General features: G+C 36.7%; 1 protein-coding gene across 1 annotated transcript; it reads left to right on the top strand.

Annotated features, from left to right (window-relative positions):
• The first annotated feature begins 45,389 nt into the window (after positions 1-45,389).
• On the top strand, positions 45,390-60,267 carry LOC131161178 (ubiquitin-conjugating enzyme E2 variant 1D). The gene is made up of 4 exons (XM_058116897.1): positions 45,390-45,726; positions 47,963-48,102; positions 59,324-59,449; positions 59,854-60,267. The coding sequence occupies exons 1-4, from the start codon at positions 45,693-45,695 to the stop codon at positions 59,992-59,994; spliced, it is 441 nt and encodes a 146-aa protein (XP_057972880.1). The 5' UTR covers positions 45,390-45,692; the 3' UTR covers positions 59,995-60,267.
• The last annotated feature ends 11,822 nt before the right edge of the window (positions 60,268-72,089 follow it).

Here is a 72,089-nt window from a genome sequence, read left to right as displayed (position 1 = left end):
AGTTCTATAGAGAAACCACGGGATTGAGGAAGCATCATGGGAGCTTGAAGATGAAATTAGATGGAAATATCCCCATTTGTTCGATGAATTATAGTATTGATATATATGCTAGGATGGTAATTTTATTTTGTTGAGTCCAGTGTGATTGTGATGTAGAGTATAGGTTAAGTAGTATTTTGGTTTTGGGGGAAATTTTCTTTTGTAGATGTAATCTCCCAAAACTACCCATGTAACCATGGTATTCCTCCGCCATAAGTGAGGGCAAGTAATAAAATAAGTAGACTATTTACCTTTTAGAAGGAAAGATCATATGAATAACTGAATTTCGAGGACAAAATTTTATAAATGGGGGATAATGTAGTGACCCGAAGAATAATGGTATTTAAATAATTAAGAGGGATAGGAATGAAAAAAGAACAGAAGGAGATGGCATACTTCGTCAACAAACACTTTGCGTTCGTTGACGACATTGTGTTTTAGGGGTAATAACGAAAAAATTTTCCTTGGTCCTCGTCGATGAATACAAGGGATTCGTCGACGAGGGTATAGTAGGACCTCGTTGACGAGGGCAAGCTTCATCAATGAGCAAATACCGAGAGGATGTTTGGGTGACTCTGAATTTCATCGACAAAGGGCGGGGTCATCGATGAATTGTCTCTTGACCTCGTTGACGAGGTGACGTGGCTCATCAACGAATGCCACAGTATAAATAGCCTAAACTTGGTTTTTTCGCGTTATTTTCGGTGTAAATCTCTCCTCTCTCTCTCTCTCTTGGATGGTTCTTCCTCCATCTCTCTTCAATTTCGGCCCCGTCAGTTGCCGAATCAACGATCTGAGGCCAACATGACACTGCTGGTGGAGTTCTCTTCAAGTCTGCTGGGGCGGATCATCGGTGGGATTGAGTCAAATTTCTCCTCAGAATCAAGGTAAGGCCTTTTGTTCAGTTTTTGACCTTATGGCAGTTGTAGGAAATGATGTAGGCCAAGAAATATTGATATTCTTTTCTGAAAAATGTGGTTTTCAGGGTGTCGAATAGGAAGCCCTGCGGGTGTAGGACCAGTATACAATAGGGGCTTTTTGACAGTTTGGTAAGGGAAACATGCTATGCTAGGAAAACCTAGTATAATTACAGTATAAAGTTTATGTTTTTTCTAGATTATTATTCAAAGCAAAAATTTATGTAATTTATTATTGAGGTGAAAGTGTTTTAAATTATTGTGTGGCATAAGAGTATGAATACTGTATAGAAACATATTTATATAGTATTTTCAGGAATATATTTTACAGAATATACAGACAGTGAAATGCATTTACAGTATCTTTTAGAATACCATGATTTTACAATTTTACAGCACCATAACAAGTAGATTCACTGTTATCTTAGAGACAAATACAGTTGATATAGTTACAGATTATTACAGCATCATGGTTTATACAGTTATTACAGAATCATGGTAAAATAGTTAATTGTATATAGAAACGTATTATACAATACTTGTAATGACCCGAAAAATAATGATATTTAAATAATACAAAATTCAAGAAATGTGAGTTCTGGTTAAGGCAGGTTACTTTTCTTGGCCATGTGATCTCAGAAGCAGAAGTATCAGTTGATCCGATTAAAATAGAAGCAGTGGTGAGTTAGGAAAGGCCAGGAAATGTTTAGGAAGTCAGGAGTTTTCTAGGGTTAGCAGGTTATTATCGGTGTTTTGTGGATGGTTTCTCCAGGCTATCAGGTCCGTTAACACGACTTACGAGGAAAAATGTAAAATTTGAATGGACTGATGACTGTGAGTAGAGTTTTCAAGAGTTAAAGCAGTGGTTAGTTTCAGCTCTAGTACTAGCTATTCCTTCAAGGGAGGATGGGTTCGTAATATACAGTGATGCCTCTTTGAAGGGTCTTGGATGCGTGTTGATGCAGTACGGCAGGGTCATTACATATGTGTCTAGGCGGCTTAAAGAATATGAGAAAAATTATCTTGTCCAGGATTTAGAGCTTACTGTAGTGGTGTATGCTCTCAAGATCTGGAGGCATTATTTATATGGTGGAAAGTGCGAGATTTTCACGAATCATAAGAGTTTAAAATATTTCTTTACCCAGAAATAGTTGAATATGAGGCAAAGAAGGTGGCTAGAGCTTATTAAAGACTATGATTGCACGATTAGTTACCACCCAGAAAAAGCAAATGTAGGGGCAGATGTTCTGAGCAGGAAATTAGGGGGACCCGTACTAGCAGCTATAGAGATTCAGCACACAATTCTGGTGGATTTGGAGAGACTCAGTATAGAAGTGGTAGAGAAGAGTCCTCAGGCAGTTATTGCCAGTCTAGTGGTTCAGCCTACACTATACGAGAAGATTAAAGCAGCTCAAGGCGATGAGGCAAAGTGGTTAGAGGTGATGGCTAGAGTCTAGGATGGTCAGGGAGAGGAGTTCAGCATAACAAATGACGGAATTCTGCGATTCCGTACTAGGCTATGTGTTCCTGCAGATACTGAGATCAAGAGAACTATACTGGAGGAGGATCACAGATCCCTTTACACGGTCCATCCCAGCAGTACTAAAATGTACAAGGACCTACGAGAGTATTTCTGGTGGAGTGGAATGAAGAGGGAGATAGCTGAATTTGTTCAGCAATGCTTGACGTGTCAGCAGGTTAAAGCTGAGCTCTGGAAACCGGCAGGACAGTTGCAGTCGTTGTTCATCCCAGAATGGAAATGGAACCACATTACGATGGACTTCGTTACGGGGTTACCACTAGCATGACAGGGATTGAATGCAATTTGGGTGGTTGTAGATCGTCTGATGAAAACTGCTCATTTTTTCCCTATTAAAATCAGTTATTCCATGGATAGACTGGAAGAGATATATGTTCAGGAGATAGTTCGTGTTTATGGAGTACCAGTATCCATAGTCTCGGACCGAGATCCTCAGTTTACTTCACTATTCTAGAACAGTTTTTAGGAGGCTATGGGTACGCAATTAGCTTTTAACACTGCTTTCTATCCCTAGATAGATGGTCAAACTGAAAGAACAATTCAGACACTAGAGGATATGTTTCGTGCTTGTGTGCTTGATTTTGGAGGCAATTGGATTCAGTTGATGTCGTTAATTGAGTTTTCTTACAATAATAGCTATCAGGCTAGCATCGGCATGGCACCTTAGGAGGCATTATATGGCAGGAGATGTCGTTCTCCTCTCTTCTGGGACGAAGTAGGTGAAAGGTGAATTTTGGGTCCAGAGATTGTATAGCAGGCTTATGACAAGATCTGACTAATTAAAGAAAGAATTAATACAACACAGAGTCGGTAGAAAAGCTACGCAGATACTCGCCACCGAGAGTTAGAATTTGACGTGGGAGATCGAGTATTTTTTAAGATAGCTCCTCTAAAAGGAGTCATGAGGTTTGGAAAGAATGGCAACTTGAGCCCTACGTATTTTGGCCCTTTTGAGATACTTGAGAAAATAGGGTTAGTTGCCTATAGGCTAGCTTTATCACCAGCTTTGGCTCGAATTCATGACGTGTTTCATGTTGCCATGTTAAGGAAATACGTCCTAGATCCATCCGACATCATTAGCTATGCAGAGATAGAGCTTAAGGATTCATTAGTTTATGAAAAAACACCAGTACAGATTTTAGACAGAAAGACACAAGTATTGCACACCAAAGAAATTCAATTAGTACAAGTTTTGTGGAAGAATCACACTATAGAGGAAGCTTCTTGGGAACTCGAAGAGTAGATCAAACAAAGATACCCGCAGTTGTTCCAAGAGGTATAAAATTACTCAGGTAAAGTATAATAGTTAGATAAGTTTCTTTTGTAGGTACATGTATTGATTTTAGTTAGTAGATAGTTTTTAGTTTTATATCTATAATTTCCCAGAACATAAATGTAACCACGGTATTCCTCTGCCTCAAGCAACGGCAGGTAATAAAATAAGTAGACCCTTTTTCCTTTACTGAATGATGGAGTGTATAGATGGAGATACAAATAGTAAATTTCGCAGGGGGGGGAATGGAAACACAAATAGAATGAGGCATTAGGCTTCATCGATGAACGCTTCACGTTGTCGACATTGCAATTTGGAGATAATAACCCGAAATTCTTACATAGAGCCTCGTCGACGAAGGTACGACTCGTCGACGAGAAAAAACCGAGAGAGGTTTTGAGGCAGCTTGAAATTTGTCGACGAGGGAGGGAGTTCATCGACGAAATTCCCAAAAGACTCGTCAAGAAGATGACCTGCCTCGTCAATGAACCCAAGGCTATAAATTGCCAAAACCCAAATTGTTAGCAGAATTTTCGCACAAGAAACCTCCATTTTCTCTCTCTACGCCCCTCTTTCCTTCTCTCTTTGATTTCGGGCCCGTTTCTCGCCGAATTGAAGATCTGAGGCCACCACGACGCTCATGAAAAAGTTCTCTGCAAGTCTGCCGGAGCTGATCGTTGGAAAAGTTGGTTTGGATTTTGTCCCAATCTCAGGGTAAGGCATTTTATTTAGTATTTGTCTTTCCCTCAGTTATAAGAAATACAATACACGAAGAAATACTAATGTTTTGTTCTGGGAGATGTGGTTTTCAGGGTGTTAAGTAGAGAGCCCTACGGGTATCGGGCTAGAGTACAGTAGGGGCTTTTCAAAGATAAGGTAAGGGAAATATGCTATGCTGGGAGATTTATTTATGTTATCAGAAGTTATATATATGTATATATACCAGATATTATACAGGATATGAATTTTTAAAGCATGTGTGGCCTGAGTATATGATATTGATATGGAATTTTATGTAGTTTTTCAGTATGTCAAATTATGCAGATATAGTGAGATAATTGCAGATTTTATACAGACATAATTTGCATATACTTGTACAATTTATTTCAGATGATTATATAGATAGTTATTTATATATTAGTATACAGATATTATTTAGAATAATATATATATATATATATATATATATAGTGTATATAGAGAGAGTTATGTTTTCCTAAATGCCATAACACTTAGATTTTACAGAAAGAAAGTACAGATAGATTACACAGTTATAGCATCAAGATGCTACAGATATTACGGTATTTACAATACAGTAATATAGTGTTATGGTTATTTTGGAAATATAATGAAAATAGTATAAAGAGTATAGTATTTATATATATAGTATCAGATCCCTGTGGAAAGATTATAGACAAATACAGTACAGATATAGAATACAAAGCATGGTACCGTTGCTAGATATAGATAGAGTGCAACCACATATCTCAGATAGTATGTGGGTACCGTCAACCATACTCGGAGAGTATGCAACTCCCCAGTTCCCTGGGTTAAGGGGGCCAGTTTGACGAGGTAGCAGCCAATCCTGCACCTAGGAGAGTATGTAGCTTGGCTAGGCTAAGGTAGTGTAGAGTATAGTGACTTACCTGGAGGGCCGACCAAGTTAAGTCCCGCTTATAGGCCACACAATCCTGTCATGAGGGGTCTAATCATGACATACAGAGAAAGAACACAATTATGTATACGTATACAGTTTTACATTTTTTATTATATATAGTATGATGTAGCACTATGAATGATAGAAAGTTCAGATGATACAAATGTTTTAAGATATTATACATGTGTTGTACATAATTTCCAGATTATGCAGTTTTAAATACTATTATTATAATTTTATGACTCGGTCGCCACACATTAATAATAGCATATTTCCACTTACTGAGCGTTGTCTCACTCCATTACATTACCATTTTTTAGATGAGACAGTTGGGCAAGCAGATCGGGCTCGTGGATAGAGAGTTCATTGATTACCCTAGTTTAGAGGGTAAGTTTTGTGTAGGGTTTGTATTTTTGGGTTGTTGGCACTGGAGAAAGAGATGTATTATGTAGCTATAGTTGAAAATACTGAATTCTGGTATTGTATATACATGTATATGTGGTATTGTGATTTATGTTTTTCCGCTGCATAGGGATACCCATTACATGCAGGTGTTGGAGTAATTTATTATTATTACAAAAAAAAATGGTGTAAATTTTGAGGATGTTACAGTATCAAACCCTGATGGATCAGACAGCAGAGCACGGTACCGTAACTACAGATATACAGATATTTAGTTTAGAGTGCAACCACTTAACTCATATAGTAAGTGGTATGAGGTCGATCGTGCCTAGTTGTGGATAGGCTCCCCATCATATATGAGTTGAGAAGGGCCGATCTGACCGAGAAGTAGAGTGGTTTACCCTAGTCGACCAACCAGGATAGATCCAGCCTTCGAGCCACACAACCCTGTCATGAGGGGTTAAATCATGACATATAGCCATCCAGGGAAATATTCTCAGATATTATAGTATTATTAGATTTTCCAGAATAGTAGTATTATTATGAAAAGAAATTTCATACAGTTTGATACGTTAAATTATGTAGTTAAAGGTATATAATGTTATATAGCATCAGCATTTTCAGTTTTAGTTATTTGTACTACTCTTAACTTGGATTAATTTTTACAGATCTACATCTCAGTAGCCATATATTAGTGATAGCATGTTTCGTCTTACTAAGCTTTGGCTCATCCTAGTGTTGAATTATTTTTCAGGTGAGCTAGTTGGGCGAGCGGAGCAGGCTCATAATAGGGGAGCTGTTAGTCTGCTCTTTTTGACGGTGAGCGTTTTGGGGTTCAATTTTGTTAACCCTGGTATTAGTAAGAGCAGTTCTTGAGAGTACAGTACAATATGTAATATTTATGGAATATTTAGACACTCTGGTATTATATATTTTATGGATTATGATTATATGGATTTCGCTTTCTGCTATCTAGGGTGATGGTTTGGTTTGGTTTAGTTTATTAGGTATCAGAACATTAAGAATTTTATAGCATGTAAAAAAAAAACAATTAAGGACAGGTCGTTACATATCTGATATCCCTGCTATGGAAAATCAGGCCCCAAGGGTGTTGTGGTATTACAATATCATACATATGCAGCGGAAACATAAATCACACAACCACATATACCATACAATACCATAACTCAGTATTTCCATCACATAGTCATAAAATACATCTCCCCACAGTAAAATCTATCTCAAAAATACAAAACTCTATACCATCTTACCCTATAACTAGGGTAACTAAGAAATCTCTATCCGCAAGCCTGATGTACTGGTCTAACTGGCTCACCTGAAAAATGTTAGAATAATAGGGTGAGTCGACGCTCAATAAGTGGAAATATGTTATTACTAATGTGTGGCGACCGAGTCGTATAACTATAATAATGGTATTTAAAACTGCATGATCTGAAAAATTTGTAAAACACATATATCACATGTATCATAGCATAGAATATTTGTATCATCTGAACTTTCTATCATTCATACTGCTAATATCATACTATATACAACAAAAGCTGTAAAACTATATACAATTACATAACTGTGCTCTTTCCTTGGGACTCTGTATGTCATGATTTGACCCCTCATGACAAGGTTGTGCGGCCCGTAGGCGGAACTTAACCTGGTCGGCCCTCCAGGTAAGTCACTATACTCTACTCTACCTCAGCCCGGCCAAACTGCATCCACTCCTAGGCGTGGGACTGGTTGCTACCTCGTCAAACTGGCCAACTCAACCCAATGAATTGGGGACCTGCATCCTCTCCGAGCACAGTTTGACGATACCCACACACTATCTAAGATATGTGGTTGCACTCTATTATGTATATAGCAACGGTACCGTGCTCTGTAAACTGTATCTATCTGTAATCTTTCCACAGGGATCTTATACTATATACATATATATACTATACTCTTTTACTATTTTCATTATGTATCCAAAATAATCATAACACTATTAATCTATACTGTAAATACTTGAACATCTGTAGCATTTTGAAGCTATAATTGTATAATTTGTCTATACTTTCTATTTGTGTAATCTGTCTGCATACTTTGAGTGTTATGGCATTTAGGAAAACATAACATTCTATAAATACTATGTATACTGATATGAATAAACATCTGAGGATATATATATATCCGTCTGTGAAACTATCTGAATAAAATTGTATTGTACAAGCATTTGTTTGTATAATATCTATAAATATCTGGCTATATCTATATGTTCTATATAATATCATATACTGGAAAAACTATATAAAATTCTACATTAAATAATATCTACTTAGGCCACGCATATTTTATAATCTCAAATTCTGTAAAAACTACATAATAATTGGTATACATGCAACTGTAAAATTTCTGTTAACATAATCAAATTTCCTAACATAGCATATTTTCCTTACCTAATTTCTGAAAAGCCCTCACTGAACTTTGGCACTACACCCGGTTTTCCACTCAACACCCTAAAAACGACATCCTCCAGAACAAAACATTAGTATTTTCCTACATACAACATTTCGTATAATTGTAGGGAAAGCATCTTCTGAATAAATTGTCTTACCCTGAAATTAGGATGAATTTCAAATCAACTCCACCAACAATCAGCTCCAGCAGACTTGCAGAGAACTTCATCAAGAGCATCGTGGTGGCCTCAGATCTTCAATCTGATGAGAAACGGACCCGAAATCGAAGAGAGAATGAGTAGGAGACATTTTAGAGAGAGAGAGTGTGTGTGTGTTTGTTGTGCCAATTTCTGCAAATTAATTCAGGTTTTTACTATTTATAAAGCTGGATTCGTCAACGAGACACGTCACCTTGTCGACAAGTCCTATAGAAAGTTCGTCGACGAACCTGTACCCTCGTCGATGAATTTCAGACTTCCAAAAATCCTCTCTCTGTATCTTCTCGTCGATGAGACATGCCTTCGTCGACGAGACACTAAAAAACCTTCAACGAAACCCCTGTGTTCATCGACGAGGAGCTGAAAAATTCCTTAGGTTATTACATTCTCCCCTCCTTATAAAATTTCGTTCTCGAAATTTACTATCCATATCACAATCTATCATCCTATAAAGGCAAATGGTCTACTTATTTTATTACTTACGCTCACTTATGGCGGAGAAATACCGTGGTTACAATCTAAGTTCTAGGAGATTACACATATAAAACTAAAAGGCCACCTACTAACTAATTCAATACATGTACTTACAAAAGAAACTTTATCTAATTACTTATACTTTACCTTCTATCACTAACCTCTTGGAACAACTGCAGGTATCTCTATCTGATCTGCTCCTCGAGTTCCCAAGAAGCTTCCTTTATAGCGTGATTTTTCCACAAAACCTTCACTAACGGAATTTCTTTTGTGCGCAGTGTTTGTGTCTTTCTCTCCAAGATTTGTACCGGTACTTCTTCATAAGCTAGTGATTCTTTAAGTTCTATCTTTGCATAGCTAATTATGTGGGATGGGTCTGGGATGTATTTCTTTAACATAATAACATGAAACACGCCATGAATTCTAGCCAGAGCTGGTGATAATGCTAGCCTATAGGCAACTGACTCTATTCTCTCTAGCATCTCAAAAGGGCCAATATACCTAGGGCTCAACTTTCCCTTCTTCCCAAACCTCATAACTCCTTTCATAGGAGTTATCTTCAAAAATACTCGATCTCTCACATCAAACTCTAACTCTCGACGACGAGTGTCTGCATAGCTTTTCTACCGATTCTGCACGGTGTTGATTCTTTCTTAAATTAGTCGGACCTTGTCACAAGCCTGTTGTACTATCTCTGGACCCAAAACTCATCTTTTGCCCACTTCATCCTAGAAAATAGGAGAATGACATCTTCTACCATACAGTACCTTGTAAGCAAACTCGATTAACGGCATAAACTGAGTCCAGCTACCTCCAAAGTCAAGCATGCAAGCACAAAGCATATCTTCTAAAGTCTAGATTGTCCTCTCGGTTTACTCATCTGCCTGAGGGTGAAAAGTAGTGTTGAATGCTAGCTGTATACCCATAGCTTCCTGAAAACTTTTCCAAAATCTTGAAGTAAACCGAGGATCTCGGTATGAAACTATAATTATCGGTACCCCATGAACACGAACTACCTCCTGAACATAAATTTTCGCCAAACTGTCCATGGAATAACCGACTTTAATAGGGGTGAAATGAGCGGTCTTTGTCAGACGATCAACAACCACCCAAATCGTATTCAATCCCTGATGCACTGACGGTAACCCCATAACGAAATCCATTAAAACATGATCCCATTTCCACTCTGGAATGAACAATGGCTGTAACTACCCTATTGGTCTCTAGTGCTCAGCTTTAACTCGCTGGCACGTTAAACACTATTGTACAAATTTAGCTATCCCTCTCTTCATTCCACTGCACCAAAAGTACTCTCACAGATCCCAATACATTTTAGTGCTACCTGGATGTACGGTGTATAGGGATCTATGAGCCTCCTCTAATATAGTTCTCCTAATCTCAATATCTGCAGGAACACAAAGCCTAGTATGAAACTGCAGGGCTCCGTTATCTGATATGTTGAATTCCTCACCCTGATCATCTCATATCCTAGCCATTACCTCTGCCAACTCTGCATCATCACCCTAAGCTGTTTTAATCCTCTTGTATAGTGTAGGATGAATCACTAAGCTGGTGATAATTGCTTGAGGACTCTCCTCAACTAATTCTATACCGAGTCTCTCCAAATTCATCAAAACTGAATACAGAATCTCCATGGCTGCCAATGCTGGCCTCCTTAATTTCCTGCTCAGAGCATCTGCTACGACATTCGCTTTCCTTGGGTGGTAACTAATAGTGCAATCATAATCTTTAATGAGTTTTAGCCACCTTCTTTACCTCATATTCAACCCTTTCTGGGTGAAAAAATATTTTAGGCTCTTATGATCTGTGAAAATCTCGCACTTCCCACTATATAAATAATGCCTTTAGTTCTTAAGAGCGTATACAACAGCTACTAACTCCAAATCATGCACAGGATAATTCTATTTATATTCTTTACGCTGTCTAGAAGCATACGCAATAACTCTACCGTGCTGCATCAACACACACCCAAGTCCTTTCAAGGACACATCACTGTATATTACAAACCTATCCTCCCTTGAAGGAATAGCCAGTACTAGAGCTGAAACTAACTGCAACTTTAACTCCTGAAAACTCTGTTCACGATCATCAGTCCAATCAAATTTCACATTTTTCCTCGTAAGTTGTGTTAATAGACCTGATAATTCAAAAAAACCATCTATGAAACGCCGGTAATAGCCTACTAATCCCAAAAAACTCCTGACCTCTTGAACACTGCCTAGCCTTTCCCAATTTACCATAGCCTCAATCTTGCTCGGATCAATTGATACTCCCGCGTCAAAGATCACATGGCTGAGAAAAGTAACTTGCCTTAACTAGAACTCACATTTCTTAAATTTTGCATACAATTTCTTTTCTCTCAATATCTGTAACACGAGCCTCAAATGATGCTCATGCTCCTCAAAATTCCTCGAATAAACCAGTATATCATCAATGAACACAACCACAAACTGATCTAAATATTGATGGAACACCCGATTCATTAAATCCATAAATACTGCTGGTGCATTAGTCAACCCAAATGGCATCACTAAAATCTCATAATTCCCATATCTGGTACGGAATGCGGTCTTCGATATATCTTCTGCTCTAACTTTCACTTGATGGTAACTTGATCGCAAGTCAATTTTAGAATAAACTTGGGTCCCCTGGAGTTGATCAAATAAATCGTCAATCCTAGGGAGAGGATATTTATTCTTGACTGTTAGTTTATTTTTCTTCCTATAATCGATACACAATCTCATGGTTCCATATTTCTTTTTCACGAACAAAACTAGCGCTCCCCAAGGCGACACACTGAGCCTGATGAAACCTTTGTCCAGCAAATCCTATAATTGATCTTTCAATTCTTTCAACTTAACTGGGGCCATACGGTATGGTGCTTTAGATACTGGTGCAGATCCCGGCAACAGATCTACAATAAACTCAATCTCATGGTCTGGTGGTAAGCCAAGTAATTCCTCTAGAAAAACATCTGGAAATTCTCTAACTACTAGTATGTCAACTTGTTTTAATTTTTCTCTTGGAAAATCTTTTATGTATGCGACATACCCCTAGTAACCACCCTATAGCAGTCTCCTCACCTGAATAACCGACACCAACTATGGCAAGGCACGTACACATGATCCCATGAATATGAATTCTAGCTCACCCGAGGGTCTGAAAATCATTTCTTTCTTAGGGCAATCTATGCTAACGTGATGAGTTGCTAGCCAATCCATGCCCAGTATCACATCAAAACCCTGCATATTCAAGACCACCAAATTGGCTACCAGTACTCTCTCCTGAATGCTTACTGGAAAACTCAGAAGCATCTTCCTACATTTTACAACTAATCCCATCGGTGTGCCCACAGATAATTCTACATCTAATAGCTGAGTCTTTACCCCAGTCATTCTAACATACCCTGCGATATAAAAGAGTGGGTGGCACCTGTATCAAACAAAACATCAATTTTATATGGTAAAACAATAAGGATACCTGTGACCACGTCTCCAGCCGTCTCAGCATCTCTCGGCGTCAATGCATAGACCCTCGCCGGCAAAGTATTCCTCTACTGACCACCGTGAGGCACCTGGTATCCACCTCGAAATGGTCAATAAATTGGTGCATAACCCGATGGCATCTGACACAATCAAGCCATATGGCCAGGTCTCCCACATCGGTAACAAACATTCTCCCCCAATCGGTGCTCACCAAGATGTCTCCATTCGCGTCTAGGACAAATGGCAGGAAGTTGTCTGCCCTGAAATCCACCATGCTCTACCATCTGTCTCTAGCCTCCGCCAAATCTACCTCCTCTCCAAAGGCCTCAACTGGGACCCGCCTGAAAACTCGAGGGGGCAGTCCTCTTCTGCTGACTCTGTGTCTCAGTCTCCCTAGGTAGACTCTCCTATACTATAATAGCCCTGTCAACCAACTCTACAAAATCATGGATCCTCAATACCGCCACCTGCCTATAAATATCTCGCCTCAAGTTTCTCTCGAACATTCTGGCCTTCTTCACTTCATTGGGGACAATATATGGGCAGAAACGTGAGAGCTCAATAAATCTCGCCGCATACTGCTGGATGATCATCGACCCTTGGGACAGACTCAAAAACTCCTGCACTCGAGCCTCTTTGGTTGAAGCAGGATAGTACCTATAGAATAACACCTCCCTGAATCGAGCCCAGGTTATCGGCACTGGTATAGCCCTTTGCTCCTCCAATAGCCTGGTAGCTGTCCACCATATCTCGGCCTCCCCTACCAGCCTATATGTAGCATATAAAACTCTCTACTCGTCGGTGCAATGAAGTACTTTCAGTATCTTTTCTACCTCCTACACCCAATTCTCAGCAACTATAGGGTCAGTTGCTCCAGAAAAGGCTGGCGGATTCATCTTCATAAATTTCTCTATGGTACATCCCTGAACTGGAGATGAACCCCCTTGCTCTCTAAAGCTCCGCACTATCTCAACCATAACTTGTTGAGCCACACTATGTAGCACAGCATCTGAATCTCCACCTTCTGCGCCAAAAGGACCCGCTCCATCATCACCACTAGCGTGAACACTACTGCCTCCTAGGTCAATCTTGCAAATATGTAGAACACCGTTTCAAAATCCTATTTCCCATATAGACCTAACTTATTGAACTAAAACTTCAAATCCTCTATTAACCATCCCTCCTTATCCTAACCCCAAAATTCAATCCTGTAACCCAAACACATGACTCATTGATAGTTTACTATGGCTTTCTTGAAATCGTCACTCCAGGAAAAACACAGAAACCACCACAAAATCCTGTATCCAGATCACAGAACAAAACCTCAAATCCTTTTTCCAATATTCTTGTACTGTTTCCCATTGCACTCTAGAATTTGCAAAACCTAGCAACCTAGGCTCTGATACCAAAATGTAATGACCTCAAAATTTATATATATTTTTTTTAAAATATAAATTTCTCCGATATCCTTGCTATGGAAACGTGGGCCTCAAGGGCGCTGGGGTATTACAATATCATACCAATGCAGCAGTAACATAAATCACACAACCACATTTACCATACAATACCAGAACTCAGTATTTCCATCACATAGTCATAAAATACATCTCTCCCCATTAAAATCTATCTCAAAAATACAAAACTCTACACCATCTTACCCTGTAACAAGGGTAACCATGAAATCTCTATTCGCGAGCCTGATCTGCTCACCTAACTGGCTCACCTGAAAAATGTTAGAATAATAGGGTGAGTCGACGCTCAGTAAATAGAAATATGTTATTACTAGTGTGTGGCGACCAAGTCCTATAACTATAATAATGGTATTTAAAACTGCATGATTTGAAAAATCTGTAAAACACATATATCACATGTATTGTAGCTTAGAATATTTGTATCATCTAAACTTTCTATCATTCATGCTGCTAATATCATACTATATACAACAAAAACTGTAAAACTATATACATATACATAAATGTGCTCTTTCCCTAGGACTCTGTATGTCATGATTTGACCCCTCATGATAGGGTTGTGCGGCTCGTAGGCGAGATTTAACTTGGTCAGCCCTTTAGGTAAGTCATTATACTATACTCTACCTCAGCCCGACCAAACTGCATCCACTCCTAGGCGCAGGACTGGCTGCTACCTCGTCAAACTAGCCCCCTCAACCCAGTGAATTGTGGAACTGCATCCTCTCTGAGCACAGTTCGACAGTACCCACACACTATCTGAGATATGTGGTTACACTCTATTCTGTATATAGCAACGATACCATGCTCTATAAACTATATCTGTCTGTAATCTTTCCATAGGGATTTGATACTATATACATATATATACTATACTCTTTTACTGTTTTCATTATGTTTCCAAAATAACCACAACACTATTAATCTGTACTATAAATACTGTAATATCTATAGCATCTTGATGCTATAACTGTATAATTTGACTGTACTTTCTATCTGTGTAATCTGTCTGCATACTCTGAGTGTTATGGCATTTAAGAAAACATAACATTTTGTAAATACTATGTATACTAATATGAATAAACATCTGAGTATATATATATCCGTTTGTGAAACTATCTGAATAAAACTGTATATATACATGCATCTATCTGTACTATATCTATAAATATCTGGCTATATCCATATGTTCTGTATAACATCATATACTAGAAAAACTGTATAAAAATCTACATTAAATAATATTTACTTAGGCCACACATACTTTATAATCTCATATTCTGTAAAAACTACCTAATAATTGGTATACATGTAACTATAAAATTTCCGTTAATATAATCAAATTTCCTAGCATAGCGTATTTCCCTTATCTAATTTCTGAAAAAGCCCTCACTGAACTTTGGCCCTACACCCGCAGGGTTTTCCACTCAACACCTTAAAAACGACATCCTCCAAAACAAAACATCAGTATTTTCTTGCATACAACATTTCGTATAATTGTAGGGAAAGCATATTCTGAATAAATTGCCTTATCCTGAAATTATGATGAATTTCAAATCAACTCCACCAACGATCAGCTCCAGCAAACTTGCAGAGAACTTCGTCAGGAGCCTCGTGGTGGTCTCAGATCTTCAATCCGACGAGAAATAGACCCGAAATCGAAGAGAGAAGGAGTGGGAGACGTTTTAGAGAGAGAGAGAGAGTGTGTGTGTGTGTGTGTTTTTGCTGCACCAGTTTTTGCAAATTAATTCAGGTTTTTACTATTTATAGAGCCGGATTCGTCAACAAGACACATCACCTAGTCGATGAGTCCTGTAGAAAGTTTGTCGACGAACCTGTACCCTCGTTGAAGAATTTCAGACTTCCAAAAACACTCTCTCGGTATATTCTCGTCGATGAGACATGCCTTCGTTGATGAGACACTCAAGAACCCTTGTCGACGAAACCCCTATGTTCATCGATGAGGTGCTGAAAAATTTCTCGGGTTATTAACATCCTTTTGTGCATGCTAAATATTGTTCCTGTTCACAATCTCAGTGCACAGATCAAACACCAAGTGATTTTTCATTATCAAAACCGAATTGGACTTATAGATTCAACAAAATGGAATTTTAAGAAGAGTGGAATAGTATATCAGTGAGTTGATATTGAGGAATTAGGATGAGAATTTAGGGTTTTATTCTGCGGTCTGGATGTAGAATTTCAGGGTGGTTTCTGGGATTTTCCTGGGGTGACTATTTCAGGAAAATCATAGTAAACTATCGTCGATTTCTATTCCCATATTTTTAGGACTAGACCTTAAATTAATGATAGGAAGTGTGAGGTATTTTATGTAGAATAGTATTATAAGGTTTGGATTCTTAGGATAATTTGATGTTATTGTAAGATGGATCCAGGAGGTAGTAGCGCCCATGCTAGTGGCGACGATGGAGTAGAGCCTTTTGGTTCAGGAGGCAGGGACTTAGATGTTGTTTTACGCAGCGTAACTCAGCTGGTCATGGCTGAGATTGCCTAGAGCTCCAGGGAGTAGGGAGGTCCATCTACAGTTCAGGGATACACGATAGAGAAGTTCAAAAAGATGAATTCTCTAGCGTTTTTAGGAGGAGCTGATCTTGTAGCTGCTGAGAACTAAATGCAAGAAATCGAGAAAATACTTACGATGCTATAGTGCCCCGATCAGCAACGAGTTTTTTATGCCTTATATAAGCTGATAGGCAAGGCTGAGAGATGGTGGGTAGCTACGAAGTTATTGGAGGAACAAAGGCCTACACCCATGGATATGACCTAGAGTAGATTCAGGGAGATATTTTTCAATATATATTTTCCCACCACAGTTAAAGATGCTAAAGTATAGGAATTTCTGAGCCTGTCCCAGGGATTGATGACAGTCCAACAGTACGCGGCAAGATTCATTGAGTGTTTGCACTTATGCACTTATATCGTTCCAGATGAAGCTAAGAAGGTTAGGATGTTCTATAGAAATTTAAGGCGAGATATATACAGACAGGTGGCAATATTAAAGATACAGGATTTTTTTAAGCTAGTTGATAGAGCCACTGTAGTAGAGGAAAGTGCGCAGGAAGATGTAGGAGGATCGAGCCAGAGGAAGAGGCCCACGCCTCTAGATTTATAGACTGGGTCTAGTCGGGGTCCATGGAGAGGAGGCAGTACTGGTAGGGGTCAAACTAAGATGACAGGACACAGTGGATATCAAGGAAGGAAGATTTATCCTACCTGCCCCATGTGTGGACAGAGACATCCGAGCGAGTGCCGGTTGGGTGAGAATGTCTTTTACCGATGTGGAAGACCTGGTGATATGGCTCGATCATGTCAGGGACCACTAATCTATGCACCATCTCCTAGATTGGGTTGGGTGGACAATAGCAGGTGCCTCGTGGAGGCCAACAGAGGAACACTGCACTGACGAGAGTCTATGCATTGTCGTCGGGAGATGCTGAGACTACTGGAGACGTTGTCACAGGTATACTTATTATTTTTCCATATAAAGTTGTTATTTTGTTTAACATAGGTGCCACCCATTCTTTTGCATCGTCGGGGTATTTAAAGTGGCTGGGATAGAAGCACAATTGTTAGATGTTGAGTTGTTATCCATGCCGACTGGATCTATTATGAGGTGTAGGAGGGTACTTAGGAATTTTCCAATGGCCATTTAGGGGAAAGTGTTACCAGCTGATCTTGTGATACTAGATATGTAGGGATTTGATGTAATATTGGGTATGGATTGGGTAGCAGCTAATCACGCCAGCATAGATTGCTATCAGAAAGAAGTGATTTTCAAACCCCCAAGTGAACAAGAATATAGATTTGTGGGTTCATGTATGCGCAACTCGCCATAACTTGTGTTAGCTATTCAGGTAAGGAAACTGATTCAGGGTGGATGCCAGGGATATGTAACTTACATAAAAGAGATGCCAAAGGAAGAACTAAAATAGGCCGACATTCCAGTGGTTAGAGAATTCCCAGATGTCTTCCTAGAAGAGTTACCTGGCTTACCACCAGACTAGGAGATTAAATTTACAGTGGATCTACTACCAGGGTCGGCACTGGTGTCTAAAGAACCATACCGTATTGCTCCAACCAAATTGAAGGAATTGAAATATTAGTTGCAAGAATTGTTGGATAAAGGGTTTATCAAACCTAGCGTGTCACCTTGGGGAGCACTAGTCTTGTTCGTGAAAAAGAAAGATGGGACCATAAGGATGTGTATAAATTATAGGGAGATAAACAAATTAATAGTCAAGAATAAATATCCTCTTCCTGGGATTGATGACTTATTTGATCAGCTCTGGGGGACCCCAGGTTTACTCTAAAATTAATCTTAGGTCGGGTTATCACCAAGTGAAAGTCAAGGTAGAGGATGTACCAAAGACAGCATCCGAACCAGATACGAGCACTACGAGTTCCTCCTAATGCCATTCAGGTTGACTAATGCACCAACAGTATTTATGGATCTTATGAATCGAGTGTTTCATCAATACCAGGACCAATTCGTTATGGTTTTTATAGATGATATACTAGTCTACTCGAGAAGTTTTAAGGAGAACGAGCACCATTTTAGGCTAGTATTACAAGTACTAAGAGAAAAGAAGCTTATGCGAAGTTAAAGAAATGTGAATTCTGGTTGAGGTAGGTTACTTTCCTCGAGCATATGATCTCCGAGGACGGTATATCAATTGACCCGAGTAAGGTTGAGGCAGTGGTAAGTTGGGTAAGGCCAGGAAATATTCAAGAGGTCAAAAGCTTCCTAGGTCTGGCAGGGTACTACCGGCGTTTCATGGATGGCTTCTCCAGATTATCAGGTTTGACGCAACTCATGAGAAAGAACGTGAAATTTGATTACATTGATGAATGTGAACAGAGCTTCCAGGAGTTAAAGAGGCGGTTGGTCTCTACACCAATATTGTCTATTTCATTAGGGGAGGATGGATTTGTGATATACAGTGATGCATCTTTGAAGGGACTCGAATGTGTGTTAATACAGCATGGAAGAGTCATTGCCTATGCATCTAGATAGCTTAAAGAATATGAAAAGAATTACCCTGTACATGACCTAGAGTTAGCAGCAGTGGTGTATGCTCTGAAGATCTGAAGACACTATCTTTATGGTGAGAAATGCAAGATTTTCACTGATCATAAAATTTTAAAATATTTTTTCACCCAAAAAGATTTTAATATGCGATAGAGAAGATGGTTGGAGCTTATCAAAGACTATGATTGTACTATCAACTACCACCCAAGAAAAGCAAATGTGGTAGCTGATGCACTAATCCGAAAGTCAGTGAGAGTAGTATTGACAGTAATGAAGATTTAGCACCTTATCCAGATGGATTTGGAGAGGTTAGGCATGGAGCTAATAGAGGGTGATCACCAAGCATTCATTACCAACTTGGTGGTACAACCTACTTTGCAAGAAAGAATTAAAACCGCGCAAAGGAGTGATCTAGAATTAGCAAAACTGATGGATATAGTACAAGATGGACAAGGGGAAGAGTTCAGTATTTTTTATGATGGAGCTTTGAGATTTCGTGCCAGACTATGTGTTCTTGGAGACGTGGAGATCAGGAGGACAATCTTAGAAGAGACTTATAGATCCCTTTACACTGTGCATCCGGGTAGCATAAAAATATATCGAGATCTACGGGAATCCTTCTGGTGGAGTGGCATAAAGAAGGAGATTGCTGAATTCGTGAAACAGTGCTTGACGTGCCAGTAGATAAAAGCTGAGCACCAAAGACCGGTAGGGCAGATGCAGCTACTCTACATTCCTAAGTGAAAATGGGATCATGTTTCCATGGACTTTGTGACAGGGCTACCGCCAGCGCGACAGGGACAAAAAGCTATATAGGTGGTCATAGATCGGCTGACAAAGACCACTCACTTTATCCCTATCAAAGCTAACTATTCTATGGACGGAATGGTAGAGTTATACATTTAGGAGATAGTACGCTCTCATGGTGTGTCAGTATCTATAGTCTCAGACCAAGACCCCCGATTAACTACACTGTTTTAGAGGAGCTTTTAGGAGGCTATGGGGTCACAGTTAGCATTCAGCATCGCTTTTCATCCTTAGACAGATAGGCAGACAGAGAGAACGATCCAGATACTTAAGGATATGCTTTGAGCGTGCATGCAAGATTTTAAGGGTAGTTGAACCCAGTATTTACCGCTGGTCGAGCTTGCGTACAATAACAGCTATCAGACCAGCATTAGGATGGCACCGTACGAGACTTTATATGGTAGGAGGTCTCGTTCTCCATTATACTAGGATGAAGTGGGAGAAAGGCGAGTATTGGGACCAGAGTTGGGGCAATAGGTAAACGATAAAGTCCGGCTTATTAAAGACAGAATCAGTACAGCTCAGAGTCAGCTGAAAAGTTATGCAGATACTCACCGCCGGGAGTTAGAGTTTGATGTGGGAGATCGCGTATTTTTAAGGTAGCTCCACTAAAAGGAGTTATGATATTTGGGAAGAAAGGTAAGCTAAGCCCTAGGCACATTGGCCCATTTGAGATACTTGAAAAAGTGGGGTCAGTTGCCTATAAGCTAGCTCTACCACTAGCTAATTACGCGTCAAAACTGCGTAATTGGATATCTTAACCTGAGCTTTACGGTTTATATTTTTAATTAAATGTCCAAAATTGTCCAATATTTTAATAAAGTGCCAAAATCATCATTCTTGAACTTTATTGCACTATTTATGAAGTTTTGGTAATTTTTGTTGCAGGAAAAATGTCAGAAACCAAAACCGACATCTGTTCGTATTTCATGTATAACTTTTCCGTACGAGCTCCGATCGAGACTATTCAAATTTTTGGAGAAAGAGAAAAGGATTATCTACAACTTTTGTGTTTTGAGTTTTATAAGAAACGGGCTCCATAAGAGTCAGATTTGCGATGAACAGAGAATGAAAAAAATGAAAAAATATAACAATTCGGGTCAGGTTGGACAATTTGGGTCGTGGCTTCATGGATCCTAGGGCAGTGCATCCCCCTCCCCTTTATATTTCCTTCTTCTTCTCCTTTCCGCAGACCAGCCCCCTGAGGTCCCCTCTCTTTCCCTTTGCTCCCCATTCTCTCCTCTTCATCTTCTTCTTCTTCTCTTCTTCTCTTTTCCTTGGTTCATTCCCGTCCTCTCTTTTCTCTGTTTCAGTTTGTATTTCTTCTTCCCTGTTCTCCCTCTCTATATTCTCTTCCCCCTCTGTTCTTTCATTCTCTCCCTCTCTTAATCTTCCATCCTCTTTAGCCTCAGCCAAACCTGCTTCCCCAGCCTCCCAAGTTACAACTACTCCAGCAGACTCTCGGCCACAAGCTCTACCATCTCAGCAGAGCTCCAACACAGCAAAGAAACTCCCACACCAGCAGCGTACCAGCAGACCCGTGGGCTTCTTCCTACTCCAGCACAGCCATGCTCCAGCCTCCACTTGACGTTCATCAAGCCTCCATCCCCACACCAGGTTGCCAAGCTGCTATCTGCAGCAACCCGAGGCCAGCTGCTGCAACCAGCTTCTCCACACCTCAGAGCACAGCAACTAGAACCTCAACAGTTCCAACTCCAGCACCACCCTCAACCACGGCCAGCACAACTTGAGAGTCCAGCCTCTCTGCGACACCAGCTCTATCCTTGGCTCTGCCACAGCAACAACATACCAGATCCCCGAAGCCACTCCTCGGCCAGCTTGATCCAGGAACTTCTCCAACACAGCGCCAGTTCCATCTCCACGGCTCTGTTCTTCACTTTCTATCTTCTTTCTCTCCTTTCCTTGTATTTTTAAATTGCAATTGAATAATTTTTATTTTATTTCATTTATTAAAGTTAATCTGCATTTAGGATTTGAATATTTGTTACGTAATTTTTTTTTTTGAAAGTTTAGTTTTTATTCATTTATCTTGCCCTTAATTAATGTTAGTGTTAGCTTTGAAGAATTTAAGTTAATTGCTTTCTATTTATTGTTCTTTGGTCTATCTCTTAAAAAAATAAAAATAAAAAGAAAAATTCTAAAAAAAGAAAAATGTTTTTGTTTTAAAGAATTTAAACTAGTTTTTTTTCTTCCAAAAATCTAATTTTTTTGTCGAAGCTCGGTTTAATTAGGGTCGGTTTGATTAAAGTTTGTATTTTTTTTTTTTTTTTTGTGTTTCGTTATCGTTCAAGCTTAGATTTTTTATGTGTTTGCATTTTGGTTCAAAATTGTGATTTGATTAAAAGTTTGTTTTTTTTTAGTGTGTGTGTGTTTGATTGAGTTTCTATTGCATGTTTTAATTCCTTATTTGTAGTTGTCATCTTTAGTAATGCATGTTTAGGTATTTCCTTAAGTAGACTAGGATTTCCATACTTGTTTTTTTTTAATTTAGTGAATGTTAGTTTTAGGGTTTTTAAATTACGTGTCATTTAATTCGTTAGAAGTAAAATTGAACAACCTTGAAAATCTCGAATCTGAACCGAGTTCAGTACCATTTTTATTTTCTATTGGAAAAAAGTGAAGTTTGAAATTAAAACGCATTCCCTAAGGAGACGATCTAGCCCTTGGGCTTAATATTACACGACGTAACTCCCATACTTGGGATAGCTTTCGAGCTGCTCATTTTTTTTTGAGTGAGTCACCAGCTCTATCTAGAATTCACGATGTCTTTTGTTGAATTGGGTGTAATCCCAAGAGGGGGGGTGAATTGGGTATTTAAAAATTCTTTGGCACTAATTTACCGCTTACACCCTTCTTATATATTTACCAATAATTTCTTGTTACTTAATTACTTTTGTGTAAGACTATCCAACCTATGCATGCAATATACACAATTTAAATGCAGTGCTGAAAATAAATAGTAAAGGGAAGAGAGAAGACAAACACAATTTTATAAGGTTCAGCCGACTTAGCCTACGTCCTCGCCTTGAGCAACCACTTAAGGATTCACTAAAACCTTACTCCTTAAAGTGGGACGGAGCTTCCCTTACAATACGTTGCTTACAAGAGGCACAACTTCCTCCTACTCTGCTACTTACAAGAGATACAACTCTCTCCTCACACACCGATTCACACACCGAACCGTGTATACAATAGAATCTAAAAATTAACACTCAAAACAATGCTTCTAACAAAAGCAAGTGAGTACAATTCAAAATCCTAATACATTAACATATGATGTAACTTGAAGCTCATGAATGTATGAAAAAATGATACAATCGTTTTATGTATGATATGCTTCAACACACAAATCCCTATTTAACCAAAACTCCTAAGTATAGATATATTTAAAAGTTTTTGGAGTATATTTGGGTTCTTGGTTCACTTTGCAAAAATGCACAAATATATTTGAAGTGAACTAGTTAACAAAAACTTTGTCTTGAATACAAACTCAATCAAAATCACAAAGTTTTATTTCATGTATTCAATCACAAACTGAGTATATTAATTTTCAGAAAATATCCCTCAATGAAATGTATAGTTATAAGTACCAAGGATATTTAATCAAGCTTTAATATATCTAAAATATAAATCCTTTAGAAAACACACACTTAAATCAAACCTTCCAATCAATCACACAATCTAAATCAAGTAATGATCTTGTTTAGAATAACTATGTATGTATATATATATATATATATATATATATATATATATATATATATATATATATGTATAGGTACTTTCAAGATCAACCTTTTAATCAAACTAGGTTTTTTCAATAATGAGCTCTATGAAAAATATATGTATATTTATATACTCTTGAATCAAAAATCAATCAACCAAGTTAAATAAACTTTCTCAAGTAAGGATCTCTTCAAAAGACAATTTTTATACGAATATGCACACTCAAGATCAAAACTTTTCTAATGATAGTCAAGAGCACGTAATAAAATGAGATGAGATATTCTTAAGAATAATAACTTTAAAGATCAAGCCTCAATATTAGATTGAAGTACAGTTGAGTAAACAAGTTCCCTTTGATTTTCAAAATAGATTTGCCCAAAGACAATGAAAGTAAAATGGAGTGCAGACAATCAGCTCAAGTTTCTCTATGATCATGCAATACGATGTATTCTTCTCTTGTTGTGTGTCTTTCTTGTATTCTAGGGTTTAGATATTTAGAATATATAGTATATTACCCTTAGGATTGATCTTAATCGTTGGATCAATAAAATAGGTCGCGAGTCCTTTTAATAAAAATCTGATTTTTTAGACTTTCCCATGACTTCAGGCAACCGAAGTGGGGTTCAGGCTCCTAAAGTGGCAACTTCAGGCACCTGAGGTTCTAGGGTCAGGCGACCGAAGTACCTCTGCCAGGTTCTGTGTTTCCCATTTAATTCTTTAGGCTACCAAACTTAATCTTCAGGCAACTGAAGAAATTCTTCAGGCGACTGAGGTTGAGTTCAGGCTACCAAAGTCCCCTTTTTTCTCAATTATTCATTTCCAGTTTAAAATTTTGCTTTGCTTCTTTGTTTGGGTCTTTTATAAAACAAGTTTTTCATGATTTTAAGAACATTTCTAAGTCCATGTAAGTTCCCTAATGATGTACATGAAATGCATGAATCCTAAAATCATTCTAAATTATTTTGAGCCTCAAATTAAATCATATGACAATGTAAGTACATAAGTTCTAAATAGCCATTCCCAAGATGTTCTTGAACCTTGCCGCTTGCACCTTGATTCTCATACTCCTTGAGTTCCATGGATCTTGCCAAGATTTGTAAGCTTTACTTGAAGGCTCCATGACTCGTCATCTTTTCATGCATGCTTAATATAGTTCCTGTTCACAAACTCCATGCACAGATCAAATATCAAGAAATTTGTCATTATTAAAAACGGATTGGACTCGTAGAGTCAACATATTGCATGCTTCCATGTTGAGGAAATTCGTTCCAGACCCTTCCCACGTGATAAATTATGCGAAGATAGAGCTCAGTGATTCACTATCATATAAGGAAGTATCAATACAGATCCTAGACAGGAAGGAAAAGGAACTGCGCATCAAAAAAATTCAATTAGTAAAATTCCTATGGAGGAATCATGCCATAGAGGAAGCTTCATGGGATCTTGAGGAGGAAATCAGACAGAAATACCCACACCTATTTAGTGGGGTACAGTAAGAATCAGTATTGTTCAAATAACAACAGTTTTATTTTATTCAGTATAAATTGTTGAATGTATAGTTGTATTTTAGGTTATAGGGTAGTTAGTGTTTTTATTTTGGGAGAAATTTTTTTTCTTTTATGGGTATAATTGTAATCTCCCAGAATAGCTTATGTAACCACGGTATTCCTCTGTCATAAATGAGGGTAATTAATAAAATAGCTAGCCCATTTTCCTTAATAGATGGTGTTCAATACAGATAGCGAATTTTGAGGACAAAATTTTATAAGAAGGTGAGAATGTAGTAACCTGGACAATTATGGAAATTAAATAATAAAGAAATGAGAGGAAAAAAGAAATTTTAAAGGGAACACAGCAGGGCCTCATCGACGAATGTAGAGCGATCATCGACGAAGAGTCTTCTTGGGCTCATCAACGTGGACACGTGTCTCGTAGACGAGAGTTTATCGAGGGGCTATTTTCGGGGCCTGAAGCTTGTCAACAAAAGTAATGAGTTCGTTGATGATCTCCCTTTTTGGACTCGTCGATGAGATGACGTGGCTCGTTGACGAGGCCATATGGCAAGAGGTCTTTAAATAGCTAAAAACGACGTTTCAGCGAGAAATTTTATTTTCTCTCTCTCCTGCTCGATTTCTCTCCTCTTCTCTCTCCTCTTACTCCCCGATTCGACAATTAGAAGCCACCATGTTGATCCTAGGAGTCTTTTTACAAGTCTGCTGGAACAGATTGTTGATTGGGGCAACTTGGGCACTATCCCAACATCAAGGTAAGTAGATTATTTAGATATTTTTAGTGCTAGCAGGCTTATTTGAGTCCAGATTTTGTATTATATGAGAATCTATTGGAGTTTTGTGGAATAAAACTAGGGTATTATATTTTTTGTGATAGGGTGTTTTGAGACCCTGCATGCATGGTTTAATATTTTTGTAGTAGCCTAGCTATATTAAGTTAAAGAAATTGTGAATAGGCAATTTCAGGAAATATGAAAGAGATAATTTTCTACGAAAATTCTGTGATTTACTGAGGAATTTGTATAAATGTATTATTGTAGAATTTTGAGATTAGTACGCCGAGGGTGTGAGGGTAGAATTGGAGGCGAACCTCCCAGTCTATTAGGTAAGGGAAATATGTTATGCTAGGAATGTTAGAATATTTATTAATAAATTATATGTTTTCTAGATTAGTATTCAGTTCAGAAATTATTTGTATATTAGAAAATACAGTAGCAGTATTTGAGATATTTATTTATGTAGTTGTGTGGCATGAGACAATATTAGATCAATATATGAATTATACAGTTTCTAAATTATTATGTTTAATGGTATCTAATCAGAAAATATGTTTATGAGACCTTATCAAAACAATACAAAAACTATACAGTTTTCAAATTGGTATGATTTATGTTATTATGCAGAGATATGTTTTATTAGATTTTACAAGAGTATGAATTACAATGTTTATAGAGATAGATATTTTACAACATATGTAGATTACCATGATTTTCCAAAATACTAAAACCACAACACTATGTTATTACAGTTTATACAACTTAGATAATATAGTATTTTCATATCAATTTCTGGTGTTATGGTTCTTTTCCATAACATTATGGTATTACAGTTTACACAGTACATGTATTACAGTATGTTGGAAGTCCTAGCCCGGGAGTATATAGTCTTAAGGGGGGGTGAATAGACTCTTTTCGAAGAATACATATTTTTCTATAAAATAAAAACTCTCGGCAAGATACAAGAAATTATATCGCAATATAAATATAAATCATGCACAAGATATAAAATAAAGAGTGTAAGGGAGAGAAAGAATAACACCGGTATTTTTACGTGGTTCGGCACTAAGCCTACGTCCACGCCTTTGCACCAATTCAAGGATTCCACAATCCACTATAATCACTCCTTCCACAACGAAGCAATCCTTACAAACTTGGGAACAAATCCCTACCGCTCACAAAGAGCCTTTACCGATTCGGTTCACAAAGAGCCCTACAACTTGGTTCACAAAGAATCTTTCACAAGAAGATGGAAGATTACAAAGAATGCTCTTTACAATGAGCAAATATGATTTACAACTCAAACCTCATACTATTCTCTCAAGAATTGAATCAAACACAATAAGTGAGCAAGAGAGAATGAGCACATGTAATGAAGAACTAATGTGCAATGTGCTAGGTTTTGTATAAAATGATGTTTTTTACTAAAAATGATCAAAGACCTTCAAAACCATGTTAATACAAGTCTAATAGCTTGTATTTATAGCCCAAGAGCCTTGGGAGCCGTTAACTAGCCATTGGGGGGAAGAAAAAATATTTTATTTGGCAAATTAACCGTTTTCCGCCCGTTAGTGTCATTCTGCCCATTGGACTCATCGACGAATCTCCTGTGTTCGTCGACGAGGTCCCTGAATCATAAAAAGTCATAAAATAAAAGTTGTGTAATTTTGTCTTAGCTTTCCAGGGACATCAAGATTGTTCCATTTGGACCTTTCTATCAAACGTTATACCAAAAATACCGAAGGGTGTTCAGGACTCAAGGTTGCACTACGATAGTGATGATTGCTTGTTTTTCCTTATCAAAAAGCGTTTTAATGACTTAAAACATTCTTGAACAAAAGTATATGAAATATATTGAGTCTAATAAAGATTAAAACTTGTCCAAGTGAGTTTCCTCATTAATATAAGATATCTTGTTTTATGAAAACATATTTGAAAACTCGTTTCGATATCTCATATGCTTAGTATGTCCTTTATTGAAAATATGCTTGACTTTTAGGACTTTAGGATGTAGAGCTAGTTTTGTAAAATCAGGATCAAGTTTTGAAAATGTTTATAACTCATATATTACTTAACACTTGTCCCATTTTGAAAACTTAATTGAGTATAGGATTATTTTGACAACCTCTTTGTGTTTACTTTGAAAACTATGAATTATGAGTTTGTTACTTTTGTGCAGATCCTATATACTCATGTGTCCTAGTATGCTTATTCAATGGCTCAACTCTTACTTAAAAATCATGCAAGACACACACCACAAGAGTTATAATACGCACTCACTCACACAACCCTTATTACAATTAATTTATACATAATAAAAACTTCGGGATGTGCTTTGGTGCTTCTGAGTCAGTGTCCTTCCGATCTTTTCTATTTGATGTCTACTAGGTCCGATCTTTGCTTTTGATTTGGAACCTCTGTGTATCTGACACTTTGTACCTATACTAGATAAGATCTACAAGGATTAAAAATACTAGAAACAACAAATAGGTTAATCAAACATATAAACCAAGATAGTGTAGCTAACAGGGCTAGCACAGTATTTTTAGGATTAGCTTTCAATGTTATGGTTATTTTGGAATCATGATGAAACAGTAAGATAATTATATATATCAGTACTATAAAGTATCAGACCCTGATGAATCAATTTAGTAAATATTCAATTATCAGAGCACGGTACCGTTGCTATTACAAGATCAGAGTATAACCACACATCTTAGATAGTGTGTGGAAGGTTTTCGTCAACCGTGCCTAGAGGGATTATAGACTCCCCATTAGATTGGGTTGAGGTGGCCGGTTTGACGAGGTAGTTACCAGTTCCGTGCCTAGGAGAGGTTGCAATTTAACCGGGCTAAGAGTTGATAGAGTTACAGTTGACTTACCTGATAAGCCAATCAGGATTAAGTCTCGCCTACGAGCCGCACAACCCTGTCATGAGGGGTTAAATCATAACGTATAGTTTTCCAAGGTAAACATCTTAATTATGTATATGTATACAGATTTAAAGAATATCAACAGATATAGTGTGATACTAGATGTATGAAAAAGTAGAAAACTCAGACAATACAGTTATACCTTAAACTATGATAAATGCAAGTTATATTGTATATTGTTTTACCAGCTTTTACAGTTTCAGATATTGTCAGTATAGTATTTATGAAACTCAGTTACCACACACTAGTAATAGCATATTTTCTCTACTGAGCACTGTCTCATCCCAATGATTACCCTATTTGCTGGGTAAGTGTCTATAGGAGATAGTATTTTTGAGTAGATGATACTGGGGTGATGTGTATATATGTGTGTATGGTTGGGATGTCCGTTGCATAGGTGTGTAATATAATCAGGTTTCCTCAGTTCTCACTTGGGGTCTGAGATGTAATAGTAGATTATACACAAGTATCATAATGTTATGTTTTACAGTTTATTTTCTAAAAAAAAAAATGGTATAGATTTTTCAAGTCTTTACAAGGTTGCTCAAGGCGAGGACATAGGCCGGGTTGGCTGAACCTCGTAAAATTGTGTTTGCCTTCTCTTTTCCCTTAACTTTTTAATTTCCGCTTGCATTTCATTATTAGTTTTTGCATGTTTGTATGTTGATTAATATTATATGCACTTGATAATTAATTGGGTATAATTGAATTTATTGAGATAATATTTTGAATTAATTTCAAGCCCCTGCGATTATATTGTTATATATTGAAATAGGGATTAAGTGGTAAAATAAACTTAAATAATTTTAAAATACCCAATTCACCCCCTCCCTCTTGGAATAACATCATAATTCATATTTGGTATCAGAGCGAGGTTACATAGACTTAACCGTTATTTTTGTAAAAAGATCATATGGCACACATCTGTGTAACCCCATTCGGTGAGAGACACTCGTCTACTAGACCACCTATTTTTTGTGGTGTAAATTACACTTATTGGAAAAGAAGAATGAGTATATATCTCTTAAATGTTGATTGGAAAGTGTGGAAAATTGTATCTAAAGGAAATCATGTTCTTATGAAAGTAGTTGACAAGGTAAATGTTCCTAAGACTGAAGATGAGTATACAAAGGAAGATTGGAAATCTGTGCAAATAAATGCTACTACAATGAACTTGCTATTCTATGCACTAGATGTAAATGAGTTTAATAGGCTGATGGCTTGTAACGCCATTAAAGAGATTTGGGAAAAATTAGAAGTAACATATGAAGGTACTAAGGAAGAAAAAGATAGTAGGATAGACATACTTACTAGTGAATATGAGGCATTTAAAATGACTGCTGATGAATCTATTCAATCCATGTACACTAGATTCACACACATCACGAATTCTTTAAATGCTTTTGGTAAATCTTACCCTACTTATGAGTTTATCAGGAAAATACTTAGGGGACTACCACTAGTTTGGGTAAGGCTATTGAAATAGTTGAAAGAAGGAATTTGAAGGAGATGTCAGTTGATGAACTAATCGGATCACTCATCACTTATGAGCTAGTGATAAATGAGAGGAAGAATAAGCAAAATAAAGTAAAGAAAGTTACAGCACTTAAGGCATCATCTAATAGCTCCAGTGAAGGAAGTGATTCAGAATCAGATGATAACATGGCTCTTCTCACTAAGAAATTTGGAAAGTTTATGAGAAAGAACAAGAAATACACCAGAAAATTCAAGGGCTCAAAAATAGAAAAAGGAGAGACAAACAAAAAGAAGCAAAAAGAGGATCTTCCTATGTGCTATAATTGTATAGAAGTTAGGTATATCAAGCCAGAATACCCCTAACTGAAGAAAGCGTCTAAGAAGAAGAAGAAGGCACTAAAGGTTGGTTGGGATACTCACAATACCAGTACTTTAGAATCTGAATCTAGTGATGATGAGATTGCAAATCTGTGTCTAATGGTTCACGAAGACCACGAGGTACAATATTTTTGTTCTGCTTCATCTTATTATTCCAGTGATTCAGAAAATGAAAATAGCATGCTCTCTTATGATGAAATGCAACAGGAATATTTGTATACACTTAAAATGCTTGAGAAAATGAATAATAAAATTTCTATTTTGAAGTTAAAATTGAAGAAACTTTCAAAGTCAGTAGAAAGTCAAAATGAATCTCATGCATCCTTAATGAGAGACAAGGATTTGAAAATTGAGGAGTTGGAAAAGAATTTGAAAGATAAATTGTTAGCTTTGGTGAATTCCCAAGAGAATGGGTGAATTGGGTATTTAAAAATTTATTCCTAGGTTAATCTAATCCAACAACAGTATAACTCAACCTAGGGTCGTCTAAGAATTCCCCAATAATGTAGATAAATAACTGAGCAAATATTAAACAATCAACACAATCTCAATATTTCCCAAGTATTCACAGAATTTGAAATATAAACAAATACTTGCAGAAAATTAAATAGTGCAGGGAAAGAGAATGACACAGGATATGTTATTGGGGTTCGGCCAACTATGCCTACATCCCCACCTTGGCTCACAAGCCCAAGGATTCCATTATGGCTCACTTAACGGGTGGAGCAGCACCGGATACAACCAGGTCAATTGACGGGACTGACCTCAACCTATAACCATACCTTACGAGGATGATGTACCTAACTTTTTTAACCGGGTCTAAACCAATCCGGGACTATTTAACAAGGATAGTCTCCTTCTTCAAGCCCACGCCTAGAATACAACAAATATATGAAAATTTGCATACAACCAAATGCTTCTTACACAAGCTGATATGTACCACTAAGCACAAGCATAATCAATGCACACCAATAATATAGGAACTATAAGCTCGATGGTGTATATGTGCAAACAACACTCAATATAATGAACTCAAAAATATGCACAAGAGTGTTTAAACAAGCTAATCTTTGAAAGCAAAGTATATCAAATCTCAATATCAGATTAGTGTTTCAAATATGCTAGCAATAATATTCAAATGAACTCAAAAATATTTTCTCAAATGTATCAAACACAAGAGTTGCTTGAAATCAAGCTTTGTAAAATATTTTGCATACAAAAATAATGCTTAAGGAATCTTGCAATATCAAAGCAAAGACCCCTAAAGCAAATTAGTTTTCCCACACAAGATTTATTTATTCAAATCAATAGGAAAAACTTAAGTCAAACTCTCAAGACAAAAATTAAACAATACAAATATCAAATGAGAGTATAGGGCTATTTAGAATGAAGCACAACTAATTTAACCTCTCTCTCTAGGCTTGAATAATCAAGAAAAATGAAGTATGAGAGTGTTTGGGAGTATTTGAGAGTAGAATGGAAAATATAGGTTTTGGAATTTTCAGATGATTTATCACTAATCAATTTGCTAAATTCTCACTAATCCATGCAAATGAACCCCTATATATAGAAATGGTAAAAATTATAATCGTTGGGGACATGTAAGGAATTATAAAATTTGTTTTAAAATATTTTAGTAAAAATAACCCTATTTAACCGTCTTAACTGTGGTAAAAATATAAAACAACCTGAGAGTTTCGGGTGGCTGACCCATGGTTCGGTCTCCCGAACATACTTAATGAAAAAAATGGTTTTTCAAAGTTTGGGTGCTCGAGTCAAGGTTCGGTTGGCTGAACAGATGTGATTTCCACACTATCCGTGGTTCGGGTGCTTGGTCAAGATTTTGGTTAACCAAACTCATGTGTTCGGTAGCCCGAGGCAATTTTAAATGTGAAGTTCGGGCTGCCAAGTTGGTGGGAAAAGTTAAAAACAAGATTTGGTCGCCTGTGGACTGTACATTCAAAATGGTTCGCTCACCCGAAACTCAAGTCAACAAGTTGACCTATCAAGGGTTCGATCGCCCGAAACCTCATTGTTTTGCCCTATAAGTCCATTTTCACTTCAACTAATTCCCCTAATATTATAAGTGATTTTGGGGACATTCTTATGTGTATGTGCAAGAACATAGGGGTTTTTCTAAGATTTTAGGCATTTTAACTTAGCCTAAAGATCCAGGTGTAAGGTCATTTGATTTCCAAGGATGTGTAGGGACCTAAGGTCTTTTGAGCTTATAAGAACTTACATGCATGATATATAGGGATTATTATAGACATTTTTCCTATGTTACTATTATAAACCCGAATTAATATAGATTACAATAAAAAATAATTCTTCTAGGTCTTTAGACTTGGAGTCTTCATATGTCATCAAGTGATCTGCTCATATGGACCTACACAGAAACTTGATAGACATTAAATACCTGAGTATTTGTCATTATCAAAACCAGTATGACCAATAAGGTCAACAAAAACCTAAGATTATTTGTAAATTTACAGAAGGTCAAACTAATTTTGAAAAACTCTTTGGAGCTCAAAGAAATTCTCTGGATAAAGAAAGAATTGATTTTAATGGAAAAGAAAATTTGAAACAAAAATATCTTTACATAGGTTATTTTGTAAAAGAATCAAAGACTTATGTTCCATCAAAAGATTCTTATAAATATACCACATGCTTTAAATGTAAAAGGATGGGTCATATAAAATTTGATTGTCCTTTTAAGAACAAAGATGTTAAGATGAAAAAGGTAGGGAGAGTTAAAGGAGAGTCAAGCACTAACCCCCGTGGACCTAAGAAAATCTAGGTACCAAAAGTAGTTATCTGATTATGTCTTGCAGTTGTGCTTGAGATTGTCCACTTCGAAAGATAGATGGTATATGGACAGTGGATGTTCACGTCATATGACTGGAGATAAACCTAAATTCGCATCCATCACACCAAAGGATGGAGGATTTGTCACTTTTGGGGACAATGCAAAAGGAAGGATCACAAGTGTAGTTGGTAACGATTCATCACTTATTATAGATGATGTTTTACTAGTTGATGGTTTAAAACATAACTTATTAAGTATAAGCCAACTGAGCGATAAAGGTTATAAAATATCTTTTGAACATGACAAGTGCATTATTGAACATAAAACTGATAACAAAATTCTATTCACTACTAAGCGTCATGAAAATGTATATACCACCAGCTTTGATAACTTAACTTCTCAACACGTAACCTGTTTTTCTGCTATAAATGAGATTAGTTGGATTTGGCATAGGAGACTAGGACACACAAACATGGACTTAATATCTAAATTAGTTAAGGGAGACTTAGTTAAGGGACTACCGAAGGCAAAATTCATGAAAGATAAAATCTGTGATGCATGCCAACTAGGAAAATAAGCAAGATCTAGTTTTAAGAAGAAGAAAGTCATCTCGACTACTAGGCCACTTCAAATGTTACATTTAGATTTATTTGGTCCAAACCCAATTCAGAGTTTAGGAGGAAAATCATATGCATTCGTTATAATTTATGATTATTCTAGATATACATGGATGCTATTTTTAGGTCACAAAGATGAAGCGTGAGAACAATTCATTAAACTATGCAAGAAAATTCAAAATGCAAAAGGATATACAATCAAAAATATCCGGAGTGATAGGGGTAGAGAATTTAAAAATCAAGATATGGAAGAATATTGTGATTCATTAGGAATATCTCATAACTTTTTAGCTCCTAGAACACCTCATCAGAATAGTGTAGTTGAAAGAAAGAATATGTCTATATAAGAAATGACCAGAACTATGCTTAATGAACATACGTTACCTAAGTACTTCTGGGCTGAGGCAGTGAATTAGATTATACCATCTCTAAATAAGACTCTTTATGAATTGTGGAATGGCCATAGACCAAACATCTCGTATTTTCATGTCTTTAGCTGTAAATGCTTTGTTCTTAAAGACAATGAACACCTAGGAAAGTTTGATGTGAAATCAGATGAAGGTATTTTTCTAAGATATGCCTTAGATAGCAAAGCTTACAGGGTATATAATAAACGAACATTAACAGTTGTAGAATCCATTCACATTGCATTTGATGAATCCAATCCATTTGATCAAAAGATTGATGAGGATGAAATTCAATATAATAAGAAATTTGAAAAACTTTCTATTGAAAATGATTCAGATAAGAGAAATGAAATTAAGGAACCATCTGCTAAAAATAATCAAATTGAAAATGAGAATAATAAACTACCTAGAGAATAGAAGTACATAAAGAATCATCTCATTGATCAAATAATAGGTGAACCATCCCATGGAGTAGCCACACAATCCTTACTTAGAAATATGATTAGTCATTGTGCATTTCTATCTCAAGAAGAACCTAGGAATGTGAGTGAAGCAATTGAGGATGAATCTTGGGTGATATCCATACAAAAAGAGTTAAACCAGCTTGAGAGAAATAAAGTATGGACATTAGTTCCTAGACCTGAGGATAAGACAGTTATTGGAACAAAATAGATATATAAGAACAAGAAAAATGAACAAGGGATAGTGGTTAGAAATAAGGCAAAACTAGTAGCTCAAGGATATAACCAGGAAGAAGGAATAAACTTTGAGGAAACCTTTGCACTTGTAGCTAGAATGGAAGTCATTTGTATGTTGTTAGCTTATGCTACTTTTAAGAATTTCAAACTATATCAAATGGGTGTCAAAAGAGCATTTTTAAATGGCTACATAAGTGAAGAGGTATATGTAGAACAACCCCCGGGTTTTGAAAACCATAAGTATCCAAAACATGTTTATAGACTAACTAAAGCCTTGTACGGTTTAAAGCAAGCTCCTGGAGCTTGGTATGAAAGGCTAAGCAGTTTTCTACTAGATAATGGATTTATTAAAGGAAAGATAGACACAATACTATTCATAAAATTTAAGAATGATAACATGCTGCTAGTTCAAGTATACGTAGATGGTATCATTTTTGGAGCAACAAATGAAGAATTATGCAATGAGTTTGCAAGTACTATACAAAATGAATTTGAGATAAGCATGATGGGTGAACTAAATTTATTCGGGTGAACTAAATTTATTCCTAGGACTTCAAATCAAACAAGCAAAACATGGAATTTTTATAAATCAATCGAAGTACATTAGAGACTTACTCAAAAGGTTTAATATGGAAGGTGGAAAAATACTAGGGACACCTATAAGCTCTTCTTTGAAATTAGACAAAGATGAACAAGATATACTAGTAGATGTTAAGCTCTACCGTGGGATGATTGGTAGCTTACTATATCTGACTGCCAGCAGGCCTAATATAATGTTTAGTATATGTTTGTGCGCAAGATTTTAGGCTACACCTAAAGAGTCACATTTATTAGCTGTCAAATGAATACTTAGATACCTGATAGGAACCGTGGAACTTGGATTATGGTATCCTAAGTATACATCCTTTGAGATTGTTAGTTATTTCGATACTGATTTTGCCAGAAGTAAAGTAGATAGAAAAGTACTAGCAGCACATGTCATTTCCTAGGACATTCGTTAGAATTTTGATTTTCAAAGAAGCAAAATTCAGCTGCTCTGTCCACAGCCGAGGCTGAATACGTAGCGGCTAGAAGTTGTTGTGCTCAAATGCTATAAATGAAGTAACAACTTATGGATTTTGGATTAAGCTATGATACAGTTCCTATAAGGTGCGACAATACTAGTGCAATAAACATCTCAAAGAACCCTATATCACATTCACGAACTAAACACATAAAAATTAGGCTTCATTTTCTTCGTGACCATGTGTAAAAGGGAAATGTGACACTTGAGTTTGTATGCACAGATGAACAATAGGCAGACATATTCATGAAACCACTTGCAGAGGATAAGTTTATCCAAATTATACATGAATTAGGCCTAATGCATAGTCAAGAAGTTGCCTAAAATTATATTAGATTACATAGTTCAGGGGGAGCAACATCAATTAATATTCACAATTGGTTAGAATTTTCAAATTTGGCTCATTTGTTCACATTTGGTATTAAACTCAAAGCATGGTAATTGCATGTTAAATTTTGTTATAGATACATGACACGTGTTGATACTCATATAAACCTTTGAACTTTAATGACTGTTTTGATTATCCATGTCTATGTAAATTGACAGACTGTGTATGTTCACATTGAAATTTAATTCAACAACACAGTTTTGCATTAGCAAGGGGGAGAAGTAAATTGAATAACATAGGGAGACATATTTCATGGTATAATTTTGAAATAAAAAGGTTGCATATTTTTTTAAAGATGAGATATAACTATGTAAGAACATTTTTGTTATATACCTTTTTGTTGATGTCAAAAGGGGGAGAAGAATAAAAGGTCTTAGCAAAAATAGTTTCCAAAAGTTTTTTGAATGCAAGGAAGAAAAGTACATAAGTACATGAGTTATACGTGCAAAACTATTGCTTATTTTACATTGTGCATGAGCATATTTCATATTACTGAATTTTAGATTGTGCATTATTTAAGGGGGAGCGTTGTTAGGCGTATCCCATTTTCTATTTTTGTTCGTTTATTTGTCATCATCAAAAAGGGGAAGATTGTTGACTCTATGAATCCAATCCTGTTTTGATAATAACAAATCACTTTGTATTTGATCTGTGCATTAAGATTGTGAATAGGAACAATATTTAGCATGCACGGAAGGTTAGAAAGTCATGGAAGCCATGAGGATTAAAGCATATATAGCCTGGCACAATCCATGGAACTAAAAGAGTAGAAGAGTAAAGATGCAAGCGTCAAGTTCAAGATCGTCATAGGAATGGGTATTTAGAATTGATTGTATTTGCATATTTTATATGATATAGCTAGAAGCTCAAAATATGTCCTACACATGCATCTTATGAAAATCTTCTAGGATTAAACATAGACTTAGAGACCTTATTTTGAACCCCAGAAAATGTTTTATAAGGGATCAAAGCAAGAGAGCAAAATTGATTTTAAAACTAAAAATTAAAATTCTGAAGTTGGACTGCCTAAACGATTGAGGTGTATCCTCGGAAGTCTGAAGATGCAACCTCAGACGACTGAATTTTTACTTCAGACGTCTGAAGAATTTTTTCAAAAGACTAAAAAATTAATTATTGAAACACAGAACAAGCAGAACACCTTCAGACGTCTAAACCCTCAGTTCAGTCGTCTGAGCTGGGACTTCAGAAGATTGAACCTACAGTTCAATCGTCTGACCCTATGTCCAAACTATAATTTTCAGTACTTTAAGGAACATTAGATGTCTGAACCCTAGCGCTCATTCGTCTAAACCTGCAAAAACTTTAAAAATTTGAACTTTAGAGAGAAAACACACAGGTTATTCACTTAATCAAATTGATCCAACGGTCAAGACTTAACTAAAGGCCAAGATTACTTATAAAAACAACCTCTAAACCCTAGTGCCTCACTTTCGGCATATGATTGGGAGCCTTGAACGTATACACAATTCTAGAAAACGTTAAACACATTGCTAAGCTCTTGCTTGCGATTTCAAAGCATTTACATCATATCTAAGCTTGGGCTACGTTGATTTTCAAAAGGAGTTCCAGCAAATATTGTGCAAACAACTTGGGTATTGAGGTTTGGCAATCAAACTAATTGTTTGCTTATTCTCAAAGACTTTTTCATCTCATAAGCTTATTCTTGAATACTCATTTTGAGAGATTGATCTTGTGTTATTAATTATATATACAATTTGTGAAAGATCACTACTTGAGAAAAGTTTTTGTTTAAAACTAAAATCTTGAAGAAAGTTTTAAATATATCTTCATTTAAAGATTTGTTATTTGATTAGTGTAAGAATTATTTGATTGCAAATACTAAGAGCTTCTAAATACATATTCTTGAGGAATATTATTTTTGAAACATAGTGTTTAAATCTTTGCAATATTCAAAGTCGTATATTTATTTAAAGATTCAACTTTACAAATTATTGATAGTAAGAATATAGATATGCGCATTATTCAAGATTATTTTTGAAAGGATATTATTTTCTAATCTTGTAGAAAGTATTCTACAATTGAACTATACGTTTCTCCAAAACATTTTTTTATAAAATCATTTTTGGGAAATATTGATTTAAAGGGCAGATTTGTGAAGCATATCATTCATATAATGATCTCATCGTTACATACATACTGAGCTTCAAGTTTTATCATATGAATATGTGTTAGGAATTTTGATTGTACTCACTAGCTTTGTGTAGAAGCATTTGAGTTTTTGCAGAAAGTGTATTTCTATATTGTAATCACAGTTCGGGCTATAAACCGAATTTGAAGAGAAAGTTGTATCTCTCATAAGCAGCGGAGTAGGAGGGAGTTGTGCTTATTGTAAGCAGCAAATTGTAAGGCTCTTTGTCCCAGTTAAAGGAGCAGGGATTTAGTGGAATCCTTGAGTAGGTTGCTCAAGGCAAAGACGTAGGTCGGGTTGGCTGAACCTCATAAAATCATGTTTGTCATATCTTTTCCTTTAACTTTTTAATTTCTGCTTGCATTTCATTATCAGTTTTTGCATGTTTCTATGTTGATTAATATTACATGCACTTGAAAATTAATTGGGTATAATTAAATTTATTGAGATAATAATTTAAATTAATTTCATGCTCCTACGATTATATTGTTAAATATTGAAATAAGGATTAAGTGGTAAAATAAACTTGACTAATTTTGAAATACCCAATTTACCCTCCCTCTTGGGATAACACCGTAATTCACACTAGTATAATTGGGTATCCTAGTTAATTGAGCTTTCAATTCCCTGTATGCATATTGTTAGGGGGAGCATTTATTGGTTGTACCTACTTTTGCATAGAGTATTTGTCATCATCAAAAGGGGAAGACCATTGACCTAATTGGTCATTTCCTGTTTTGATAATGATAAATACACTTAGTACTAATGTTTGCCGTGAGCTTGCATGCAGGTTCACTCTACGTATGGAATTGAAAAGAACACTATCATGATGGCGTATGGTGACCTCACAGAAGATTGAAGAATATTGTGCTTAATTTGTATTTGTATTTTTATATTCTTCTTTCTGGATTATAATTCAATATGGTCTGTAATAACTGCATCATGCATGATAGGACTATATGCTCAGGTTACCTTAGATTGACCTTAGGTTCCCACACTTAGTGCACAAGACCCCACGATAGTTGACATGTTATCAGGGGTAAAATTAAAATCAAGTAATGGACCTTAGGCTAAAATCACAAGGGCTATAGGCAACCGAACCAAGCAAGTCAAATTGCCTCGATCGACCAAACAGTGGACGGGTCAAATAATTGACTTGTATTCGGGCGACCGAACTCGTGCCCTTACTTTTTCCAACAACTCGGGCGCCCAAACCACACATTCAAATTACCCCCAAGTGACCGAATATTCAAGTTCAGCAAACCAAACTTGAGTCAAGGAGACCGAACCTCGAACTAAATGGAAAATCACCTTGGACAGCAAACCAAACCCCTATTTAAGCACCCGAACTTCAAAAGTTACCTTTTCCTATTGTGTTTGTTTGTGCGACCGAACCTATGGCTTAGTTGACTTAAACTTTCGGGTTGGCCAAATTTTTACCATAGTTAATTGGGGTTAAAGAGGGTTAATTTTCTTAAACCACTTTAAAGAATTTTAATAATTTCCTATGTGTGACAACCCGAATAAAAATGGAATTTAAATAATAAAGGGAAAAGGAAATTATCAGAGGACTCGTCAACGAAGATAGGATTTGTCGACGAGGGTATAAGAGAATTCGTCGACAAAAACTGAATTTCGTTGATGAGAAAATACCGAGAGAGGTTTTGAACCAACTGGATTTCATCGACGAGGACTGAATTTCGTTGACGAAATTAGTAAAGGATTCATCGACGAATGACGTGGCTCGTCAACGAATCTCGTATTCTATAAATATCAAAATTTGAATTTTTTAGCTTCACCATTAAGCAATCTCTCTTCTCTCTCTCCTCCATTCAGCCCTCTCTCTCTTTCTCTTCAATTTTGGGTCAAATTTACACCGGATCAACAATTCGAAGTCACCACGACGCTCCTGGGGAAGTTCTCTTCAAATCTGCCGGAGCGGATCGTTGGTGAAAGCACATTGGAAATCATCCCTAAGTTAAGGTAAGACTTTTTAAGCCAAATTTGACCTTACGATAGTTATAGGAAATGATGTACATGTAGAAATACTGAAGTTTAGTACTGTGAGTTTTCATTTTCAGGGTCTTGATCAAGAAATCCAACGAGTGTTAGGTTAGGATATTTTAGGAGCTTTCTTAGTAGTCAGGTAAGGGAATAAAATAAAACAGTTACATTTCACGCAAATTATTATTATTTATGAGTAACTTGATTTCCTGAAAGTATTTACGATATTTGAATATTATGAAATAAATGTACGTTTGAGAAAAATACTGCTAACGTGATGAAACGTATATATATGTATGAGATGCCAGAAATTATGATTTTTAGAATATAATGCATGGTTTTATACAGTAAATGTATGGCATGAATATTATTTTCTACGGAAGAATATCATGATACGACGATGATACAAATGAAATATGTTTTGGTGAAATTATGAAAGAGTACAGTATATTATGATGATTTTGAAATGCATGGTAAATGATTTATTTTCAGAATGATATGTATGATATGTTCGGCGCAAGGCCGTAATTTATGAAATGTTTGGCGCAAGGCCGTGATATATGAAATGTTCAGCGCAAGGTCGTGATATATGAAAGATTTGGCGCAAGGCCATATTTATGCAATTATAAAAGATGCTATATGATTATGTATTATACGTTATCAGAACCCGAATGTTAGTTTAGTTTAGTTCAGGAGTTCGGTACCGTAGCTATATAGATCAGATATCTATGTTCAGACTTGTGCTAACCACCCCACGAGGGGGTGGGAGATGGATAGTCGGTGTAGCTTTCAGTGTAGAGTTGTAGACGTCTACCTGACAGTCCGGACCAGGGTGTGGCGGGCCCATCATACTTACCGACATTCTTGACTCAGCAATGGTCGGCCAGCCATTGTCGGGTCTCACCTTCGGGCTGCACAACCTGTCATGAGGGGTAATACGTGACATTAGCTAGCTATTCATCCTAGGTATGTTTTCAGTATTATCAATTATAACAGATGTTTTATGTATGATATGATTTATTAGAAAATATGAAAGCATGTGACTATTCTGTATGATATGATGAACGTTTACGAAAATATGGAATGTATTGTATATGTATAATTGCATTAAATGTTCATGTTGTCACACAGCTGTATTTAGTTTATTTTCCCTTATTGAGAAGTGTCTCACCCCCGAACTAAATGTATTTTTCAGGAGACCCTAAGTGACCGGCGGGTCGTGGCTGCCGTTGAGTTAGTGTCATTGCCCCGTTAGGAGGGTAAGATTTTGTATTAGGGTCAAAGTTATTTTGTGTTTGACCCTAAAGTTATTTTGATGTTTATGAGAATGTATAAAAATACAGTTTTAAAATGTTGTAGTAAACTCTGGTATTTTGTTTTATGGATGGATGAATGTAGATTCTATGCTTGCTGCTGCTTAGGTTTCCACTATGATTAATAGGCGTTCCCATTACCCACGGGTTCGGGTTGACTTTTCTATTTACTATGTTAAAATTTATATTAAGAAGTTGAGGTCGTTACACTATGTGTCCCCAACGGTTATAATTTTGGTCATCTATATATATATATATATATATATATATATATATATAAGTTCATTTGCATAATTAAAGAGAGATTAGCAACATCATTAAGCCAAAAATCCTCTGAATTTTTAAGAGTATATTTTTCCTATACTAAGCCAAATACACTCCTCCTTTGCAACCCTTGAGAAATCAAGTTTCTAAAGAGTGTTCTTGAGTGATTCTAGTGCTTAAACTCTCTTGGTTATAGATTGATTTATTGTTTTTGATTTAGAGTTTTAGCTAGGGTTTTCCCCCAATTTAACTAATAAATCTTTGTGTGGGAAAACCTTTATAGCTAGTGAGTCTCTGCATCTTTGTTGCAAGACTCATCAAGCTGGTGGTTTTTGGTTGTGCAAAATATTTTTCACAAGCTTACTTATTCTTCAAATATCTCTTGAGCTTTTATTTTGAGAAAATTATTTCTAAGATATTTTGAATACTCTAGTTGGGACTCTTTGAAACTTGTGGTGATTGATTTACATTAATACTTTGTTTCAAAGATTGTTTGGAAATACACTTTAGGCCTTGATTGCACATTAACATCAGATTGAGTGTTTAGCACATGTTATTGGCATTGAGCATATTTACTATATTTATCTGGATTGTATTGTGGTACATATTTGCTTGATTAGAAGTACTTCATTTGTATGCAAAAACTATATTGATTATTGTATTCTAGGCGTGGGCCTAAAGGGGGAGACTTGCCCTAGTAAAAGTCCCGAATTGGCTTTGACCCGGTTAGAAAAGTTAGGTGCACCATCCTGGTAAGGTGTTGTATACGGTGCCGCTCCACCCGTGAAGTGAGCCTCAGTGGAATCCTTGTGCTCATGAGCCAAGGTGGGGACGTAGGTAGGATTGGCCGAATCCCTATATCATATTCGGTGTCAAGTGTACATTTCATGCATTATATTCTGCGTTGTGCTTGATTTAATTTTCTTACTGAATATATCGCATATCTGATTGGCACGACATTACATTTGATTGGGAAATACTAGAATTGCATTGTATGTACTGAAAAGTGATTAATATATCATATCTACAATTTCATATAAACTTAGACTGCTCCTAGGTTGCGTTATACTGTTGGTAGATTAGTTAAACTTAGGAGGAAATTTTTAAATCTCCAATTCACCCCCTTCTTGGGATTGCACCAAAGTCAACACCCTCCTCTCTTGCTACCGTGACAAACAATGCTCTTGCAACTCCGGCTCCATTTTATCGGCTATCTTCTTCCCCTGCACAATCTCGGCCGACAGAAATAACTCCACCCACCACGCCTGTAGCTCCAACCCAACCCAACTGTACCCATACCATGACTACCCAGTCTATGAATACTATTCATAAACCCAAACACCTTTAGCTAGCCACAAAACATCCTCTTCCTCGACTTGTAGAGCCCACATATGTGTCTCAGGCCTTGAAGGATCCCAAGTGGTGGCATGCTATGTCAGAGGAGTTCACTGCTTTGGTTAAACATGACACATGGGAGCTTGTTCCACCAAGCTCAACCATCAAACTCATTGGATGCAAATGAGTTTTTAGAATCAAACGAAATCATGATGGTAGTATTTCTCACTATAAAGTAAGGTTGGTGACCAAAGGATTTCATCAACGGCATGGTTTTGATTATAATGAAATGTTCAGTCCTATTGTGAAGCCAATGACTATTCTAGCTATCCTCTCCATTGCTATTCAAAAAAATTGGCCACTTTGACAACGTCCGTTAATAATGTATTTCTGCATGGCCGACTTCAAGAGGACATCTTCATGGTTCAGCCTCCAGGTTTTGTTGATCCTAATCTGCCTTCTCATGTTTGCAAGTTAAAGAAGTCTCTATATGGCTTGAAACAAGCACCTTGTGATTGGTATCATGAACCAAGCACTTGTCTTCTTCAATTAGGATTCCAGCAATCCGAATCTAACTTCTCTTTATTTATCTATAATTGTGATGAAGTTACACTATTTTTTCTGATATATGTGGATGATCTCTTACTCATTGGCAGTGATTCTACTACTAGCTCTAAAGTCATTCAACAACTTGATTATCGTTTTTCTCTTAAGGACCTTAGACCCTTAAATTATTTACTTGGTGTTGAGGTGATTTCCGTCTAAGACGGGTTGTTCCTGTCCCAACAAATATATATTCAAGATCTTCTTTCTCGCACCAAGATGGACGATGCTAAGGCAGTGATGACTCCACTTACCACCAAGGATATTCTTCAACTTCATGATGGATCCTCTTCTGCTGATCCGACCGACTACCACCGAGTTATAGGAGCTCTTCAATATTTCTCTCTTACTTAGCCCGATATTGCCTTCCCGATGAACAAGTTGGATCAGTTCATACATAAACTGACTCTGCTTCATTAGACTACTGCCAAACGCATTCTGCACTACTTGAAGGTCACTCTTAATCATGGTATTCTCCTTAAGTGCACTGGGAATCTCACTTTTTAAGGATTCTCTAATGCAGATTGGGCAACTGATAAGGATTCCAAATCCTCCAACTCTGAATCATGTAGTTGTAACTATCTTGATTTCCTTAACCATATTATTTGAAAATCGTCGATGGTTTTGCATGGTCCATCGACGATTTCGGATAAAAGCTAATTTAGAAGGAAATCATCGATGGTTTTGTCGGCGCTTTATTTTAGCCTAAGATCTTCTTGTTACCTTATTTGAATATTTTTTATATCCAATAGCTTAGAATCTTTTTGTTACAGATATTTTTTAATTTGTAACAGCAATACTCTATTCAGTCCTTATATATAGGACAACATCGTATCAATGAAAATTACTTCTGCAATTTCTATAATATTATACTATGGATTTTTTATATTATTTTTAAAATATAAGAACAATTTACAAAATAATTTATATTATTCATATATTTGTATAGTATATTACAAATATATTTTCTTTAATCATTATTTATCTTTTTCACATAGGCATCTCTATATTTTTAATTTTGAATGTATTTCTTTTGCCAAAAATCAAAACCAGCACAGGTTATTGGGGCAGCAAAGGGCATAATGCGAGCCCATAACCCAATCGGCCCAACCAGGGCAAGTTGTGTAGGGGCCATTACGAAGTGTTCGGAATCTGTGAATCTATGGGCTTCGCTAGCTGGTGCCATTGTAGGGAGCCCTTAGGACCACTAGAGTTAAGTGGATACAGTCCACTTTATTCGTTCCTACCTCTCTCTCTCTCTCTCTCTCTCTCTCCCTCTCTCCTTTATTCTTCATCTCGGCCTTCGTTTCCATCATCTCCCCAGATTCTTCCCTCTGACCCTCCCCAGCGTTTCATCTCCGACCAGATCTAAGAGCAAACGCGAGCGAGTCACCCATGACGCTTGGCTCAGGAGGATCGAGTGTCGTGGGTGAGTCATTCACCCTCACTTGATTGTTCTTTCTTAAGCGTATCGATTCTTGTTCGATCTCAATGTTTGTTGCCGCGATGGGGTAGATTTCATCGTTTTCCTGCATATTTTACATTGAATTTCGCATGGGTTTGCATAATCGAGTGTTGGCTTTCGTGGGTTGCTGCAAGTTTTTAGCTCTGCTTATCGTGATCTGGATGGGCTTTTGTTGAAGAATCTTTGGGTTTTCTGTGTTTGGTTGCATATATTATTGTCGAATTTAGGCTAATCTGCTGTTGAGTCATAGTTCATGTTGTTCAAATGGTATTCTCTGATATCTTAATTTAGATTTGATAAAGAGTGACCCTTTTGTCATGACTGGGGCCTTCCTTTCGGGATATGGTCGTCGTCTAATTTTCTATGGGTGGCAACTTCATATTGTTCTCGATATTGGTTGTGTATATAACAGAGGGCCTGGTACTTCATAAAAAAGGCATGGTATTGGCAGCTGTAAGTCTATAATTATCTTATATGTATAGAATTAAAAACTTTAGGGTAAACTATACTGACCTCCCTTAGGTTTTCCAAAAATACACAAGACCCCCTGGCATTTGAAAAAATGATATCAACCTACCTTACCTTGAACTTTAAACAGAACGAAATTACCACAACTTTTGATGGTTGATCATCTTGTATAAAAATAGAAGTTGGCTTATGTGTTTCCCTTCTTTGCAACTAAGAGTTAAATTGTGGGAGGATTTGAAAAATTGAATGCAGGAGCAGATACTGCATTTTTTTTTTTTTCAATGTGCACATTGTGTTGGTCTGTGCTGTTGTTTTCATTAAACACGTCCAAGAGTAGCTTGTGAGCTTCTTCTTTTTTGCATTAGGGCATCTCCTACTTAAATTAATTATTAAGACAAATATGTTATGTTGTGATGGGGAATCAACTAATGGAGGAGGTATAAGTGTCATTATATTTAAATGTGGCTGCCATCAATTTTGAAAGTTAAAGAGGTTTATGTCTTTTTGGAAAATCTTAGGATGCTCAAAGTTTTAATTTGATGAATGATGTTTTATTGTAATAAGTATAATTCTCTGCCTTATTCTATCTCTCATACTATTTAAGAGAAGAATTTTGTTCTTGCTGATTTTGTTGTTGTTGTTGTCCATGTAGTTTGTTAAATGCAATAACAAAAGTGGATTGAACAGAATTTTACTGAAGCACATGCATCTTTGTGCCCTATTCAATTGTTTACTCACCACACCGTTACTTCAATACAGTGTGCGCTTTGAAGTTGATAATATTGAATTTGGATATTTGCATTTCACTCTTTTCACATTTGTCCACTACTTTTAATGTTTATGTGGGATACAATTAAGGCTCTCATTTTAATTATGGATTGTTACTTGTCACAATGACCATAATGAAAGCCTTAATTGTATCTCACATACACATTGAACTTGCTTGTTGTCACAATGACCATGTTGAATTGTGATTTTACAATTTTCTCTGTTATTTGTCATGTCGATTTTGTTAGTTAAAGTCATGAGTTGTTCCTCAATCCTTGTAATTGTGATATTGGGATCATATTGGATTGAATTCTTAACTTTAATACAACTGTAGTTTTGGATTGATGCTCCTTTCATCTTAATTTCACCTGATAATGTAGGTGTCAATTGTACCCTAAATTCATGATATGGAATGTAACAATTTGTAGTGAAGTACCTTTTGCATACAATCTACTTGAAGTTGTATCTCACATAAAATATATGCATGCTTCCACCTATTTGTATTCCATTGATATAGAAAGGGTGAAAAATTTTATCTAGAGTGTATGTGTGTTCGCTCAAACATACATAATACATAAACTTTATATTTTGGATTTGTTCATATATAGACACAATTTAAGAGAGGGCTATTGTCAACATTGAGGCGTCAACAATTGGCAATTAAGAGTTTATATCATCTTAAGAAGAAACAAAGAAAGCTCCTATGGTTTCAAAATTTATTGGAGCTACAACTGTACGAGTTATATTATCTGGTTGTAATTTTATTTAGTTGTTTCGTTGCTGTTTTATTTTTGCTGCAGATGTTGCTTCTACCATGCTTCTTTGCTGTTTTTGTTGTTCACTCCCCCACACAAAAAAAGAAAATTCCAATTATGATGTAATACTCGCGTGCGCCCGCACACACACACATATTATCAAAAGAGTGAAAATTGGGCACTTAATAAGTATTTGAGTTTCCATGCAGTCCCTCGAAACTTTAGATTATTGGAGGAACTTGAGCGAGGAGAAAAGGGTATTGGTGATGGCACTGTCAGCTACGGAATGGATGATGGAGATGACATTTACATGCGTTCTTGGACAGGCACCATTATTGGACCCCACAATGTCAGTTTTTTTTTTTTTTAAATGAAATATTAATGCTACTATTAAGTGTGACCATATATTTTTATCTTTTTTTTATTCTACTCATTGCTCACAAAGCCACAATGGCATAGCCAAAACCAATGGGGGCAATCACTTGCTCCTTTTCTTTTTTGTAATATTAAATATTATTTCTATAGTTTAAAACAAATAGGTATTGTTGACGTAGAAGGGGAGCCTTGGCGCAACAATAGAGTTGTGACCTGGAGGGTACAGGTTTAAGGCATGAAAACAACCTCTTGCAGGAATGCAAGGTAAGGTTGCGTATTATAGACCCATCATGGCTCACCCCTTTAGGTATTGTTGACATAAAATTTTGATATCTTGATCCTTACGTCACAGTTCAATGGCGATCAACTGTAATCAAAGAAAAGGAAAGCTTAGAAGACCCCCAATGGATCACCTAACCTTCTTTGATGCTTAAGTTGGAATTAGGATAGGGAGAGAGCGAAAGAGCTTAGGATAGTAGGCAACCATGGATCTCATACCTTTCTTTTCTCCTAGTTCTTTATTATATGCTTTAGGGAGTTAATACCCCTTCATCATGGGCGGTTTACACGTTTCCATGATAAGCATCCTTAATGTGCTACCTTGTTTCTAGCTCTCTTCATATTAGTCTCATTTTAAAAAATTATGCCCATTAGTTTGGGGATCCATTAGAAGTCAAAGACTTCTTATTGTTCTACATGGCAAAGGAGTCAATTATACCCTCACCAATTGCCTCCCACTCCTGGACCTAAAAGGGAGGCTTCGTGTCTAAGAGTGGTTTGTGCATCATTTTGGCTAATTCTATTGGGTCTAGTCTTTAGGTTTTGTTGTACCGGTCTTTTGACCATTCTATCAATGTTAGTAGGTTGAACATTAGACCGAGCTAGTCTTTATGATTTGGCAATTTTGCCAATGTCAGCAAATCGATCCTTAGACTGATCTACTATGATTTGGCCATTATGCCATTGTCTGCAAGTTAGTCCTTAACACAATTACGTCAAGTTGCTCTTTATGATTTGTCCATTGTGCCAATTTGAGCAGGTGAATTCCCTCTTGGTGAGTATCAACAAGTCAATCCTTAGACCAAGCATCTCTATTTGACCATTCAGGTGGATCCTTAGACCAAGCTGCTATGCAATTTGGTTGTTTTGCCAATGTCAACAAATCAGTCCTTAAACCAAGTCATTCTTCATGATTTAGCCATTTTGCTAGTATCAACAAGTCAATTCTTACACTGGGCCGCTCTTTATGATTTGGTCATTGTTGGGGATGTGGCTTATATTTTGAGTGGAAATGCATGTACCGGGAACATTACGTGAAGTGAGGAGCGAGAGCATGAGAGGAGGCTACGAGCAGAGGGATAACCGTTGACAGTTTGGGAACTGTCGACAGTTTCAGGCAGAATGCAGGGTTCTACTCTCAACTTCAAATCATCAATGGTTTAGCCTAAACCGTCGACGGTTTGGCAGTTTCGATCGGTGCAAGTCACGTAATTCAAATCGGGAGGCCAGTAGATTGGGCTAATCGGAGGGATTTCCTCCGGGGATTGCTACAAGGATGGTTTAGATAATATCTAAGGTTGTACACTTAGGGTTCATATATATTCAATGTATTGTAAACCTAATGTGAGTTTTGACATTGTTCATAGTGAAAAACGAAGTTGCTGCTCCTGTGGACGTAGGCAAATTGCCGAACCACGTAAATCTTGTGTCTTTTGGTTGTGTTTTCGTTATTCTCATTATTTAGTGTTTGCTTCTTTAGTATTGTTCATCATCGAGTGATTGCATTGGTTGTTTGTTGATTAATTCGCGTGTGAGCATGCACTTCCGCTGCGCATTTGCGAACAACAAGTAATATCAGAGCTATTGGTTCTTGATGGCTAGGGTCTCTTCGATGAAATTTGATGTGAACAAGTTTGATGGAATTGGTAATTTCGGGCTTTAGCAACGGAGAGTGAAGGACTTGCTAGTGTAGCAAGGGATGGTGAAGCCTCTATACAGAAAGAAGCTGGACGACATGAACAATGCAAGTTGGAAGGAGCTTGAAGCAAAGGTTGTGTCCACTATCCGACATTGTCTGGCTGATGACATGATGTACAACGTCATGGATGAAGAATCGCGGCTGCGATTTGGTTGAAACTCGAAAGTCAGTACATGTCCATGTCGCTTATGAACAAGTTGTATCTTAAGTAAAAGCTTTATTGGCTTAAGATGGCGGAGGGTTTGGACCTAACTCAACACATCAACACTTTCAACCAGATCATTAGTGATCTGAAGTGAGTTGATGTGAAGTTCGAGGAAGATGATAAAGCATTGATGCTACTAAATTTCCTACCAACGTCTCCTACATACGAAAATCTGATTACGACGCTAACTTGGGGAAAAGAAACCCTAGAGTTGGAGGACATCATGAGTGCATTGCTGGGGTTCCATCAAAGGAAGAAGGCCAGTGATGAAGGTTCACATGGTGAAGGGCTCGTAGTGAAGTTGAATCAGGATCATGGGAGGAGCGGTTTTCGGGGTGGATTGAACAGCCATAAGGCTCGGTCCAAGTCCAAGAAGAAGGACGTGCAGTGTTTTAAGTGCAGGAAAAGATGGCACATAAAACCCGAGTATTCGGAAAGGAGGAAGAGAGTTGCTGAAAGCAAAGAAGGTTCGTCAACAACAGTGAATGTAGTAGAAGGAGACTTTGGGAGCAATGACGGTGATATGTTCTCGGTTTCATCAGAATCGGATGAGTTCGCGAATTCTTGGATCTTGGACTCAGCGTGTTTATATCATGACACCCAACAAAGACTGGTTCACTAAGTACATATTGGTTAGTTCTGGTTCCGTTCTGATGGGGAACAATGCTGCGTGCAAAGTGATCGGTATGGAGAATATTAGAATCAGGATGTACAATGGTGTAGTGAGGAGTGTGATGTGAGGCACATACCAGAGTTGTGGAAGAATCTGGTTTTGTTAGGCACCTTGGATTGTAACAAGTTCAGTTACAAATCCGAAGGTGGGGTAATGAAGGTGAGCAAGGGGGTTTTGACCGTGATGAAGGGGAAGAGAGTATCAAGTAAATACACTGCTAGGTACCAAAGTTGCAGGTGGAGCTGCAACTGTAGAGTGGTCTAACAGTACTGTTCTGTGGCATATGCGTTTAGGGCATATGAGTGAGCGTGGGATGAAGAAACCTCACACGAAAAATCTTCTGAAGAGGGTAAAGTCATATGAGTTGGAGTTATGCAAGTACTGTGTGCTTGGGAAACAAAATCGAGTTCAGTTCATGACAACCATGCACAAGACAGAGGGAGTACCGGATTACATTCATTCGGATGTTTGGGGACCGGTGAGAGTGACATCACGAGGGGGATATGTGTATTTCGTTAGTTTTATTGACGACTACTCACGAGAGGTTTGGATTTACTTCATGCATCACAAGTTTGAGACGTTTGCCAAGCTTAAATTGTGAAAAACTAAAGTGGAAAACTAGATCGAAAGAAAGATCAAGTTCCTTAGGATAGACAATGGAACTAAGTACACAAACACGGGTTTCGGAGAGTTATGCAAGCAGCATGGCATTAGGAGACATTTTACAACATGCCAGACGCCGCAGCAAAATGGTGTGGCAGAAAGGATGAACCAAACCCTAGTTGAAAGGGCTTGGTGCCTCAGGTTTAGGCTGGGCTCGCCATGAATTTCTGGACTAAGGTGGTTAGTATTACTTATTTTTTGGTAAACAGATCACCAAGGGCATCACAGAATGGGAAAGTTTTTGAGTAAGTGTGGATCGGTAACAAGGTAGACTACTCTGGACTAAGAGTATTTGGGTGTCCAGCCTATGCGCACATTCCCTAGTGATGAGAAATCTAAGCTTGAGGCGAAATCTAGACGGTGCATCTTTCTGAGATATCAGAAAGGCGTGAAAGGGTTTAAGCTATGGGATCCAATGGCAAACAAGGTAATGATCAGTAGGGATGTGGTTTTCGATGAGAAAGCCATGTTGCGGCGTACTCTCGAAGAAATAGAGAAATAGGTGTCAGAAAATCACAGCAGCAACGAACATGCGATTCAGGTGGAGTTGGAGACTCAGGGCAGGCATGTAGAGAGTTCTAGCCTGAGAGATCAGCCAGCGGTGCAGAGGTGGAGTCGAAAACTCAGGGTGGAGATGACAATCTTTTGAACACAGGTAGTTCTAGCTCGGATAACTAGTAGCTGCGGCGTAGCATAGCTGTAGACAGATCCAGACGCGTCATCAAGCCACCCCCCAGGTACGGTTTTGACGATGTGGTGTCTTATACACTTATCACCAGTAGCGGGGATCCTACTACCTTTGAGGAGGCTGTGCACAGTTAAGAGAAGGGTAGCTGTATAGGCGCTATGATGGAGGAGATGAAGTTGGTGCAGAAGAAGTAGATGTGGGACTTGGTGGAGCTTCCAACTGGGAAGCAGACGATTGAATGCAAATGGGCATATAGGAAGAAAGAAGCAATTTCAGAAATGGAAAAAGAGAAGTACAAGACTCGCTTGGTAGTGAAGGGATACTCGTAGAGGAAGGGAGTAGATTATGATGAAATCTTCTCCCCTGTGGTGAGGCACACTTCCAACAGGATAGTGTTGGGATTGGTGGCGCAACATGATATGCATCTCGAGCAGATGGACGTAAAGACGGCGTTCTTTCATGGTGACTTGGAGGAGCTGATTTACATGACATAGCTAGAAGGGTTTAGCCAACCTAGACAGGAGCACTTAGTCTACAAACTAAAGAAGTCACTATACGAGTTAAAGTAGTCTCTGAGGCAGTGGTACAAGAAGTTTGACGCCTATATGACCCGTATTGGCTAGGACTGTACACGGTTCAATGCAGTTCAGTTTTGGCCAGAATCGAAAACCGAACTGAAATTTATGGTTTTGGGATTTCCGAACTGAAACCAAAACCGAACCGAAATTATGCTTTAATTGAAAACCAAAAATGTGGTGGTTTGATTGCGGTTTTTCGGTTTTAAATTGATTTTTTTTACAAAAAAAATAACCTTTATTTTTCATAAATTTGTTGAAAATTTATTGATCATTTTAATTTTTTATAGGGACTCATAATTTTAACAAAATAAAATCTGTTGGGCACTTTTAACAAAAATAACCTTTATTTTTCATAAAGTTCTTAAAAATTTATTGAGGATTTTTATTTTCTATAGTAGCTATATGGCTATATTGCATGCTATATTTTTACTAGCCATATTATATATATATATATATATATATATATATCTTATATAAATCAGTTTTTCGGTTTTTTTCGGTTCGGTTTCAACATAAAATTGAAACCGAAACCGAAATCGAACATTTTTTATTTTTGAAAACCGCAACCAAAATCGAAAATCGAAAAACTGAACCGTTTATGGTTTCGGTTCGGTTTCAGTCTAATTTTCGATTTTTCGGTAATTTTTGTACACCCCTAGTATTGGCTATAGGAGATGTGAGTACAATTGCTGCATCTATGTGAGGAGTCTTGTGGACAGGTCTCTCATATTTCTGCTGCTGTATGTTGACGATATGCTGATTACTGCTAAAGACATGTTTGAGGTAAATCAGTTGAAGACTTTGTTGGGAAAAGAGTTCGACATGAAAGACTTGGGTGCAGCCAAGAGGATACTTGGCATGGAGATTCGCAGGGACAAAGTTGTAGGGAGACTATAATTATCTCAGGGCGACTATGTGGAGAAGGTGCTGGAGAGGTTTAGCATGACTAATGCTAATCTGGTGAGCACACCTTTGGCGAGTCATTTCAGGCTGTCTACTACCAAATGCCCAAGGACAGACGATGAGGTCCGTGATATGTTGAAGGTCCCCTATACTAGTGCAGTGGGGTGTCTGATGTATGTCATGGTGTGTACGAGGCCGAACCTGACACATTTTGTCAGTGTGGTGAGCAAGTTCTTCTCGAATTCAGGTCGACGGCATTGGGATGCTGTGAAGTGAATTATCTGGTACTTGAAGGGTACAAGCAGATATGGCATCATGTTCAGTGCATAATAGAGTGATCCATCAGTGGTAGGGTACGTGGATGCTAACTACGCGGGAGACCTGGATGACAGGAGGTCTACCACAGGTTCATATTTATCCTTGTGGGAGGAACTATTTGTTGGAGGTCGATGGTGCAGTCACTCATGGCTTTGTCTACTATTGAGTCAGAGTACATGGTAGTGACTGAGGCTGCCAAGGAAGCATTGTGGCTTACATGATTGGTCAGAGAGCTGGGTGTCTAGCAAGGTGGAGTTCAGCTACAGTGTGATAGTCAGAGTGTCATCTACTTGGCAAAGAATGAGGTGTACCATGCGAAGACAAAGCGCATTGATGTACAGTATCACAGGTTGAGGGAATTGATTGCTTTAGGTAAACTTCTTCTTGAGAAGGTTCATACATCTGACAATACGGCTGATATGATTGACGAAGCCGGTCTTGAATTCGGGTCGACAGCATTGGGATGCTGTGAAGTGGATTCTCTGGTACCTGAAGGGTACAAGCAGATATGGCATCATGTTCAGTGCATAACAGAGTGATCCATCAGTGGTAGAGTACGTGGATGCTAACTACGCAGGAGACCTGGATGACAGGAGGTCTACCACAGGTTCATAATTATCCTTGTGGGAGGAACTATTTGTTGGAGGTCAATGGTGCAGTCACTCATGGCTTTGTCTACTACTGAGTCGGAGTACATGGTAGTGACTGAGGCTGTCAAGGAAGCATTGTGGCTTACATGATTGGTTAGAGAGCTGGGTGTCTAGCAAGTTGGAGTTCGGCTACAGTGTGTAGTCAGAGTGTCATCTACTTGGCAATGAATCAGGTGTACCATGCAAAGACAAATCACATTGATGTGCAGTATCACAGGTTGAGGGAATTGATTGCTTTAGGTAAACTTCTTCTTGAGAAGGTTCATACATCTGACAATACGGCTGATATGCTGACGAAGCCGATCACAACGGACAAGTTCAAGCATTGCTTGGATTTGATTGACGTCTCCAAGTGCTAGATGGGAGACGGTCCTAATCTACTATTTCAATTGGAGCAACGGTTGTACTTTCGGATTTCCTAAGTGGTGAATATTCGCCAAGGTGGAGATTGTTGGGGATGTGGCTTATATTTTGAGTGGAAACACATGTATCGGGAAAGCTACGTGAAGCAAAGAGCAAGAGCATAAGAGGAGGCTGCAGGCAGAGGGATAACCATCGACGGTTTGGGCTCTAACCGTCAACGGTTTTAGGCTGATTGTAGGGTTCTACTCTTGGCTTCAAACTGTCGACAGTTTCAGTCGGCGTAGGTCACGTAATACAAATTGGGAGGCTAATATATTGGGCTAATCGGAGGGATTTCCTCCGGGGTTTGCTACAGGGATGGTTTAGATAGGATCTAAGGTTGTTGTACGCTTAGGGTTTATATATATTCAATGTATTGTAACCCTAATGTGGGCTTTGACATTGTTTATAGTGGAAAATGAAGTTGCTGCTCTCGTGGACGTGGGCAAATTGCCGAACCACGTAAATCTTGTGTCTTTTGATTGTGTTTTCATTCTTCTCATTACTGAGTGTTTGCTTCTTTAGTATCGTTCATCATCGAGTGATTGCATTTGTTGTTTGTTAATTAAATCCTGTGTGAGTTGCTTCCGCTGCGCATCCGCAAACAACAGTCATTTTGTCAATTTGAGCAGGTCAATCCTTACACTAAGCTGACCTTGTGATTTGGCTATTCTGATGTCAATCTGATGGAGCTACTCCTAATTTTATGCTCTTCAATGTTAGGAGGTTGATCCTTAGACAGAGCTATGCAATGTTCAGGTCTCTTGTCTTGTAAGAAATTGATGCAGTGGTCAAATTGTTATTCTTTGTTGGGTCTCTTTTGGGACTGAGGCGAGTCATGTAGACTTTTGGGCTCTTCCTTTGCCTCTTGAACCATGAATGCATTCTCACGTTTTTAGTATGTTATTTTATGTTTGACAATAGTTAATTACCACTCAATAATAGTGCCACCATGGTTTCAGAATTATGTTTGTATATCCACGACTGTCCCAATTAAGGTACATCAACCATGTACATTCATGTGTCTGTTATTTGATGAAAGATGTTTCAATATGAGGGGGTGTATTCAATAAATATCCTTGATATTATCCAAATGTTTGAAAGTCACCTTTTTAATAAAGTTGGCCAGTATATCCATGCAGACAACAATGGCCTCTTGATAAAAGAATTGAAGTATAGTGTTTCTAAGCATAGTCACTTGAAAGTAAATAAGATATCAATGAGGGACATATCATCCAATATAAAATGAATAAAATGTATATCCATCTATTCTGAATTGTGAATACAAATAGTATTGAATTGGACTAAATTGGAGCCTCTGGGCACTAGTTCCAATGTGAATAGGATCCTTTTTGCTTCATAAATGGAAAAACGAGCTGCAGAAATGCATGCCACTCAGCCTTACATCTTGATGTAAGTAAGTGGGCTTCCTAGTATATTCATACATTAGTACTAATTCAAGCATAGGTATGTTGCAGTGATCACCTTGGTCTCTTTGGGAGGCAAACCACCCCCCCCCCCCTCCCACTTGGTGTGTTATTCTGTTGATATCAGAAATTGACATCTGATCCTTACTTTTCATACATTTGTACCAAATTCAAGCAGAGGCATGTTGCAGGGATCACCCTCTCCCCTTCGCTTACTTTTGTTGATGTCTAAAAGCGACATCTTGATCCTTATGTTCACAGTTTGTTAGCAATAACCTGCAACCAAGAAAAAAGAAAGCTTGGATGAGCTCAAGTGGCTTCCAGGGGCCTTCTTGGATGCTTAAGTTAGAACTAGGCTATGGAGAGAATGAGGGAGTTTGGGGTAGTAGGCAGCCATGGATCTCTTACCTTTGTTCTTGGGCCCCTACTTATATGCTTATTGAGGGAGTTATACATGCCTTCATTTATTTTATTTTTTTAATTTTTGGGGAGGGGTTGGGGGAGGAATATGTTTGTTGCATTTCCATGAGCTCCCTTAATCTACGAGCTCAATCCTAGCTCTCTTCATCATGTGCTCGTGTAGTTAACTGTGCCCATTAATTGAGGATCTTGGTAGTCAAAGGCCCCTAATTGGTCCATGTGGCAGGATGAATTTTACCCTTGTCAAGTATGTATGATGTTTTTTTTAGTAGAAACTCAAAAGGTATGTATATTATTTTTTTCTTTTAAAAATTTCAAACAAATAGATAAAATTTAAATATTTTTACCACCCATATTTCAAAACTGCTAAATATATCTCATAATCGCCTTAGATGGGCTTTCATATTTTGGCATTATTCCTTAATATATTCTAGTTCTAATCTTCTATACCTTTGAGGCTATACATTTATATGAGTGTATGTGATCAAGCAATCTTCATTCAACCATATGGTCCGTGTCACGATCAAATAAGTAGTCAATTTTTTACAATTTTTAGTTTTGAAAATATTCTTATATTGTTACATCCTTGCATCTCTTTGTAGCGATGTAGGGTTAATCTCTATGCAAGTTTGAAATTTGAAGTTCACATGAAACTTCTAAGTTTTTGTATTTGATCCACACAAGATCGATTTCAGTGGGGGCAAATTTGAAAATCTTAAAAACTTTTCTTTATATGATAAAAATATTGAGAAAAAGAATCTATCCAAATGGCAGCAATTGCCCATGCTGGGATGAATGTGGCTATGCCCTTGCATGCTTATGTTCACTCGTGCCTACTTGTGTGCTGACCCATTATTTTTTGGATGCAAGCAAACTATCTTATGTTTCAAACTATGGAAGCAATCTCTCAATGGAGAGGGGTAAGACTGGTACATATTCCCTGCCCCAAACTCCCGACAGCCTGGAGCCTCATGCACTATGTGTTGCATTTTGTGCATTTTTTTAGTAAGCAAGTTGCTAAGGACCTGATTAGTATCATTTCGAATTTTTGTTTTTGTTTTTGCGTAGTTAAGAAACAAATTATGACAGCGTGTTTGTGTACATTGCTTGTTTTTTCTTTGTTATCGGTTTTCAGCTGCTTTTGAAAAAAGGAAGACCAAGTTGCTTTTGAAAAAAGTGAAGACCAAGTTTTATTTATGCTACCTGTTGCCAGAATACTTCAATATCGAGAATTAATTTTTTTGGATTAAATCATTCATTTTATACATAATTTTTAATTAAAATTAAAATAAAATGACAATGTGAATTTAAAATATAATCAAAATAAAAATGTCCAAGAAATTTCCAAAATTTTGAAAATATTAATTATTCATTTTAAAAGTACTTCTACTATTTTTCATTGTCATGCACAATAAGTTTGTTCTTGTAGCACTGAAAAGTGATTTTTGAAATATAATAATTAGGCAAAGTAATTATTATAATTTTATTTTTATTATAATATTTTTTTATTTGTATTTTTTTATTTATATCGTTTTTTTAATTGTTATTTGATTCAAGGACAAAATGAGCATTTGTTCAATCAAGTTTTTGATTTGTTTTAGTTTCAGAAATGTTAACTAGGTTTGTTGGTTTTTGGATTTTAGTTTTTGTTTCTGCCTTTAGTGTTTCTTTCTGGTTTTCATTTTTATAATTTTTTATAGTAATACCATATGGCCCCTAAATTTTATGCGTTGATTTTGATTGGGAAGGCGGCAGGATATTAGTTGCTGTTGCTGGCTTATATAGAATTTCACTTGAATGGCTTAAAAATTCTGGCTTTTTGACTAACAGTGTTATGAGGCCTTTACACCTTTTATGAATGAGGCCTCTGGTTGCCTTTACTTAGAGTTGCTTTCTTAAGAATTGTCCAGGTAAGAGGATCTTATTTGAAAAAAAAGAAGGTATTTGCCTTGTTGTTCTTGCCTCTTTCATGAGCTTTGGAGCTTTGAGTCTTCAAGTTCACTCAGTAGTGTACTGGTGAGGTTTGAGTCGCCTATGGTTTATGCCAAGGCTAAACTAGTAAACCACAACTCGGCCCGACGTACCTCTGATCATGATAGGTTGGATCTAAGAAGTCTGCTTCACACGAGACAATGTCATTTGCCTATTCCAATCTTCTAATTAAGTTGTAAGGAGTAGTTCTTATCAACAGTGTATTTTGGTTCATAAATATTGTGAACTAAATACCGTTGCTCCTTGTCAATATTGATGGCTTGCTTGCCTAATTATTTTTCTTCCTTTTTATTTTCAGTCTGTGCATGAAGGTCGCATTTATCAGTTGAAGCTTTTCTGTGACAAAGATTACCCGGAGAAGCCACCAAGTGTTCGCTTCCATTCGCGGATTAATATGACTTGCGTTAACCATGAAACAGGAGTGGTATTATTTAATTTATCTTGCATTTAACTGATATTGTGGGAGATTTGTGCTCTGGTGGAGTTTTATTCCCTTGTAGCTGCTGAACTAAAGCATCTTGATATTGATACAAGTATGCTCATTTTTCACCGTGTTTAACATGGTTGGAACACAGTTTAGTTTGATCCCTTGGGTGTGTTCTTTGCTTTACTATTTTTTTAACCCATGGAAGGTGGTAATGTATCTAATGAGATTCAGCTGCCCATAAAACACCTGGATCCTATCACTGTGTTTCTACCATAGTAGTAAAAATGGCTTGGGTGATTGTTGTAGCAGTTATTGCAATTTGTGGAAATTTGAGTCCTTTTTGCTCTTTTTAGTGGAGATCCACTTGCTTGACAATATATGATTGCCTCCCCCTTGTACAGGTGGAACCAAAAAAGTTTGGACTTCTGGCTAGCTGGCAGAGGGAGTACACCATGGAGGATATACTGACACAGCTGAAAAAAGAGATGGCAGCTCCACATAACAGGAAGCTGGTTCAGCCTCCTGAAGGTACCTACTTCTAGTTTCAAGTAATATAAATATCATGGATAATGTTGCATATGCTATATGCAATATATAGTTTGTAATTCTATGTTGATCTTGTTGAAGTATTGGGGAAAAAGAAAAAAGAAAAAAAAAAAAGAGGGGGAATGCCTCAAAAGGAAAAACAAAAACAAAAACTCCCCTATTATCTCTGTGGTTTCTCCATCTTTATCTTGCGATTTTTTTTGTCAAACTCTATGGATGGATGCTCTGTTTGATTAATGGGATTTCTATTGTATGCCGAAGTTGGAGAATACCCTTGTATTAGTATTTGGGCGTGGCTTTTGTTGTGGTTGGTTTTCTCATTATTACTTTTTCTCCTTTTGCTTCTTGCTGAGCTCTGGAAAGTTGGAAATTGCGAACACTTGACTTGCATTAAAATGTGTAGAACAACAGCTAGAAGAAATAATTTGGATTAATTGATTGCTTTTATTTCTTCTTCCATTTGTTTTCCTTGAAAAGTAAGCATAAATATATATATATATATATATATATATATATATATATATATATATGATCAAATGTGCTGCTGGTTTTTATGCATCTTTAGCTTGTTATAGCATGCCGCCTTCTTTTTTTTCTGTTGATACACATTAAATTTTTGGATGGACTTGTCCACTAGAATCTTGGGCTTGGTTATTTGCATGGGAAATAATCTTAATTAGGGCCACATATGTGGGAGGCTGCTGATTGTAGCAGGTGACATCTCCAGTGAAGACTCTGCTTGTTAGGAAGGATGATGGATGAAAATGTGGGAGGTGGAAAGTTTGGGTAGAGAGAAAAATGGAGGAAATAAGGGGGGGTTTTTTCCCTTTTGTTTAAAAAAAAAAATAGAAAAAAGCTGGTGTTGCTTGGGTAGGAGAGAAAAGAGCAGAAAATGGGTAGAAAGAACAAGAGTTTTTCTTTCCTCTGCTTGGTAGGTAGGAAAAGTGGTGGGAAATGTAATGCATATAATTTTGTCATTTAGTAGACCGCCTCTCATCTTTTCTATTCCATTCCTCCCAACTAACTTAGGTGGAAAGATTTGGCCTGTCAAGTTTTTATATTCAGGAATAATGCAAAAAACATTTTTTCCTTTAGGGTCCGTTTGGATCAAGAATTTGGGAGAATGGTCATGACAAGAATTTTTTGGAACTTTTATTAGTTATGAATGTTTACAAGAAGTAGTATGTGGAAAATTTGAGAAGCAGCTGGTAATGACGAGAGTTCTTTTATTTTATTATAAATAAGAATATGCAAAAATAGGAGAATACAAGAATGTTTTTGAGTATATATTATTGAAAATTCTTTCTTTAACTAATAGTAAAGAGAATATAGATCATTTTATTTTTGAACTTTGGATCCTAAGGAAGCAACTTGAGTGGATCTAATTCTAAAATAAAAACAAACTTACAACATGTTTGATTTCAACTTTCTTGATTTCATTTCATTCTTGTAGGCACAATTAATGTGTGTAAATTTACGTTATTCCCAACTACTAAATAATTTTTTTTTTTTTTTTTATATTTAAAGAAATTGGGAAAGAAAACATATATTCAAATTAACTAATAAAATTTGATTTTATATGTCAATAATATTTATTTTTTTAATTATTTTTTAGTCGTATTTTAACCCAATTTATATATATATATATATATATATTTTTAATAGTACATAATATAGAGAGAAAGTAAAATGAAAAAAAAAAACAATGAATCCTTTTAGATTTTCTCTCTATCTCCCTTGGTTGATTTTGTAAAAGAATTAGGGAAAACACAATTTTGTGAGGTTGACCTAACATGGGCGAGTGTGTACTGCTTGGCTTCTACTCCCACGACCAAATGGTTCTCCTTGTTCTGAAACATTCACATACCAACGTATGTGCACAACTGTAAACGAATCAGAATACCTAGTCCTTGATTCTTATTCTCATGGTTTCAAGAACGGATTTTAGGCAGCTCTGATACCAATTGCTAAATCTGCTCTATTGCAAAACACAACAAGGCACATAGTCATAAAACAGTTAAAGATTCGAAAAATAATGTACCTTAAACCATAGGTTTCATGATTTGAGTACCAGACAGTGTAGTAGAGTATGAGTATGATGAGATGCTACTACATTCTTCCTTTCCTTGATGTGCGACTCTGGTGGGGAACCACGCGTGACAAGGGCGAAGACAAGATCTCTCCTTGTTGATTGTATATTAGCGCAAGGAAACCTACCCATCACGGGCTCTTAGTACAAACAAGGCCCACATACATATACTGTCCCACACATTGGTGTTTAAGGTCCATAACAATAATATGACGATTTTAATCCATGCTTCGATAATGCCCGATATCCATTTAATTCAAGTTTTATAATATATATATATATATATATATATATATATATGCACATAAATTCATAAAAAATTTTAACATTTCCTTGTACATCATTAGTTATAGATCTATAAAAAAATTTCATTCTTATTTGGTTCATGATAACAACAAAGTTTTTTTATATATAAATTATCGAATTCTTGTACTATAACTAACTAAGATATTAATAGTTATTTCGTGACCCAACATATATAATAAAGTTTTGCTTTACTAAGAAAATAAGGAAATATATGAAGGAGCCTAATCTCTCTCATGACTCAAAGTATGACTAAAAGGAGGTAAATAAAATAGCATAACCCCATTATAAAAATATTATAACTTGTCAGGCATTCAAATCAAGGGATGAGAGGCTTGGAGAAGTTAAGGCATTCCCGAAGATGCATTCTACCAGTTTTGAAGACACATTTGGAGCTCTATGACACTCTTTGATGGGATTGTGATTATATTGTTTATATTTTGTTTAGATCATGAATTAAGCATTAAAGAAGGCTTATGGAGGCCATAGGGGCCTCCCAAGTTCTTTTATTTTCCTTTATTATAGGTGATCATTAAGAGTGCGAAGATATGATGTTTTGAAAATACGTCCTAAGGTTATGCACGTAAATGTATGGCCGGACGCTTGAATCTATTCCACCGCAAACAACTGAAGATACTACTGTAGGATCTTCCGCTGCTTTTGTTGTTATTGCTCCCGCCTGGCTGGACATTCATGCTCAGAAGAAGCTCTTCTAGAGTACGCTATGGGATTTTCGCTATCTAACTGTATTTTTTTTTTTACTTGATCAATCGGAAAGAAAAAGGCAGAGGTAAACTCCCCAACAATCAAATGGAGAAATTGAAAGAAAAGAAAAACATAATGATTTACATGATTCGATAGTGTGGCTATGTTTGTAGAGCTTCTGCACAATTTCCATATATATATATATATATATATATATATATATATATATATATATATCCCATGTGAAAAATCCAAAAACATCCTCATATAACAATATAATAACATTATATGCCCTAACTTAAATATATTGTAAGGCCCCTAAACGCTCAATGCGCAAGACCTTCCATTTGTAACAAGCTTTAAGGGTAACAAAACCTTCCAAATGTAAGTCATAATTGATCGCATGAAATCAAGGATCAATTTTTGGTGTCAAAAGAATAGTATGCTAAGTATGGGGTCCTACGCTTCTCAGAATAACTAGGGCAATAATTATTACTAGGGCAAAAAAATTAAAAAAGAACAAGTCACTTGTTGGCTTCTGAACTACAATCATCACACTTTTTTTGAGATTGACAATTTCATGAACGAACCACTCTTAACACTAACACGGATCCAATCAAAGAAAATTATTCAATCTAGGCAGTCAATTATTAAGAAAAAGAGCAAAGCATTAAACACTTCATATGCTTAATGAAAATTTCAAATTAGATGTAGATGCTCTTAGCACAAAACTTGCTAGTCATCATTGGGAAAGTTTAACACACACACACAACGAGCCCAAGTGGTGAAAGAAAACCCCAAAAGGATAAATAGGTAAACACTCAAAGAAAATTGGAAAAAGGGTAGGAGCAAAAGGCCAAATAGATCCACTTTATTAAACGCCCTAAGTACAAATATGCATCTCATTTGGCAAGTAGCCTTGAAGAGCAGGTCACCTATTGAGGTTAGGAGCGTTCATGGTTCAGTTATCTAAATCGAACCTTCAGAAACGGAACTGAATCAAAAGTTTCAGCTCAGAATTTTTGTAAACCCAGAAACCGATCCAAACCCTTTTGTTAACTGATGGTCCGACTAATCAACAATTTGGTTCGGCTATCCTATCTAAATCGATTTTGAAATCATTATACATATTTAAAAGAAAAATTAGATATTTGACTTGGATTTTAATTTAGTGTGTGCATTTACACTTTATTTATATAAATTAATCACCCAAAAAATATTTAGTGCATACTATTTTGTAACTTTAAGATATATTATATAAATTATTGTACATTAATTTATAATATAAATAATAGATATTATAAATAAATTCATATAATGGTTTGGTTTGGGTAACCATTGTTCATGAACATAAAATTCAAAACTGAATTGAAAATCGAAAGCAATAAAAAGCATAAATTGATATCGAACCAAACAAATTGATAAACCGAATTTTCAATTCGATTCGAATCAGATCGATTTTTAAATATTTTTTAGCAACCCTAGCTCAGGTGGTTAATTTAGATAATGACCTTGTAGACACCCCAATTTTAACCAGGCAACCTTGAGAAGACCCAGTGTAATGAAACTGACTTTAAGTCCAAGCACTGATCATTGGAAGCCCCAATTTGTTTTAAATTGAGTCCTTTTTGTTGGAATTGGTGTGATCCCAAGAGGAGGGTGAATTGTACATTTAAAATTTTTTTCGCTCATTTAAACAATTACGCAAATTCACCACATCTCATATCTCATTCGAAATAAAACATGTATGTAAAGTAAGTGAGTAATGTGTGCATACATACACGTGTGTTGCATATCTCATTTAAATTAATTTTGTGTACATGCAAGATGGTCATAACAAAACATGAACAAACATACACATATTAAAATTAAAGTGCAGAAAGAAAATGAGATGAGAAGATAGAGACACACACGATATTTATTATCGAGGTTCGGCCAAACCAGCCTACATTCCCGCCTTGGGCATACCCTTCAAGAATTAAACTAAACTTGCTCACTTAACGAGCGAAGCAAAAGCTGTTACAACCTCTTCTTACGGAGTGAGGTAAATCTCAGTTCAATTATAAGGTTGAGCCCAACTTGTCTCACTTATGGGGCTGAAACTCCCCAGTTCAAATTTCAGGCTGAACCCAACCGGTCTCACTTATGGGGCTGAAACTCCCCAGTTCAATTAATGGGATAAACTCAACTGGTACAATAAAAATATTTTTGTAGATAATAAAATGCTTTTAAATACAAGGAGAGATGTACAATGTTTAAGCTCTAAATACATGCACTATAATATGATATGCATTATGCTTAGTAGAGTAAGGGTGCTATCAAAAAATTTTGCACATATAAAATATATATGAAAAGTGAGTATTATTGTTCTCCTATAAAAATTTTGCAAATAAAGAATATTTAGAAAATCTATGAATTTAAGCTCAAGAAAATATTTGTGCAATAAATAATTTTCTCCCAAAAATATTTATCACGGAAACAACCGGGAGAAACCAAAGCTATGCTTTTAAAAAGATTTTCAAATATAAATAATAAGTAAGAGTAAGCATGTAAAAAATAAATGCCCAAAAATAAATATACTCTCTTCAAGAGTATTTTTGAAATGAGAAGTGGAAGAGAGTTGGAGAGTTTTACTAAAAAGATTTTGCCCCAAAGAAGAGATTTTAGCAATAAAAATTGGTTTGGGGAACCTTTGATTAACAAAGGTTTAGAGAGAATTTTAAAGTTAATCAAAGTTACTAATCTGAGTTATGAAGGGAGTATTTATAGATATTTCGAAAATTATGACCGTTGGGGGACAAATTCGATATTTTGGAAAAGTTTAATTAAAAAATTAATGACGTTTTAGCCCTTAAAAATTTTTTAACCCGAGAGGTTCGATCGACTATATTGATAAGTACGGTCGACCGAGGTACTTTTGAACTACAGTCAACGGAATTCAGGCGATTTTGAAACCGTTCGAGGTTCGGTTGACTATATTTAAAATTCAATCCGCTATTCATATGGCTTGGTCAACGCAAACATAAATGAACTAGAAGTTCGTTCGGCCAAACAGTTGGGTGTCAGACACGTGTCAGTTCAGTCGACTGTGGAATATACATTCATAATACGTTCAGTCGACTGAACCTTGGTCAAACTGTTGACTTCTGAATGGTTCAGTCAATTAAGTTGAATATAACCAGTTAGGTTCAGCCGACTGAATGACTTTTAGTTATTATTTTAGGTTTTGATTCTTATTAGAATTCACCCATGTTACTCATAGTAAAACTTTAAAGTTAAAATTGATTTTTTATGAAGTGTTTATGAAGACCTAAAGTCAATCTATGGTCTTGAGAGTAACTCCAAAAATCCGACATCGGTCAACCGAGTCCCTAAGGTCAATCTATGGTCAATCTGAGTATATAATCCATATCATGCAAATGCATGTATTATTACAGACTAAAGATAAAAAATTAAATGCAAATACAATAAAGAATAAATGTCTTCTTCTCCTTTTTGCTCTTATCTTCATGGAATACGCCAAGCGATTATGTGCTCTTTAAGTGTTTCTGGCTTCCATTTCCCTTTGTCTTATGTGCATGCCAAAATAAAAACTTGTACAAGCACTCAACGCACAGATAAGCCACTGGTGCTTTGTCAGCATCAAAACAGGAATCGAACTCAAAAAGTCAACAATCTCCCCCTTTTTGATAATGACAAATGCATGAGAGCAAAATGGGTGCAACCTGAAAAGGCTCCCCCTAACAATGTGCATAATTTATAAATGTGAACAATATAGCGTAAGCATATTAAAAAAAGAAGACATTTCAAAACATATGCATTTAAGTTTTGCATTAAAGCACAACTGCTCAGAAATTTGCCCCTAAAAACTTCCCCCTTTTGGTCATCAACATTTTGTTCATTAAAATTCTCCCCCTTTTGGCATCATCAAAAAGGATTAAGTTAAGTAGAAAACAATTTTATCATTTAAAAACAAGCTTAGCAAAGAGAACTCCCCCTTTTTGAAAAAATTATCTTAGAACACTCCCCCTGTTTGGCATAAGATTTGAGCATAAAAATTTTGAACTGTTTAAAAGAAAAAAAAAACAATTAAGCACAGAAAACAGTTTAACTGGTCATTTAAAAGATTAAAATGACATGATGAACAAGGTCAGATCAGAAATATACAAAAACCATTTCAATTTAAGCACAACAAAAAGACCCCACAAAGATTAGAATTTAAAAACATGTAGCATATGAAAAAATAGGTTTGAATATAAACATGATCTAACCAGTTCACATACATTTCATGCAAAGTCAATGAACCAGTTATGTAACACCCTTTTAAAATGAAATTTCATGACACAAGATTTTAACACAAATGGGCACAAGGCATGAAAGCATTTAAGCACACAAGCAAGAAACAAGATGTATTTTATATAAGTTCAATTCTTGCTTTTTTAAAAAATAATATAATATATATATATATATATATATATATATATATATATATACATACATATGTATAGGTATTAAAAAAATATCCCCTTATGATTTTTGATAAATAATGGGGGCAATGCTTGCTAAAAAAAGAAACTTTAAAATAAAGTTCAAGCAAGCAAATGTTTTTCTAGTCAAACATTTAAACATATTCCAAAAAGAAGTGACCAGAAAAACAATCATATAGATCCCAAAGATATCAGGAAATTTTTTACAAGGATCATATGGCCAAACTTAAGACACTGTGGCTAAGTAATTTTTTTATTTATAATATTCAATACAGATATTACAATCAAGCTCAAGTCACAATGAATTCAAAGATCAAATCTAAGCTAGAAATGGTGTGAGCTTAACAAGATAGAACAATAATTTCTAGGTGCTCCCCCAATCACTTTGAATACATGCTTAGATTTTGTAAATTACTTATACTGATATTGATTATGAGAATTCATTAAGAGTTTGAACAATATAAGTAATATTTTCATTCTTAACTGATTTTACTGAAAATATGTTAAATGATTTGTCCCACCAGTAAAATCTTTCCTAGAACACACATACGCCAAAAAATCAAACACTAAGTCATGCATGGTATTCATGCGTACTAGGAAAAATCCATATCAAAGATGATTCAATAAAGACAGGATATGATGTTCAAAGTACCTAGAAAAGCATCGGATTCAAAAAGTCATACACCCTTGCATCCTTACATTATAGGTAGCAACATGCATACACTGCAGTGCATTATCTCTTCGTACTTGTTGAATAGACCTTTGTACATCTGTTTCTCATCCTAGCTTAAGAAATCCTAGTTAAAACTGGGGCAACTATCTCAGGCTTCAATTGATTCATCAGCTCTGAAACTGAGGCAGTTAACCCAGTCTAACTCTAGTCATCCTCTCTAAAACCGGGGCACTGACCCAGGTCCTATTGCATTGCATACTTTGAAACTGGAGCACTGACCCGGTCCCCAATTGATTCATCTGCTTTGAAACTGGGGCACTTGACCCAGGCCTGTATCATATGCTTGGAAGCTGGGACCCTAACCTTGGTTCAAATTTGTGTTGCCCATCTTGAAACTAAGGCAGTTAGTTTTCCCCTATCTCGATTGTTTAAGCCAACCCTTCGCGATCATCACCAAATCATTAAAAAAAATCCCAATTAGAAAATCTTTGGCTATCTTAGAGGCATGTGGCTAGTCATTTTTCTAGTTAGGTCATTTTTTTTCCAATCAAATCATTTTTCTAATCAGAAAATACTCTTCTATCTCGGAGGCATATGGCTTTGTTCCCAAATCCAAATAGTCATCCTTCAAGAAGAAATCACTCCAACTATAGCTTTGTTCCCAAATCCAAGTGGTCGTCTTCTTATTAGAATTACTCGGACTATCTTGGTGGCATGTGGCTTTGTTCCTAAATCTGAATAGTCATCTTTCAAGAAAAATCACTCTGACTATCTTGGAGGCATGTGGCTTTGTTCCCAAATCCAAATAGTCATCTTTTAAGAAAAATCACTCTGATTGTCTTGGAGGCATGTGGCTTTGTTCCCAAATTGAGGTTGTCATACTCTCATCCTCATGTGATTCTACGCCAGTAACTAGCCACTAACCCTCGCTGATTAGTCAACCAAAAACCAATGAATAACTTCTTAGAGAATTGTGCAACATTCCCATTTTACCGTAGTTGCTCTTCTCCCACCCCCGGATTGGTAGAAACAATACCAAATTGATCAAAACTGCAGCTTGGTTAAAATAGGTATCTTTTATATTTGCAGTCTTGTTGCTACAAATAACGTAGGAGAGTTCCTACTGTTACATTGAAGCAACAAAGCCTATAAAAAGGGGCAGCTGTAGACACCCCAATTTTAACCAGACAACCTTGAGAAGGTCCGGTGTAATGAAACTAGCTTTATGTAAAGACCCGAATAATAATGTTATTTAAATAATAAAGAGAGAGTGAAATGGAAACAGTAATAGAAGGAGGTAGTCGATGACATTGCACTTTGGGAATAATAACCGAGGAATTTAGATCAAGGACTTGTCGACGAATACAAGGGATTCATCGACGAGGATAACATAGAGTCTCATCGACGAGGGTGACTTTCGTCGATGAGAGGATACTGAGAGGGGTTTTTGGGCAACTCTGAATTTCATCGATGAAGGGGAGAGCTCGTCGACGAGGAGCCTTCTAGACCTTGTCAACGAGGTGACGTAGCTTGTCGACGAAGGCAAGTATATAAATAGCCCGAAGCTCATTTTTAAGCATAATTTTCGGCACAGAACCCTCTCTCTCTCTCCTCCCTTCGGTTCTCCACCCTTCTCTCTTTGATATCGGTCCGAATTTCCACCGGTTCAAGGATCTGAAGCCACCACGACGCTCTTGGAGAAGTTATCTGCATATCTGCCGGAGCAGATCGTCGGTGGAACCCCATTAAAATTCATCCTTGAGTTGAGATAAGGTCTTTTATGCCAAATTTGATCTTTTTGCAGTTATAGGAAATGATACTTATGAAAATATTGAAGTTTAGTTATGTGAGTTGTTGGTTTCAGGGTGTTGCTCGAGGAACCCTGTGGGTGCAGAACGAGTAGGTTTTTAGGGATTTTTCTTTTTAGTACCAGGTAAGGGAATAAACTAAAGCAATTATTTCTTCATGCAAATTATTATTATTTATCGATAAATTAATTTTTAGGAAAGCATGTATTATATCAGTATATTATGAAGGAAATGCACATTTGGGAAAAATACTGCTATTATGCTGAAATGTATATATATGTATGAGATGCCATAAATTATAATTTTGGAATATAAAATATGGTTTTATACAGCAAATGTGTGGCATGAATATTACTTTATGTGAGAAGTATTATGATATGATTATGTTATGAACAAAGCATGTTTTCAGGAATATGAAATATTACAGTACAAAATGATGCGAAAATACATGATAATTGATTTTTTATTCAGAATGATATGTATGAGATATTCAGTGCAAGGCCGTAATTGATAGTTGGCGCGAGGCCATGTTTTACGTATGATTTCAGCACGAGGCCGTATTTATGAAATGATCTGCACAAGGCCGTATTTATAAAATGTTCAGCACGAGGTCGTATTTATGAAATTATAGAAAATGCTATCAATCCATTTATGTTAAACGTTATATTATCATGTATTATATGTTATCAGAACTCGGATGTTAGTTTAGTTCAGTTTAGGAGCACGGTACTGTAGCTTATAGATCAGATATCTATGATTAGATTGGTGCTAACCACCCCACGAGGGGGTGGGAGATGGATAGTCGATGTAACTTTCAGTGTAGAGAGTAGGCGTCCACCTGGCAGTCTAGACTCGGGTGTGGTGGGCCCATCATACTTATAGAGATTTTTTACTTGACAGTGGTCGGCCAGCCATTGTCGGGTCCCGCCTTCGGGCTGCACAACCCATCATTGAGGGTAATACATGGCATTAGCTAGCTATTCATCTTGGGTATATTTTCAGAATTATCAGTTATAACAGACATTTCATGATCAGTATGAATTATTAGAAAATATGAAAGTATATGATTATTCACTATGTTATGATGTAAGTTTTTAAATATATGAAATGTACTGAATATGTATAACTGCATTAAATATTTATGTTGCCACATAGCTGTATCTAGTTTATTTTCCCTTACTAAGAAATGTCTCACCCTCGAACATTAAATGATTTTCAGGGAACCTAGAAAGACCGGCGGATCGAGGCCGCCGTCGAGATAGAGTGGTACTACCCCGTTAGGAGGGTAAGTTCTGATCTAGGAGCGGGAAATTCATATTGTTGGTCACTAGACATGAGTGTATTTTTGGAAATTTTTGGAGATTGTATATAAATACTGTGCTTTGAGATTACAGTTAACTCTGGTATTTTGTATTTTTTGGTAATGAGGTTGATGATTTACATTTACTGCTGCCTAGGTTCCGCTGGGTATGACAGGTGTTCCCGTTACCCACGGGTTCGGGTTGACTGTTTTATTTATTTTGCTTATATTATACGGGTATATAAGCAGGTCGTTATAGTTTGGTATCAGAACCTAGGATATTAGGTTCTGTAGACTTTAGAGTGCAACAGTAATAATACCAGAATATAGGATAAAGGGATTTGAGGTCTGGTTTTGTAGTCTAAATGCAGGACTTTCGTGGTGGTTTATGTGATTTTCCTAGGGTGACGATTTCAAGAAAGTCATAGTAAACTATCGTCAGGTTAGGTATTTAGGTTGCAGAATTGAACCTTAAATTAAAATCAGAAGAGATTAATTAATTAGGAATAAATACTATATTGGTTGGGGGATATATGTAGTGAAGGGGTTCTGAGTTAAGTTACTTGTTTTTCAGGATGGACCCTAGTGGCAGTAGTGCTCATGCTAGTGGGAATGAGGGTGTTGGACCCTCAGGCGCTATAGGTGGTAATTCAGATGTAGTTTTACGCAGTGTGGAGCAGCAAGTCATGGCCGAAATTTCTAGAAGCTCGAGGGAATAGGGGGGTC

The sequence above is a fragment of the Malania oleifera genome, chromosome 1 (genome assembly GCF_029873635.1).
Source record: "Malania oleifera isolate guangnan ecotype guangnan chromosome 1, ASM2987363v1, whole genome shotgun sequence".
NCBI lineage: Eukaryota > Viridiplantae > Streptophyta > Magnoliopsida > Santalales > Ximeniaceae > Malania > Malania oleifera.
This window is presented reverse-complemented; position numbering and strand designations above follow the sequence as displayed.

Coding starts and splice junctions, on each gene's coding strand:
- LOC131161178 (XM_058116897.1), top strand. CDS start 45,693: ATGACGCTTGGCTCAGGAGGATCGAGTGTCGTGG. Junction 45,727..47,962: donor AGGAGGATCGAGTGTCGTGG/GTGAGTCATTCA, acceptor GTTTCCATGCAG/TCCCTCGAAACTTTAGATTA. Junction 59,450..59,853: donor TTAACCATGAAACAGGAGTG/GTATTATTTAAT, acceptor CCCCTTGTACAG/GTGGAACCAAAAAAGTTTGG.